Source organism: Cygnus atratus, chromosome 11 (genome assembly GCF_013377495.2).
Source record: "Cygnus atratus isolate AKBS03 ecotype Queensland, Australia chromosome 11, CAtr_DNAZoo_HiC_assembly, whole genome shotgun sequence".
Lineage (NCBI taxonomy): Eukaryota > Metazoa > Chordata > Aves > Anseriformes > Anatidae > Cygnus > Cygnus atratus.
Genome location: NC_066372.1, coordinates 20,961,581 through 21,030,200, shown reverse-complemented (window position 1 = coordinate 21,030,200; position 68,620 = coordinate 20,961,581). Strand labels below are relative to the sequence as shown.

The following is a 68,620-nucleotide window of genomic DNA, read 5'->3' as shown; positions in this document are numbered from 1 at the left end:
TCTCGGCTGGCTCCCAGGGTGTTAGGGGAGCTGTTTTTCCAGCACTAATAATCCAGCCTACAACAATGAATGAAGCAGATATTGTTTGTTATTGCTAATAGATGCTAATGATAACTTTATCTGCAGCTCTGAGAGGCTCCTGCTCGCTCGCACCAGGTGAGTGCGTGTCGCACACGCTCTCACGACAGACCCAAGTCGGCCCCCCGCTGCCTCCAGCCCCAGCAGGCTCTGCCCGCTGCCCCTCTTCTTCCTCCGCAGCATTTCGCAGGCTGCTTTCCCTGAGAGCAGCACCGACACCACAAAGCAGCCCCAGCTTTGGATTCGGCTCCTCCTCAGCACCAGGAGGAGCAGTGTCGTGGCACAGCCTGCCCACCTGGGCACTGACACGGGGACACATCCGGCTTCTAATTGTCACAGTACATAATTAGCGGGATGTGACACCTCCACGTGCACAAGGCAACCTCCCAGCTGCGCATGGAGAGATGCTGGGTGGATGGTGGGCTACGGAGAAATCGCCGTCAGGCGGAGGACTGATGGCAGGACCTGGCTGCCAGCATCCTCCCCTGGTCCGGAGCTGCCTCCAGCACAGAAAGAGCCCCACTAACGAGCTGCGTGCCATTTCCAAGCCGTGCTTTACAATGACACACACTGCCACGTGCTTCTTGTACCCGAAACTCGACTGTAAAAACTCTCAAAGAGTTTCCATTGCGGAATAAAAGCGACAGGAGGTTCCGGCTGACTATGAGAAACCATTTCTTTACTGGGAGGGTGACAGAGCACTGGAGCAGGATGCCCAGGGAGGCTGTGGGGCCTCCTTCTCTGGAGATATTCAAAATCCATCCTGTGCAACGTGCTCTGGGAGACCCTGCTAGGCAAGGGGGTTGGGCTGAGTGATCTCCAGAGGTCCCTTCCACCCTTGGCCATCCTGTGATCCTGTGGTCCTGTGATCCTGTGGTTCTGTGACCAGGGCTGGGGGCTGCCTGTGGCCCTGCTGCCCTCACCACGAAACACCCCGACACCTGGGCTGTGCTTTCTGGGTCCAGGCGCAGCCCTGGGGAATGTTTCCCTGGGGAACTTGAGCAGCAAAACCCCCAAACCGCCTGCTTCGAAGTCCTCTTCTCTTGAAAACTCTTGCTCTGATTTGTTAATGAAATAATGGTAAAAGAGGAAGCCGTCCCGGGGGCAGCTTGTTCCATCCCTCCTGCCTTATCATTTACCGACTGTGCCTGTAATTTTTTTGCTGGTGGCTGTGTCTGACCCCCCCCGGTCTCCAGCACAGGGTCCTGCTGCTAGCCCCGGACCCGTCCCTGTCGCGGCCACAGCCCCAGGAGGCGGCGAGGCCGGGCTGGGTGGCCGGAGGGCTGGCTGCCGCCACCGGCCCCGCCGCAGCGGTGCACCTCTGCCGGGAGAAAGCCACAAGGCAGCCGCGGCTTCGGTTCACACGCGACTGTTGAACAGAAACGGCGCGGAGGAAAAGGCAGCCGGGCGCAGGCTGCGTGAAAACAGAACAGATATGCAAATGCAATGGAAAAACTGACTCTGTGCAAAGGGGCCGGTTGGGTTTTGCCTTCTTGCAGCGGGGCAGTTTCTAACGAGGTGTTTTCTCTCTCTCTTTTTTTTTTTTTCTTTTTTTTTCTTTTTTTATTTTCCCCAAAGCGTCTGATTCTGTCAGAGAAGCCATTTCATGAGGCCTCTGAAGAGTCAATTCTTAATCAGACTTTAATCTGCCAGCTTGTTTGCATGGAGGGAAGTGCTAGCAGGGAAACAAAGCAGTAAGAATCAAAAGGATATTTATTTTCCTAACTCTACAGTAAGTCTGCAGAGAGAAGTGCAGAGATGTTTGGTTTCTAGTGCTGGAGCTGGGCTCTGAGATCACTTCGTGAAGGTTTGGGGTTATTAGGACTGCGGAGGTAGGGCAGGTGTGCAGCTGAATCACAGCTAAGTGCAGGAGATACCAAACAGGGCCTTAAATCCTTGCTTATTCAGGAAAGATCTTTAGGCATGTAATTAACTTTAAGCACATGCTTAGATGCCTTACAAGTGGTGATGCTCTGCTGAATTAGGGCTGTAATTATTGGGCTGCTACCGTACACATGTTTACTCTGCTGGCCCCGGCGTGGGCGCTCGGTGCTGCCCGGGCCGGCACGGGAGCATCGGCGGGGCAAGGCGGGGGCCCCGGGGACGGCCCCGGGATGCAAAGAGGCCGGCACAGCCTCCTCGGGAAGGCCGGGGGCTGTGGCATGACCGAGGCCTTGTGCCGGGAGCGTGTGCCGGGGGAGCCACCCCGGGACATCACCGGGACCAGCCCCGCATTCCTCCCGGCTTCCGCACCCGACCTTCCCCAGGGGACGAGGAGCCGGCAGGAAAATGCTACAAAGGCTTCGGAGACACGGGGCCGTGTATTTATAGCCGAGGCTTTCATGTTGCAAAACGCAGGAGGCCAAGCTAAACATGCCGAGGCTGCAAGAAAGCAGGAAATGAAACTGAGCCGTCGCTGCCAAAGCCACCGAGCGAGCGGAGGGCGAATTTAACCGGGGCGGCCGCTGCCGGGCGGGCGGCGGAGCTGGGCTGTGCCGGCCCTGTCCTCAGTGGGGTGCTCCCCTTCCCACACAGCCTCGGCTCCAAGGGGTTAACAGGCTGCGATTTTCCCCTTTTCACTTGTCTCTCTCATGCACTCCTGGGAGGGTTGGTTTGAGGTTTTGCAAAGCAAATATAGCCTTCATTTGAAAACCGCACTGGCTTTCGAGGGGCTCTGCGCACAGCAGCACCCGGTGCCTCACCAAGCTCCCCGGCCAGCTGCTGGGTTTCTTTTTTCGGGGAGCCTCACCCACACTCTTCCCCTCTTTCCCAGCACCCCTGTGTCGTGGTGAGCCCATTCTCCCCTCTTTTCACCATCTGTGCCGCCCTGCCTGCTGCCTGGAGCCTTGCCCCTGCCCCTCACCGGGGTCGCACACCCAGGGTGCAGGTTCCCACCTCACCTCTTTGCCCTGCTGCTTCTCCCCATAACCTTTCTATGGCTCCCGCAGTGGCTGGGGATGTTCCCACCCCTTGCAGCCTCATGTCCCTGCTGGGCGATGAGCAGAACGGCCTCCTAGACCAGAAGCTGCACACCAGGAGCATTTAGGTGGACCCTGCAGATCCGGCAGCAGTCCCACAGGCAAGCACCACGTGTCTCCAACAACCTGCGGCTGGTGCCCAGCCAGTGCCACCGAGAAGGACACAGAGCAGGGTTTGGACTGAAGCAGCTGCTTCGCCCACCTGGCAGGCTCAGCATCGCAGGGAGCCGCTTCCTAAAATCCAGTGGTGCCAGCGGCAGCAGCCCCTGCACCCCCAGTGGGACCCTGGGCGGGGGGGGGGGGGGGGGTTGGTGAGCTCCGCAGACTCCGCTGCTGATTCTCTGCTTCTGATCAGTCTTCCCAGAGAAAATTATCATCAGAGTTGGTGTGTGGTTGTTACAGACCAGCAGAGTGCTCTCGGGGTGAAATGCAGGGTGCTCTGCTCCACGCCGGTGGCAGAGGTGCACGCGTGTCAGCTTCCAGCTCCTGCAGCGCCAGGCTGGCCCCAGGATTACGCCCCCTGACAGTTCGAGCCTGACCTACGGAGCGGCCCACTTATCTGGTTTCACAAACACAACACCAACACTTCGAGCAAACGCTGTCTGCGGGGACGCGTAGGGTCTCTCCGGGAGCCCTGAGCACACACCCGCGTGCCCGCAGCAGGGGGAGCAGGGTGTGCGCCGCAGGGGCTCTGCAGGGCGCAGCAGCACGGCGCTGCCGTGGGATGCCCTCAGCTCCACCAGGACGAGGCCCTCGGCTCCTGACCTCGGCAAAACCCTGCTGAGCTGCGCTCACTTCCTCCAGAATTGTTACCTGGGTTAAGAGGATATTTTCCGTGTATGACAGATTGCAACACCGAGCCTGGAACCAGAACAACACTGATTAAAGAACAAACCCCACATTTAATGTAGTGTAATGATTTCCACCTAACTTAATGGCTGCGAAACAGAAACAAGTTATCGCTAGCACATCAAAGCACTGGAAAAATGTAGTCAACGGTACCTTTGAGCTATTATGCATATCAAGTGGCAAGATACCATCGTGAATAATGAGGGATCTGCAGCGAGGTTGCACAAACAGCAGTGAAGCAACGCTTACCACGCACCCTCCTCCTGGGGTACATCAAAAGCCCAAAGAGAAGGGCAACTAATTTCCAAAGAGCTGCACATCTAGCAGCGGTTAGAGGAAGAGATGGGCGATATCCTGAAGACAAGGCTGGGATGCGATGCAGTTCAGCAGCCAAAGCAATATTTTGGCACGCAAGCTCGAGCGCTGAAGGGAAAAGCTTTCTGTGTCACCAGGTCTGACATAACCCCGGGTGAACCCGTAGAGCTCTTGGGTTTGGAGACCAAAGCACCACGCACCTGGGAGTTACTACGTCTTCTTTCTAAGCTTCCTTCTCTGCCAGTTTTGTTCCCCACTAAATAACAGGGAACTCAGTGGGGGCAGAAGGGAGGAATTAGTTGCAGCCCGCTTTTTCATTTATCCCTTTCACGTCAAAATGTTACCTTCGTGAGCACTGGAAAGGCCATTAGGAATTTCCATCTCTGCTTGCAGTGCCACCAGACGCCTTACACACTCTAAGCACTGCACAGTCTGTGTTAAAGCCCCACAAACAAGCATCCCTCCTGGTGCCAGGCAGGGCGGGCAGCAGGCTTGTTTCTCCCTCGTCCCCAGGGCCCGCTGGAGAAGGGGAGCCAGCGGATGGGGTCGGAAAGAGCCAGGGCCATGCTCGGCCCCCTTGGCACCAGACGGCCCCGCCGCCTCTCTGCTTAGTAAGGCATTTGCAGTCTGCAGCTATTACAACATGGAGAAAGAAATGCACTTGACTTGCAAATAGCGTTGGGCAACCAGTGAGTCTCTCTGCCCACAGAGCTAGCCCTGAGGCTTACCACACCGGCTTAGTCTGACAGAGTTAAATTTTCGCAGCGAGTGCTGATGACAGAGGATTACAAGAAGAAACAGTCCATCCTAAATAAATGGTTTCACTTGAGAGCTGCAACCCAATTTGCTAATTCCTCTGGTATTTCTGGCAGCAGTACTGCTTGCTGCACTCCTTCCACGCTAACGTGTTCCTGGATGGGCACATCCTTCAGCGGGGTTATCTTGATTTTGGAAAGGATTGAGCTGGCCCATTACCTAAGTCTTACCAAATGTGTTGTGAGTTCTGAAAAACGAGGGCTAGAGCAGGGAAATGAAGCTGCACGTGGACAGGAGCGTCGGTTTTGGCCTGCCCTTGGATCCTGGGTTTACTTTGTGTTGTGGCCAGTGGGGTCTTCCCCACCGCCACAGTCTCTCCCCACACAATCCTGACTGGGTGCCAGCGGGGGACAGGGACAGAGATGGGGATGGAGATGGGTGGTGACTCCAACCCTTGTCCAATTTGCCTTGTGGAGCCTGGCTGAGCCCCTGCAGCTTCCCGAGGGGATCCTCAGAGGCTGCCCTGGGCTCCCCAGGGGCACCGTGCCCGCTGCCAGCCCCACGCTGTCCCCTGTGCCCCAGCAGGGATGGAAACCCTTGTGAGCACCCGCACGGCTCCCGGCTTGTGTCCTGGCATTGGGGATGGCCACCATGAAGAGTGTTTTACTTAATGGTGCTCTCGGCAGTAATTCAGGGGGAAACCCACCCCCGGGACGGGACGCTCACAGCTTCGACAGCCCTCACAGCCCACCCAGCGCAGTGTCAGGGCTGGGCTGGGTGGGAAGGTGCCGCCTCCACCTCCGCCTCTCATCGTGACGGAAGAGGCGTCTTTTCCTCTGGGAGCTGTGCAACCTCTGTCCTGAACCCACACAGTTCCCTCCCTCGGGCATGTGCTTGGGTACAGGCAATTGCCCAAGCCCCGAAATGCGGCTCTGCTTCATGCCACGCTGCCCGGGGTGGGGTGGTGCCACCGTGGGCACACAGACCCTGCCTGCCGCGAGCACCTGGAGCCGTCGGCGTCTGTGTGTTAACTTCATTTCTAATCCTTACGACAGTTGAATTTGCAATTACTTCCAGGTGGGAAGGCTCTCGAGCTCTGCTTGCAGAAGCAGTGGCCCAACATCACGTGTGTGCAGGATAGCTAATCCTCCGCCTGAAACGAAAATAAGACAAACATTCAGATTAAATGGAGCATTAAAACAAGATCAAGATGGTATTAATATTCAATTAGAAATGATCAGGGTAAGACTGAGGCCGGCTCCTCCATTATTTCTTTGTTTGCAGGTGGCCTTTCCTCGCCACGGGCAGCTGGGGTGGGAGCGGGCACCGTCCCCGTGTCCTCGCCAGGGGCACGGAGCTCCAGCAGCGGTGCCAGGATCACGACTCCTGCACAGCAAGGGCAAATGAGCACAACAAGGTGGCAAAATGGGGAAAGAAACTGCAAATCCTGGTGCTGACCCAGCCCACGGTGGTAAGCACAGCCCCTCGCTGCTGTCCCTGTCCCGGCCGGGCTTGTTGGTGCTCCCAGGCTGCGCATGAATAAAACATCTCGGGAGCACAGGCTGCCTTTGTCTCGCTGCTAGCCGGGTGCTCTGGTTCTTGCCATGTGCACACAGCTTGGGCAGCAACATTTTAATGGGACGCTGCCTCCGACCAAAATAAATGACTAATTGTTCTGTCCCTTCCTTCCCCGCAGAGGGTGGCTTCCTCCTGCACCAGCCCAGCCGGGCCCCTTAACTCCTTGTGCACCCGGTGCCGCCGTGTTTCCTCCCCAGCGAGGCCGAGGCGAGCTGCCTCTGCTGATGCTGCACGTCTCCGCCTCGACACACAGACCGGCGGCTCTGTGGGTGCCGGCCCATCCCACCTACTTATTTTCTGCTGAAAAAAAAAAAAAAAGTCTTCATCAGAAATGAGTCACAGGCAGAATAATTGAAACTTCTGATGTTTCTGATGTCTCGGAGGATAAGGGGGTCGGAGCGGCTCAGGCAGCAGCCTCCTGCCTGCTGTGCCCAGAGCCCTGGGGATGGCTGAGCTGAAAGCTGAGCTGGGCTCTGTTGAGCTGGGTGGCCTGGACTGCGTCTGCCACTGCCTGGGACAAAGAGACCGACCTCGGGGCTCACGTCCCGGTGGTGTGATGGAAGTACCGTGGTGCCACACGGCTCTGTGACCCCCAGGAGGGACTGGTCCCCAAAACCAGGCTGAGCGCTTGTCCCGTGATGGGTGGTCTTTCCTACCCCTCAGCCCGGGCGTTGCTTTTTCCTTTCCTTTTTTTATTTAATCCATCCCATGGCAAGCTGAGGAAGCTTGCCTCATCCCCCCACCGTGTGATGTGTCTCTGGGTGCAAACAACACGGGCTCAGAGGGATCTTCAACGCCTGCTCAGGCAGCGCTGGTTGGGGCTTTCACTCATCAGCTGCTGCTGCCCGCACCCAGCCCCTCTGGAAGGGGGCCCTGGGGCCATCCCAGCTCACCTCTGGTCTGTGTTCAAAATGGGGAAACTTGCTAAAGAAACGGGGTTTTGCTCCAAAAACCCGACGTGCCCTGGGGGAGCAGCGGCAGAGCCAGGTGTGGGGGCAGAGGAGCTGCTCTGGCCCTGGCCGGTTCCCCCAGCCAAGAAAATCGCTCCCCCAGTAAGACTGTGCTGCAGGCAACTGGGGAAGCAGCACTTAAGGTAATAGTGATAATTAATAATAATAATAATAATAATAATAATAATAATAAAGCCATTCACAGGGAGCCTGATGGAGGTGCCTGCCCCCTCCAATGCTGCCGTCCCTGTGTCCAGTGCCTGGGGCAGAGCTGGGGCCACCACAGCCCCGTGCAGCACCAGGCACACACCATTAGTGCCTCCCCGTGTCCAAGGTCCCCACGTCCCCATGGCTCAGGGCACAAAACCGGGTGGCCCCGGCAGTGGCAGCAGCAGGAGCTCCCTCTTGGTGTGGCCGCGGGTGCTCCTGGGCTGCTTTAAAATGCTTTAAGGAACAGTGGAACCTCTGAAATGGTACCCAAAATGTGACTGGGATGTATTTTACTCTTAACCTTTCCTTACAGATGAAACCCTCCCAAGCCTGTTCGGCTTAAGGAAAAGCTGTTAAGGTGAAAAAAAAAAATGATTAAAAGGTCTGATTCTTTCTTCCTGAAGAAACTGTAACAGTTCTGATGGCACCAAACGAGCGACAAAATGTTCCTTCCAAACAGGCGGCTTATAATTGGAGACGAGGATTTTTTATTTTTTATTTTCAATTCCCAGCCAAGTGTGATTTCAGCCTCTCTGCTGAGGATGGCGAGCGTCTCCCCAACATCCCCGCGCCCGCGCGCTCCCGCGGGATGCGCTTATATAGGGCTGCGGTTCTGGGGAGGAGAGGGGGCCGGCAGGGAGGAGGGCTGCGAGTCACCGCAGGGGTGAGCCCTGCTGGGCGGTGGGGCCGTGGAAAACCGGGTGCTGGCTGAGCACCGCCGGAGCCACGCAGGGGAGAAGAAATGCAGGAGGAGTGGCGTGCGAGACTTGATTGCTCGCTACAGGCATGTTGGCTCCGCATGTGTAAAAACAATAATTAAACGTAAGATGTGGGAGGATTATTAAAGGTTTTATGGCATCTAATCCTTTTTGAAACCTTTTCTGTAGGCTGGAATCTGAGGCTAGAGCAATAAAAATGCAAACTACACCCAGATTAATTCCGTGCACCATGATTTTCCCTCCCCAGCCCATGCCCTGGGTGCTCACGGGGCTGTGGGAGCCGGCTGGGGGCAGGAGCCTGCCCGGGCATCGTGTGGGGCAGGCGGGAGCCGGGGGGGCTGAAACCACGGCCCCTTCGGCCCTGGGGGGGCTCCAGCCCCATAGGGGCTCCCTGGGGGCTGCCAGGCCCCAGCAGGGTCACACATTTTGGCGAGTGAGTGGGCACAGGGGCTCCCTGGGCTGGGTGTGCTGGTGGTGCCCCCCTGGTGCTGCCCCCATCCCTCCGTGCAGGGACGGCAGGGAGCCATCGCTGCGGCTGCTAGCTCTCATGGAAATACATAAATAAAGGCGCCTTTCGTATTTCAAAGCTGGAAGATTCCCCCCCCCTCCTTCAGAAGGGCTTATCTCCATGAAATTAGTAATTGGCGTTGCTTTCTGAAGCCGGGTAAGCGCCAGCAGCCGGTAACACCCACACGGCACTCCATTCTCTCGGAGAGGCCCCGCAGCCAAGGCAGAGAGGATAATAAAAATAATAACAAGGAAAAAAAAAAAAAAAACAGTAGAAAGTGCTGAAATCAGATGTTACTTTCCCTTTTGCTGGCCCTGTGTTTCCCAGGCCGGGCAGAGCAGCGCGGCAGGGGCGAGGCACTGGGAGCGGCTGCGACCTCCCGGCTGCCCCGTCGCAGCGCGGCCCCTCACAGGCTGGGCAGCGACGCCGTGTTTCCAAAATGCTGTTTCATCTCCAAAGCGCCCTCGGGGCAGCAGCTTCCTCCCCCGGAGCTCCCGGCCCCGTCTGGCACGTCGGGGCGGCAACCCCGAGCCAAAACAGGTTTTGGCTGATGACTTCCAGCGTGCTCATTAACGTTGAGTTGGCTTCATTAGTTTCTTTTTTTTTTTTTTTTTTAATTTTATTTCCATGCACGCCAAGCTGCTGCTGCCCTCGTGCTTGGAGCATCCAACCCGGGGGTCTCTGGCTGTGGTCTGGGGGTGGTGGCTGGGGCAGCCCCCGGGCTTTGGCGTTGCTGCGGGTGCTGCGGCGAGGCCGCGGCGATGCCGCCGGCGGTGCCTCGGCCACAGGAGCTGAGAACGGCGGTGTGGGGCCGTTCCCGGCAGGCGTGCCGGTGCCTCGCCGAGGGCTGCGGGACGATCCTTATCGGCGAGCCAACCCCAAACCAAACCGGCCTGCCAGCGCCGGGGCCAGCGCTGGGTGAGCGCCGCGCTTATCCCGGTATCCAGCGGCACATCCCTCCCCATCCCTTTGAGTTGCTAATGTCGTCCACGCCCTCGACAGCCGATGGTTATCAGTGTGGGAGATCCTGGGCGCAGCTCAACGCCCTGGCCGTGCCTGAGGTTCCCAATCTGCCTCGCATCTCGATTGCTCTGGCTAAGGTGAGGCGGCGGCTGCGAGCCCTCTCCTGCCGGGCTCTGGGATGCTGCAGCCAGCTGGGAGAGCAGTGCCGGAGCTCAGGAGCTCACCACCCGCTGGATTTCTCATTTCTCCTCTGCAGAGCACCGAGCTGGTGGCAGAGCACGGCACCGAGACCCCACACCCAGCAGCGGGGACGTGGGTGCCAACCAGGAGCCGCTGACGGATCCCACGCATCGTGGTGCTGTGCTGCCAGCTCGGGGGCTCTGCCTGCTTCACCGTGGGCAGCAGCCTCCTCTGGGCCACCCACAGGGCCAGTTCGGGCCCCATCCCACCCCGGGGACACAGGAGCCCTGATGGGGTCCTCTGGTACACCAGTGCCAGGGCATGGGGCCAGCCGTGCTCACAGCATGCGTGGGGCCAGCCCTGGCGCACTGCAGACACCTGGCCCTGGGTCTGCTCCCCGGTCCAGTGATTCACGCTGCTCGCCAGTACAGCTACCTAAGCGGGTTAATTACATTAATAAATATAAATTACAGCGTGCATTAGAGCACGCTGTGGTTTCTAGCCTGGGCTTTAATGAGCGCCCCATTTACTCCGGAGCAACCCGCTGCAGACACCTGGGGAGATGGCTGGGATTTCCACAGCTCTGCTCTGAGCAAGGGGAAACACCGCTCCCTGCTCCCCCAGCTGAGGGATGTGGGTGCTGAGCGCCACCACGACGCAGGAGATCAGCAACGTGGGGAGAGAAGCCGTCAGCCCTGGGCTGAGCCCCGCAGGAGGCAGCAGTCCCCGGCTATCCCAGGGGGCTGGCTGCAGACAGAGGGGTCTGGGGAGGGCTGGGCTGGGCCCCCTGCCTGTGGTGCCCACCCAGGAGCACCCAGCTCAGTGTTACCCCAGCGACTTCCACCCTCCCTGCTCCTTACAGAAGCCAGACCCCTGTGAATCACTGTAATTTTTTGTTTGTTTTTTTTTTTTTTTATATATTTTCCTCCCCCTCTCAGACAAGCCAAAAGCACAAAAATTGCTACGAATCGATTTTTGGACATCAAGTTTAGATGGGTCATATTTGCCTAGCTTTTAATGCGTGGTGTCTATAGCTTGCGCTTCCATCATCCCATTACATGGATGACAAGCAGGCCAGCACCACGGAGAGGAAACAAATTACCTAATAAATCAAGCGCCGAGGATATAAAGCGGACAGTGTTATTAGGCTGCTGCAGAGAGGGAGAGTAACGGATAGGTATGGATCCAGGCTGGGATGGCGGGGAGAGGGACCCTGGCTGTCTGCTCTGCTGAGAGCAGCCGCGGAGCCAAGCGTGCCGTGCCGTGCCGCCGGGTCCTGGGCACGCCGACGGGGCTGAGGGGTGCTGGTGTTTGCCTCACCCTTCCCCCAAATCCTCCCTGCAAGTTCTCCTTGCCACGGCGAGAAATTCGGAGGAGTTGGGAATAAGCCTGCTACAAGCCATCAGGCCTTTGCGGCCTTCCTTGCAAAGCACTGATTTCATTGTGGGATTATAATTAGCAAGCACAATGCCATAATTACGCACCACTTAACTTCTTGGCTTTAATAGCTGCGTGAGCCAGCGTTAAAACAAGAGAGCAGGATTTTGCTGCTCGGTGGTGGGGGAAATATACAGGGAAGGAGTCATTTCCAAGAGGGGGTTGTTACGCCTCCCGTGCACTTAAACCTTCCCCCTCCCAAACAAATCGCTATTGTTCGCTGTGAGAACCGCGTGCAGCTCGGCGACGGAGCCTCAGCCCTCAGCCCAGCCGGGGCAATAGGCAGAGGAACAAAAGAGGGCTGCAGGAAGGAAATGCTTCATAACCTTCTAAAGACTCGGTCTCAGCAGAAGAAATGCTTTTGATTTTTATCACTTCTGTTCTTTCAAATAACCTACCCTTAACCTTCCGTGTTTCCCTTTCTGGGACAGCAAGATAGTGCTGCAAGTGCCTGCGGCTCCTGGCTCCAGGCTGGTGGCGGGGAGGCGTTCGGTTTAGTTCCTGACTTCATGTCCCATTTCTCTCGTAGCTGCAGTGGAGACATCTCCCCTTTGGCATCAGCATCTTCCGAGGCCTGGCTCTGCTGCACAGCCCTGTCCTGCTTCTTGGCACCCTTGGGACGGTGCCTGGCAGGGCTGGGTCCCGCCCAGCACCCCGGGGAATGCGGGGTCCCCGAGCAGAGCAGCCCCCTGGCACGGGTCAGTTTTCCTGCCCCACATCACTGCGGGCGTTTCCTCTGGTCCGTTAGGGCCATCGGCCTCCGCGCCGCTTAACTCGTCAAAAGCTGCCCTGCAACTCATTATTCTGGATGAATTAAATTGTTTGTAATTGATAAATTATGCAAAAGTGCCTGCCAATTTTGAAATGTAGAGCTGATATCAACCCACCCAGGGGGACTCATTCTAATTTTATCTCAGACTTGCATTGTGCCTCTCCTGCTTGATGTATGTTGTATTGATTTAACAAGGCTCCTGGGAATTAGGTTGATTTTCTAATTTTATCCTGTAGATGAAATGAATCAGATACAAATACAATGAGTGCATTGTCTGCCCTGGCAATGCGAGCAGGGTCCTCCAGCCGGCCGTGCCGGGCAGCTCGGCGAGGCACAGCCACCACGCGGTGCCAGCCCCGGGCCGACCCCCCCGGCCCCCTCCGTGCCTCCCTGGCGGATGCTCCACGCTCTTCCTGGCCTCGATCCCCTGTGACTTCAGCAAAGACGCCGGCTGGAGCAGGAAATGTGAGGCTGCTCCTCAAAACAGCCCTGGCTTTGCTGGCGGGGGGAGTTGGTGAAGCTGCCTGGGTGATCCCAGGTGGCACGGGCACGAACAGAGGCATCGGGACGAAGGTTGGGAGAAGATGAAGGCTGTATTTTTTCCATGCTTGTTCAGTTCTACGTGATAATAGTCTATTGGGGGATAATGGAAGAACTTGCTTCATGCATTGGATAGATTTTAGCAATCTCTCTGTGAGAGATGTTCATTTTTTCTGCAGTGAATTCGGGGCTGTTCGTGGTCCCCTCGGCCTCCCCAGCCTCCTCCAGGGCTGGAGCATCGGGCGTTATCGTCTCCAGTTGGGAGGACGCTCGAAAAGCAGCACCTGATGCCCAACACAGCTGTGCTCTGCCAAGAGCTGCTCTGACCCACCCTTTCCCTGCACCCACTTATCAGATAACTGGGACAATTAGGAGATCCTTGCCGTAAATAACCCGGATTATGCAAGAAAAACTGTGGTTAGGGTAAGGTGTTCTGGTGTGTAGGATTCAAGAGGCTGGAAGAGGCCTTTGGCTTCGGGATGTGGCTGGAAGCGGTGGTTTGGGGAGGTGGGTGGTTCGGAGGGTAAAGCGCCAGCCGAGGACACGGGCCCTGGGGGCTTGGTTTTGTCCCTGCTGTGCCCGTGGCTGAGGCTCAGCGGGGCTGGTTTGTGTCGGGATTTACCAGAACTTGTGATAGAGCGGGGTGGAGGGGTGTCCATCTGCAGGCTCGTGGTGGGTGAGGGAGGGTTCTCTGTGTCTCTCCAGGACCTCTCCCCACTTGCTGAACCCCAGGAAGCCAGGACGGGGCTGTGGACAAGAGGGATGGGAAGAGCACAGCAGAGCCCTGGTGGCCGTGATGAGCACGGATGCACCAGCAAATGCATTTCTGTGCAGGAATTCTGCACAACTTGTCCGTGCATATGGTACAGTTGCCCTGAGGCAGACGAAATAACATTATTATTATTTTTTTTTTACTCCTGTTTTAAATGAATATGCATGGTTTCATTGCAGCTAGGAATAGCTATTCTCCCTGCCTCCCTCCTCTTGCCAAGACCTTTAGGGCTTGTAGCTGGACTGCTGTTCATTATATACGTCCCCTGTATAGGACTGCACTGAGCTAAAATACGTGTATTTGGTTGTGTATTTGGCCACTGAGGAACCAGCTGTTAGCAGGAGGAGGATGCGGTTTGCTCCCTGGGTGTAAATGTCCCTGGTGACCTTGGGGCTCTTTTGCTGGAGAAGGGGCTCGGGGGGGTCCTGAGCTGGGCTCCAGCCCTAGGAGCCGGCTGGGGAGGAGGCGAGCCCCTGCCCTCCCCTGCTGGGAGCTCTGCGAGGCCGTATTGATCTCTCCTCCCAGCGCCAACCCCACAAGGGCTTGGAAATTGCTGTGCTCCAGGAGCAGCTTCACTGAGAATGAGAATTTGTAGTGTTCAATAAATATTATTAGAAAACTGAAAGATAATAATTATGTCAATTACAGGATGGGTAATTGGGCCTGGAGAAGAAAAGTACTTTTCTTCCTAATTGCTGGGGCCATGCTACTGTGATTGCATGTATCAGTTCCAAAAATAAAAGGCCAGCTATCAAGTGGAGAAAGCGCTTTGTTTTTCTAATGGCATGTTATAGCACTGTGCCTGGAAGAGCGCACTGGGCCAGCCTGCAACCAGGAATTTAAAAGAGCAGCCGTTAAAGAAAAAAAAAATCACATCATTTTCAGGTGTCAGAGCCTCTGCAGTGACATTTTTTTTTTTGCTCCCAAACCGCTCAACGCCCTGAGCCCCGCTCCCATCCCTGCCATGTCCCAGGGGCTGTGCGGGATGGGGGGGTCTGGGGGTGCCCCCACTGCGCCCCGTGGGGATTTGGAGGGTCCCGGGCAGGGCGCAGTGGTGCGGGGCGAGGGCTGCCTGTGGCAGCAGGCTCGCTCCCCTTGCTGAGGCTGGGTGGCCTGTCAGTCACGGGCATGCACAATCCCCCGGTGCTCTGGGGGTTTGGGTTGTTTCCACGGTAAATAAAAATTTCTGTGATCCTGCTTGAAAGATGTCGGGGAGAAATTTCAGCGCGGTGGAAGCGGGGGAAGGGAAGCCATGATTTATTTCCTCCTCGCCTGGTGTAAAAGATACTGCGCTGGGTCTACTGAGCTTTGAGTGTTTGTATAAATCTGTCTACTCAAAACATCTCAAAGAGTTGACTGACGGCCCATGTAATTTAGCACACAGCTAAAAATTTGAGTCGTACATCCTGCCGAGAGCTGAGGAATATAGCGTCATCTGTGCCGCGCTCAGCACCGCGCCGCGGGATGCAGGTGCCAGGATTATATTTTGGGAGGTGCCTACACCACAGCCAGACCCCTGGGTGAAGGAGAAGCCTGGATGCCCACCCATGGGCCACCCCCAGGCCAGGAGCTCTGCCCGGTGCCAGCAGTGCCCTCAGTGGGCTTGGTGATGCTGGGCATGGGGCACTGCTGCCGTGGGGCCGTGTGGGCACCCAGGTGCCTTCCTGCAGCCCAGGGAGCAATTCTGGGGCAGAACCAGGCTGTCTGGCAGCGTGGGCTTGGTCCAGCAGCCCCCAGGGGACAGGAGGCCCTGGATGGTGGCACAGGACTTGTGGTGTGCCACCAAGGTGCCACCACCCCACGGGAAGCAGCTCGGTGCCACCGGCTCCCAAGCTTGCGTGCTTCCAGCTTCTTTTTCTTCCTCGCCTTTCATCTCCCACTTAATTTGTCTGCTCTGGTAGCCCATATGTTTGCCTGGAGATGGCGAGGTTTATTTTTTTTCCCCGGACTATAAATAGACGTTTCAGAGCAACTCCTTGCTGCCAGTTATCCGTCTACACATCAACATTAACATAATTACCACAGTGAATCTCTAATCTCGGCAGCAACGCATGCAGGTTTTAACAGTGGATTGGGCTCGGTGACTGTGTGTAATTTGGGTCTTTAGTCAACTGACAAATCTGCAGGCGAGTCGCAGCGGAAAGTTGTGAACTTCCCCTGGTTTCCAGCCCCGACTGCTCAAGATCTGCACGGTGACAAGTGAGAAGGGAACAATGAATAGGATCTGCCACACGTCCCAGAGGTAGAGATGTATCACCGCCTAACTCGTGGCTGTCAGGGTAGCGGTGCATTAATCTTCCATCTTTGTTTTGCTTGCAAACGTCCCTGAAGGACGGGGCTGTAATTGGGCCGGCGGAATTGGCAGCGGGATTTCTCTGCCGCCTTCCCCAGCTGCCTCTCAGGTGGTTTTCTGGGGAGCTGGAGCAGGATGGAAGCAGCACCCGGCTGCTCCGTGGTGCCCAGCTCCATCACGGCTCCCCTGCAGCTCCTGGGCAGCACCGGGGTTTTTTCAGGCTCAGCCCTCCCTTGGGAGCAGCACACTGGCACAGCATCGCCACCAGGTCCACTCTGCTCCCTGCTGAAGGTGATGCTGCGGGGCTGCTTCCCAAAAAGACATCATCCCTATCACCCCCTATTGCCTCCAAAAGTGGCTGCAAGGCAGGGGATGCCCCTGCTGCTCGCGGGGCTCAGCCTCTCGGCTGCCTCCCTCCCCAGCACCGGGCACCCCGGCGGCGGCGCCGCTCGCCTCCCCGGGCAGCACGGGGAAGAGCTGCCCCAAACCTAAGTGCATTGTGTGTTCCCTTCCCAGCCCGTGAGTTATACAGGGACTGGTTAGATGGTTTCAGTGGTTAGATGACTCATGACCTCATCATATTGTGGCAACACTGCTATAGCACTCGCACTACAAATTATGGGCTAGATCCTGCCGCCCGGGCTGTGGCTGGCTGCCTGGTGACTTCAGATATAGCAGGGTGCCTGTTTGTTTTCTGAAGGGCTTTGACTTCACCAGGAGGGTTGTTATTTTATTTTATTTATTTATGTATTTTTCTAAGAAGGAAAGAAAGGATGGAGCTTCTTAAATGGAAGGGGCCGGGATTCTGGAGATGCCCTGCTCCGGGTCCCTCGGGAGCCTTGGCAGAGGACGTGCATCCTTATCTCGACCTGTGCTGGTTGTTCTTACACAGTGCCCCCGCACAGCTCTCGGCAGCCCCAGCAGGCTGTGGGTCTGGAATTGGGAACAGGAGTTGCTCCCCTGCATGTCCCAAACACCGCTGCCCCAAATCCTCCTCTCTGCTTGCTGATGCAACCGGAGCAATGCTTGCAGCACATTTTCTGCCACGGTGGTGGGTTGTCTGGAATAAACCCACTCAAATAATCATCACTTTGATTCTCAACAAAAGAAAGGAGCCGACTGAGTTAAATGCCTCCCTTCTGATGTTCTGTTTGGTTATTTTGCTTTCAAGAAAAATAAATACCCCGTCGGCATGTTTATAGCGCTGATTTGGTATTGCAAACACAAGCCTAAATGGGAGAACAAGGTATTTCAGGAAGAGAGAAGAGAAGAGAAGAGAAGAGAAGAGTAGAGAAGAGAAGAGAAGAGAAGAGAAGAGAAGAGAAGAGAAGAGAAGAGAAGAGAAGAGAAGAGAAGAGAAGAGAAGAGAAGAGAACTCAGCCACCTCCTCTCAAGCTGAAACTCTCCTTGCAGTTTCTTTGGGGCCCAGCTTGATGGGTGCTGAGCTGGACTGGGGGGTCCGTCTCCTCCCTCTGCCCCCATGCCCCATCCCCGGGCTGCCCCCAGCCCCTGTACCCCAGCAAGGTTCAGGACTTGCTGTTTGTTCCCGGCTGTCTCGTTTTGTGCCATCCCCGGCCTGTTGGCCTGACCCATCACCTCCAGCCCCCGATCCAGAGGGGCATCCCACTGGGGCTCACCCCAAAACCTTTTCGGCAAGAGCCCGGGTTGGTGCTGCTGAAGGTGGCCACGTGCGCTTCCCCCGCCGCCCATCCCGAGCCCCCCATCCCACCCCAGCATCCGCGGGGCACCGGGGGGGGCTGGGCACGGGGCTGTCGATAGCGGTGCTGGCAATCACGTAGCACCACGGGGTGACGGTTGTTTTTCTTCCCTAGGGCTCGTGTGGATGCGCCGGCATCTCTGACAGCATAATCTTCTGCCTGGTGTCATCATTATGGAAACAAGCTGTAAATCTTCCCTTGATGTTATGTAGATCCTGCATCGCTTGCCTCACGGGAACAGCCAGCGTTAAGAAATAGGGTGTCGAACATAAAGATTAACGTATTGCAAGCGCTAATTTTGGGAGGGCTGCAGTCGGCAGTGCTGCCAGCGGCTCGGCACCTGCGCGGTGCCGGCTGCGCCTTCCGCCAGCTCCGCGAGCTGGGTGCGCTCCCCACGTCTCCCCCTTTCTCCTTCTCATCCCTTGGCACAGCCATCGAGCAGCAGGGGGGAGAACACTGCGAAGTGAGGGACGCCGTTCAACAGACAAAGTCGCTGCTTGGTTATTTCCGTCATAGTTTTGCTGACCCACAGGCACCTTTGCTCGCCGCTGCTCCCGGACCTGTCGTTTTCACACCTGCTCCTGTTTAATTCTGCTCATCCCGGCTGACTCCGCGGGTCGCTGCATGTCGGTCCCGGCTGCTCCGAGTGTTTCCACTCGCCCCCTCTCCCTTCTCCACGAGGCCTTTAATCTTGGGGAATTTTATTTTTTTTTTCCTCCCTCTGACATCTCTGACTCTCTTGTGAAATGCAAATTAATTAGATTCTAATTACTCGCTGTGTGCTGTTTCTGTTTCACTCTCTTGTTAGGTTAGTCTAACATCTTTGTTGTCAGCTGCACGTTGTATGTATTCAGCCCATTAAAAGTGATCCCTGTTCAGCGGGAGACAGGCAGAGCAAAGAGACAGCTCCCCCCCTCCTGCTGGGGCTTTGTCAGGAGCAGCTTTGTCAGCACTTCCAGGCAGCATCGCAAAGGCAAACCTCGGCTTTTTTTTTTTTTCAACTGTCTGCCCCCCCCCCCCCCCCACACACACACCCCCCCGCCTTGTCTTTTTATAACCTGTGAGTTAAGCGTTTCAGCGCAGCGTTTAGCCAGCACCAGCTGACCCCACTGGCTCACCCCACAGCTCCCCATGCCCCCAGGGCTGGGACCCCTCTGCGTCCCCCATCCCACGGCAAGCGAGGACTCAGCACGACGCATTCATCCTGCAAAACCCATCCGAGACACACGGCTCCTGCTCTACACCCAGCGCTCCCGAGTCGATGGCTGATTCATGCCTGGGTAGCCCGGTAATAGAGATCTCCATAATAGCAGGAACTTCGCCGAGACTCCGTGTCACCCGGCGATGAGTCGTGTAATAACGCTGACATATAAATGGTCGTCATTAGGCACGGGAGATCGCAGCCGTTGCGTGGAGAGCGTGGGAGCTGCTCCTCCTGCCCGGCTGGGCACGGGAGGGGGCTTCCCAGCTGGTGCCCCCGCCGCTCCCCTGCTCCTTGCAGCACCGCGCGCTCCCGATCGGGGCGGCGGTGCGAGCTGCAGCGCCTTTAGGTGCCTGTTTGATGTCTTAACGTGCTAACAAAACTCGTGGCAAACAGGAGCGCTCATCCCGCGCTTGACGGTGGGAATAAGGCACTCCGATACTTCATATAAATGGAAGCGGAGAGGGTGAGGGGGAATCCCGCGGGGTTTGGGAATCCCATGGGGTTTGGGAACCCCACGGGCAGCTGGGATTGGTGTCACCTCCCCTGCCTTCCCCATCCCTTCCCTGTGCACGGTGCCAGCGCCCTGGCACCTCGTGGGCCAGGCCATCAGCCAGTCTGGGACCCCCGTGTCCTGGGTCTGTGGGACCAGGTGCTCCCAAAACCCAAGGGTCGAGGCACTGCTCCAGGGACAGCCCATTCATGGGTGGGTTTTGGCTTCAGGAAGAAACGCACGGAGACAAACCCAAATCGCGGTCTTTTGCTCGAGATAAATATCTCCAGGTGAGGTTTGTGAGGGTTTTGCCCCCCAGCATTGCTGCTACACACAGAGCCCTGAGTGCTGCCCTGCTCCCGTGTGCCCCCGTGTGCTGGGCCCCTCTACGCTGTGCACCTCGCACGTGTGCTCACAAAGCTGGGCAAAGCTGGAGACAGGCCCCAGAGCATCCCGTGTCCCTCCGGATCGGGCCAGATTTCCTTTCACATGTTGGATTTGTGTGGGGTCCCATGCAAGGACTGATCCTGCACAGCCCAGGTGGGGGTGCCGGCACCGCCCTGGTACCCACAGGCGCACGGGCAGGAAGATGTAACACGACAAGGCATCACCTAGCAAAACAGACCAAACTTTTTGCATTTCTTTCTTCTCCGAGCACTGCGCAGTCCGTAAATAGCATTAAAATACAACCAGAATCTTCTTCTACCTCCGTGCTCTTTTTCTTCTGCAGGAAGCGCAGCTCGCTCTGCTCTCCGGAGTTTGTTTGTTGCCCTAGGAGACACGCTGACAAGCATCACAAGCTTTGAAAGTCAATTGCTCGCTGGAGTTGAAAATGTGTTTTCAGGTATCTGGCTGATAGGTCCTCCAAGAGGAGGATGTGGCTTGAATGCTAAGCGAGGCAGCGCTGAATCCAGCCCCTTGGGCAGCGAGGAGGGGAGATTGCTGCGCTCTGATGTGCGGCGATAAAATGCCACAGCTCCAAATGCCCACGGTGTCTGGGTGCCAGCGCCTTGTTTGCCAAGCCGATAAAGAAGGCACAATTTATATTTAAAAGCGCCGTAAACTTGCTGCTCCCATGGAAATGATTTCGGCCGAAAATGAGTGAGGGTTAGAAGTTTCTGTTGCCATGAGGAAATGGTGGCGACTCGGGGTTTTCCACTCACCGTGGTGCGCGCAGGGTGCCGGTGCGCGCCATCCCGCCGGGCTGTGCCTCCAGCAGTCCCACCGGCGAGGTCTGAGCATCTCCTGCGGTGGAGATAGGCTGCAATCCTGCCAGCAAAGGGATCCTGTCCCTCCTGGGGTGGGTCACAGAGGAGCGACCCTCCCTGGATCCGACCGCAGCGCTGCTGGGATCCCCGCACCCACAGCATCTGCGCACTCAACGGGGGATGCCCGGTTGGGGTCCCTCTGGGGCCTGGCTACCACTCATCCTCAAGGTCAAGACCTCTCCGTGTTGCTCCCCCGAAGCCCACAGAGCCTTGCTCAGCACCACCAGGAGCGGAGCAGGGCCGGGGCCATGCCCAAAGCAGAGCTCAGGGTCCCGAGCTCAGCGCCGGTGCCTGGAGGAGCGGGTGGTGGTGGGGACGAGCGCTGCAGCGAGCCAGCCGTGCGCGTTTGATGTGGCTTAAATTAATCTTGATTGCTGTCTAATATTTTAAAAAGACACTTTTTATAACATGCGAGAATAATGTAGGAGAACTAATGTTCCCTTACGAAATGCCTTTCAGAATAATGATAAAAGTGCACTTTAATCTGCTATGAGAAGTCTCTGTGAGGGAGAGACGTCACACAAACAGGTGGAATCATGGTATAAATACAATAATTAATGAGAAGAAAGAATTTGCATCTTCTGACTTTTCCTCAACACCTGCTCTTTTTTCCAAATGGCTTTATTTTGTTTCCTGAGGGGGTCAGGAGGACGTGGGGATGCAGGCTTCTGCCATTAGTAAGCCATGCTTTCAGAGACTATAAAACGTCAGGGAAGCAGTGCATGGGAACTAAGTGCTCCATTAAGTTTTCCCTATGAAATTAAGAACCTTTATTGCCTTAAATAAGAGCTGCTGCCTAATGATGGACCGATGCAAATTCCCACCCGCAGAGCTGGGCGAAAGCGCCGGTTCCCAGCGCGCCGCAGCGGGCAGGGTGGTGCTGCCAGCATCGCCTCCTCTCCGCTGCCCAAACTCCACACTCGGAGGAAATTTGGGCCCCCCAGTTGGTGTGACACCCCGGCCGTGTGGGGCAGGGCAGCAAAAAGCCCCCCAGTGCTGGCTGTGGGGCACGGGGAGGTGTGGGTCTCGCTGCTCCCCAGCTCCTGCACGGCAGCGCAGCCCCGGGTTTGGCTCGCGCTTCCCAAAGCAAGAAGCTGGCGGTGAGGTCAGGGTGCACAGCTCCTGGGCTGGCGTGCAGAGGGCTGTTGGGGCCAAATCCTGCTCCTACGTGCCCAGCCCAACAGCTAGCAGCCCCCCTGCCCCTACCAACGGGGGTGGCTCACACCTCAGCCCCACAGAAAGCATCTGCTACCGACACCACCAGCACACCCACACCGGTGTCACCCCAAACACCGGCATCACCCCAAACACCGGTGTCACCCCAAACACCACTGAGATGCACGTCCACAGAGGCCCCACAAAGCTGCCCCACTCGCGGTGCTGTTTCGCAGCCCCTCACAGCCGGGGGCTGCCCAAGCGCCCTTTCTAAGCCCCGTTTCTGCTGGCTGCTGACAATCCCCCCGCACGGCACGAGGCTTTCGGGTGGCGTGCAGCGTGCTGGAGCTGAGGAGCAGCACCTCAGAAGAGATGTGCAGCCTTTTGCAGCTGGAGACCTTGACTTGGTGACATGTATGCACGTGGCAATTGAATAATCCACTCACATTTGGAATATCTGCTCTTTAGAGTGCTGCTTTTCTTTTTTCTTTTCTTTTTTTTTTTTTTTTTTACAGTTTCTGAAGAGGTCTTATGGTTTCCTTTATTTTCTGAAATTGTGGCGTTACAGCAGGTTAACGTTTTGCAATTGCAATCCGGGCAGTCGTTGCAAAATGGAAAACCTTTAGCAACTGGCTAATTCTGGTTGGGAAGAGTTTCGAATACGAAGTTTGAGCGCTACAAGTTATTTCTTGCTAATTGCAGCATCTCGGGGTGACTTCAAAGACCCCATCAAAGAGCAGAAAGCTCCGTACGGGCTGCGACTGCGGGTCAGGCTGTTTCCACTTGCATCAGCCCGAGAGCACCCACCAAGCTCCCCGCCGAGCAGGACTGACCACGGGCCGGGCTGCAAACAACACCCCGGAACGGTAACTCCTCTCCCTGCCTTTGTGTAACATCGCTTTGAAAATGAGGAAGATGAAAAAGGACAAACATACCGGACAAATTACCACGATTGCTAAAATACAACGTGTCGACAGCTGTTGGAAGAACAGGCTTCGCTTCTGGGTCGCTTTGGGGTTTTTGCCTTAAAGTCTTGGATCGTAAAAGCCTGCTCGGTGCTGAACCCGGCCGCTCCCCTGCCGAGGAGCTGGATGGGGCGCAGCAGCCGTGCTCGGCGCCCCCCCCGGGCTCAGGACCTGGTAAAGAGCCGGGGAAGCAGCGCCCAGGTGTGCTGAGCCCAGCAGGGAGTGGCTGGCCCCGATACTGCATTGCAAGTTGCTAACTATTGTATTATATTTATCTTTTCAGACTAAGAGATTTAATAATAGAGATAGTAGTGGTGAGGTGGGACTGCTGGGGGGCACCCAGGGCTGCGGGAGGACCCCAGCGCAGGGAGATGGGAGCGGATCACACACGTGCCCATGTGCTGAGCTCCAAATCCTGACCCGCGCCTGCTGCTGCCCCCCAGCTCGGCCTCGTGCTGAGCCCTCAGCCCCCAGCTCGGCACCGAGCAGCGTTGCCATTAGAAGTCACACCTGGAACAGGGAAATCCAGATTAACCCATAGGAAGGGTGTTTTTTGTGTTTTGTTTTGTTTTGTTTTGTTTTTTTAAATACATTTGGATAGCAGCATAGCGCTTTGTTTAAACATCGATCCACGCATCCTAATCGCATAAAACACCCCAGCTGAAAATTGCCCACACCCCCCCCGAACACCCACATGCACAGGTGTGCCCTGTGGCTCCTCAAAGACCTGGGGGGGCCTCAATGCCCCTGCTCCGAGCACAGGGCAGCCACAGGAGGGCTTCAGGCTGGCTGTGCAATACCATCCACGCGCCGATCACCGCGAGTGCTTTGCCAGACGTGTCGTGTTCGGCGTGTCCTTGAAGGCTTAGCGTCACCGGGGTTAAATTTTAAGCACCCCTATGAGTGCTTAATTAGAGTCAATGCCCTCAGGACAGAAGGAATGACAATATACACCTTGTTAAAGCATAAAGATAAAGTATTTATTAAGATCAATAAAGGGGTTGTTTTAAGGCACAACCAAGATAAGTTTGTGCAGTCACCTTACGAGCACAGCGAGTGGGCTGGGCGGGCGTCTCGTGTGTGTGCCCTGTGTGCCCTGCATGTACGGGGCCCGGGGATATTCCCAGGGGAGAAAGAAAGCCCGACTCCAGCCCTGCGCCGTCGCGTAACGTAAAGCCGTGTAAATAAATTGGTCTGCGTGGCAGTGCTATGGAGCTGTAGTTGGCATTGCCGGGGAGCTGTGCCGAATGCGCTTGCCTGGATTTTGGCAGGGCATTTGCAGGGCTGGGGTTGCGGTGCCAGGCATGGGAAGCACCAAAAAGGGAGCAGGGGCCAGGTGCCTCTCCGCGGCCTTTCGCTGGGCTTCAGGTGCTGCCTGGTCAGACGCTCACCGCTTCCAGGCCGGCTTACGCCACGCAGGGATTTCACCCACAGCGTTCTCGATATTAATCATCGCAGCTCTGCAAAATGCGTGTCAGCATCATCCGATCTCCCAGTAGATGAACAAGCACGTCCAGGGCATCTCCAGGCCACCAGCCGGTGGGCACCCACCCGAGGACACGCTGGCAGGTGGCTCGGGGGCAGGAGCAGAGGCACGACCTGGCCGTGCTCTGCGCTGCGTCGCTGCCACCGCCAGGGCTCCAGCAGCGGGTTTTGGGGCATGGGGAGCCACGGCCATGCCATGAACCTGCCTGGGGACCTGCCCTGGCAGCGGGGCCAAGCCTGGCAAAGGGGCATACACAGGAGCTGAAGTTGCCGCTCCCCCGCGAGGGGTGTTTGCTCTGCGAGGACACACGGCGAGGACACACGGAGAGGACACGTAGCACGTCCTTGTCCTGCAGCAGCAGCCGGGCAGCTTGACCCCCAGCTCCCCTCTCCGTCACCGCGAGGCCCGCGGAGCGCAGGCGTGGAAGCCAAGCTCTGCCACCGAAGTTTTCAAGGAAACACTTTCATCTAGCAAACAACGTATTATTAATTTGCATGAGGGTTAAACTACTGCGCTGGGATGTATCTGCTTCAAAGCGAGTTAGGGAGCAGACATTGAAGTGGTAACTCAGGCATCCTCTGAGCAGCTCTTAACCAGTCCTCCCTGTTTTGTAAATGGCATTAGTATCTTAGCTGCTTATTTAGAGCTTTAAAAAGTAACCGACTTCCTTGAAGTCATTAAAGTCTAACCTTTAAACTCCAGGAGTCTAATGGTTCAAGCCAAGCATAATGTTGAGGCACATCTGTGATAAATCTGCTTTTAATCTCCACAAAGTGCTTTTCATAGATTCCAACTTTAACGTATTAGGTGTTAGATGAACACACTGAGTGCTAGTAAAATACACCCGATTGTAATCTATTACCTTTTACACAAAGCAGCATTTAGTTTTATTAACTATTGAAATATACTGAAAACTGTTAAAAAAGCACCGTGTAAATCTTTAAGATTCATGCTGTTTGATTTTATGGAGGCCTAATTCCTTGCAAAAGTAGCAGGCGAGCAGTCGGGCCGACGACTTAATGGGTTGTAGGTGATTAACAGGAGCCTCCCACCCCGCCGCGGGGAGGTGCTGGGTGGCAGCACGGGGGGGGGGGGGGGACGACGGGGTGGCTTCGAGGGGGTGCTGAGCCCCCGGCCCTGCCCGTGCTCTGCGCTCTGCTGGGACACCTGGGGAAGCTGCTTCCTCGGGGGGTGAGACTCCGGCTCGGGGGCTTTGGCTGGTGGGCAGGGGGTTGGTGGAGCCCCCAGCAGGTGCTTAGAGCCCTGGTTGCCCTTTGGGGCCAGGCACGAAGCTCGTCCTGCCCCAGCAACGTGACCCGCTCCCCTCCCAGCAGCGGGCTTTCTCTTTGCATGCAGGTCCCGCCTTTGAGCTGAGGGCAGCGGGCCTGCGGGGTGACGGTGACAGGGGTGGCACAAAGTCCCTGCTGCCTCCATCCTGTCCCAGGTCACCTCCCCTGTGCCCTGTCCCCAGCACATCCAGCCGCCGGGTCTGGGCTGTTTGCACACCCGTAAATCCCCGCTGACTCAGCCGGGCTGGGGCTGTTGCTTGGGGTTTCCTCAGGTGCCGAGGTGCAGAGGATTTCTGCTCCAGCACGAGCCCGCTGGGGCCGCAGGGAGCACGGGCACAGCCCAGGGCAACCACGGCGGGGCCGAGATGAGGGCTGGCTGCCCCGGCAGCACCCCAGCTCCAGCCCCAGCACCTCGCTGGGCTCTTGGCCCCGAGTGTTTTTTTGGGGCCAGGGTTTTGGGGACAGGGGACAGGGTCTGCTCACACCTCGCCCTCCCCAGCGTGGACCTTTTCCCCCCGCAGTGCCCGTGCACGTGGCGGCCCCGCGTGAGCCGCGGGAGTTTCCAGCAGGCACCGTGCAGGATGCGCCTGAGTCAGAGCGAGAAACGGCAGGGCCGGGGCAGCGCGGGGGGAGCCCTGGGGTTCCCCCGCTGCCGCTCCTGGAGGGGCTGGGGGAAACCAAACCCACACACCGGGCTGGATCCTGCCTCGCTCGGCTGGGGGGCTCCCAAATGCACCGGGGATGGGGCTCTGCAGTTTGGGCTTGGCGGCTGGGTTCGTCTCTGTCTCCAGCTCTTCCTCTGCGCTCTTCCAGCCAGCAGGACTAATTGTTGGGAAAGCAGGTATTCAAGGGGAAAAAATCCTTCATGCTGCAGCAAATTATAAACATGGGAATAATTAGAGATATACAAGGCCAGAAAGCCAGCACAGCAGTAGGTGATTTAAATACACACCCAGGGACCTCTCTTTGTGCCCCACAAAGAGAGGGGACCTCTGCTGCCGGACACCACAGCTCGGCGAGGATGTGCCAGAGCACAGCTTTGTTTTAATAAAAAACTAAATTGAAAAGCGTTGTTCAAAAGGCTGTTCCAGATCTAATGGGAAATAACTTTTGCAGAGTTTGTGGAGCCAAAATGTGCTTTGGTTCTTCCCACTGTTGGAAGAGCTGTTGAGAGGTGTTTTTTATTTTTTTTATTTTTTTCTCTCGCTCTTTCTCCCTGCCTCGCCCTCACACGGTTATCCAATCTGCCATTAACGCTGGGACCGAACCAAAAGTCCGGTGCCAAAACCTCCACACTTGGAGAGCTTTCGGACCCCGAGCTGGGGCTTAAATTACATCCTGCACATGGCCCCAGCCACGCTGGAAGGCAGTCCCAACTGCACACCAGTTCCCGGTTGCTGAAGCCCTGGCTCTGGGGCGAGCAGCGTTCTGCCCAGGGTTTGCCCACCTTCCCCCAAACCAGAGGCTCCTGTATTTGCACCACACTGCGGTGGTTTCCCTGCACGGTGGCTCTTTGGGGCGCTTCGCACCGTTTCTGCTCCGGTGCAGAGGTGCCGTGGCGTGGCTGGGGCTCCCTTTCTGGCTGGCTTGGGCAACCTCTCCCCTCGCTCCTGCTGCAGCTGGGTAGGAAACAGCTCCAGCAGCTCAGCCCCTGGCACGAGGGCACGGGGAGAGCGCAGCGGCTGCCAACGCCTGCTCCCGGCGGGGAGCTGGGGAGGTTGGGGCTGGCACAGCTCTCGGCTCTGCGCGGTGGGTCTGGGAGGTCTGCGCACGCATCCCACAGCACCAACAGCGGCACGAGCGTGCCCACGCTCCTCCGCCGCAGGGAACGCGGTGGGCTGTGGGCGCTGGGTTTTGGGGACAGTGCCCTGGGGCATTGCTCCATCGCCCAGTGCCGGGCAGAGCCAGCTTTGCTCCCCAGCCTTCCCGCTGGGATTTCCCATGGCTTCGAGCTGCTGAGGATGATGCCAGCCTTGGCAAAGCCAGCGGGGCTCGGAGAGAGGCCAGCTCACCCAGGGTCTGAACGCACCCAGCCCGCAGGCGAACACGCCGTGACAACTGCCTGCAGGCCTGGCTCGCTCGCAAACAAATGCAAAACGCAGCAGGATCACAGGGGGCTCGGTGTTAAGCAAGGACAGGGCGCCTGCTCCCGCCGTGACAGCCAGCTGGGAAATCCCTGTCCTCATGCAGAGGTGCCTGCGCCTGCGAACACCTTGATGCTGAGCCAGCAGGATCAGCCTTTGCACCAGCGGGATCACCTTTTCCATCCCTGGCATCTCCTTCTCCATCCCTGTTTTCCCCTTTTCTGCCCCAGCCCGGCTGTGGGGGGGCAGCCAGTGCCCATCAGCGGGTGCCTGCGCCCACCCAGGAGGCAAATAGGGAAGCACCACCACCAGAGCTGTTCCCTCTGACCTCTCCTTTCACACCTCGGTCATTTCCTACTTTTTTTTTTTCTTCTTCTTCTTTTTCTCCCCATTCCCCATGTCTTTGCCTAATAGTTTTCATTAAACCCAGCTCGTAAACAAGGCACATCCTCCCCTTTTGGAGCCCATGACCAGAGAACTCTTGGCCTCATTCTAGCAGTACAAGGTGTTCCAGTGATTATTACCCCTAAATAATGCGGTTTAACAATTAACGGCTTGTTTCAACAGCATTTGCATTTCCCTGCTACTAAACAAGAGACTTTAATCTCCGCACACAAACAGCGTCTTGTTGGGACAAGCTGCAGGATGCGCGGGCTGCACCGTGCGGAGCTGTGCCAGCTTTGCCACCCGGCTCCATCCCGTGCTGGGCTCCCCTCGTGCTCCTGTGGCACCGCCGGGGATCCCATGGCACCATCGGTGCTCCACGGCACCGCCGGGGCTCCCACGGCACCACCGGGGGTCCCACGGCACCACCGGGGCTCCTATGGCACTGCCAGGGCTCCACGGCACCACCGGGGCTCCCACGGCACCACCGGTCTGCCATGAGCGGCGCGGGCGCAGCCGGTGCCGGTGCCCAGGGGCCGGCAGTGCGGGTCGGTGCAGCCAGCGCCTCTGCTCCGCCGCTCCCCGGGCTCCTTTGAACGCGCTGGCTTCAATTACCTCTAATTACACGCGGTGTATCAGAAGGCAGACGGCTTTGAACCCGGCGGAGAATCGGGGCCGTTTCCAGGCGCAGCGCAGCGAGCCGCCCCAGCCACATGAAAAGTTGATGTTTCTGGAGCTATTAGAGAAGTGTCTTTTAATGATTTAATAAAATCGCCGGCGTAGCAGTGAGTCCTCTCAGACGTCAGAACCCTCGTGCAATCCGCCACGGCTCTGACAACCGGCCTCCTTGCACGTACCAGCAGGGAAGGGTTTTGGGACCAGCCTGGGGTGTCAGCAGCGAGGGGGCTGGCGGGGATGCGGGGAAGGGGACAGCCCCGTCCTGCTGGCACCATGGTGGCCACAGCCTCCCCTCCAGACACAGCTGAGGCGATGAGAGCACGGGGTACCTGCAGGCATAAGAGCGGGGTGAGAATCCCATTTATTCCGAGAACGCCTGGCGACCTTTTGCAGGCAGCGCAGATAAATGCTGGGCCAAGCGGCATTGTTCTCTCTTAATACAAGAAATAGAAACATTAATCATCTAACCAGTCATTTATCATGGTTTGGGGGCATTAATTTGATGGTATGTCATTTCCCATTGGGTTTGTGTGTTGTGGAGGTTGCATTCAAAACACCTTCAATTAGATGTAACTAATGATACCGAGCTATTTTAGGGCCTGGTGATCCCTTCGAGCAGGAGGCTGCTGTGACTGCTGCCGGAGCGACCAGACCACCTCTGCCTCCCCTCAGCAGCCCGTGGCCTGATGGTCAGACCCCTTTGCTGGAGGAAAAGCCAGGCAGGGGCTGCTCCTGGGTCCTGCAACGGGCTCTCGCCCTGCACTGGGTAAATCATGACCCCCTGGGAGGCCGGGAGCCACCCGTTCCTCCTTCCTCCCCAGCTGCTCAGGCAGGCAGACCCGGGAGATCAGCAGCTCCTGACCCTCCTCATCCTCCACGCGTCTGCTGCAGGAGGCCGGGCAGCTCCCTGCGCCCAGGTCAGAGGCACCCAAAGGTGGGCGAGACGTGGGGGGGCGGGGGGGGTGCCGGGAACACCCCACGAGCTTGCCCAGCCCCTGACAGCGAGCACCGTGCTGGTGCAGCCTTGTGAAGCGGCCGTGTCCAGGCTCAGGGCTGCGTTTGGCTCCCGGCTCGGCTGCGGCCTCGTTGTGCAAGGCGGGGAAGGCACGTAACCTCCCGCCGCGCTCATTTGACTTGAGGGAGCTGTTAAGTCTCCGAATGGAAAAGCACCCCTAATGACCCGCGTTATTAAGGGCTGCTCGGGGAGTAATAGCAGAGCTGGGCAGATCAGAGGAGCTTCGTGCAAACAGCTCCGTCATCCTGCCTCGCGGCTGCCCTGCACCACCCTTATCTCTCCCAGACTGGGGCAGCTCCCGAGCAGAAGCTGCCCATTCTGCCAAATTGCCCGGCGCAGCAGGCAAACACTCATTAGGGGCTGGGTGGAGCCAACCAAGCCCGTACTCAAGGGCCACCCCGACCACAGCAAAGCCGGGCTGCGGCACCAGCCTGAGCTGTCAGCACCAAGCAGAACGAGCTTCGCCACCGCAGGTCGCAGCCGGAGCTTGGCCGTGCCTCGGAGAAAATCTCTTGCCGGGAGAAAAGAAAGGAGCTGCCCTCCGGCCGGGCGCGCAGCTCCCACCGCGCCGGTCGTGGTGCTCGGTGATGCTCGCCGGCGAGTCCCGTCTCCTTAAACCCTGCTCCAAAGCAAGCCAGGGAAAGGCAATTTCTGACCTTTGAGAGCGGGGTGATTTACTGCACCGCCTGCAATGATTCATTCGGGGCTCTCCCGGTCTGTTTGGTCAGGGCCGTTTTGCAGGCTCGGGGCTTGGCTCCTGCTGCGCCATCACAGCGGGGTTTCTCCCGATACGCGTGCGTGGTCCGTGCGGATGGGACCTGCACAGCTCCCATGCCCAAGCCCCCGTGTCCCCGTGTCACCAACAAGATCAGGGACAGGGCTGAACCCACGCGGTCTCCTGGCCTGCCTGGGTCCCCCTGCACAAGGGAGAGAGGTCAGGGGGAGAGGGAACGATCCCCAGCACCAATTGACCCTGTCCCAAGGCTCTGTCAGCACAGCAAAACCTCCTGGAAGAGATGCTGCAGTGAGCTGCCCCGGCTGGCAGAGAAACCCCGAATCACTCTTACAGGCTGGAGAGCCTTTAAAAACCCAAACGAGGCCACTTGCATGTGTTTGTCTTCTCTGCCAGCTTGGGCTTTAGCGCAGGAAATGTGGCCAAGGAGATTTCTTTAAACAGAGAGAGACCCTGCCCGGGGGGTGCAAGGATCTGGGGCCAGATCCTGCTCGGTGCAGGCTGCCGATGGCTGAGGGCCCTGCTCACGTCCCGGCGGTGATCCTGGCGGTGCCCCCCCGGGGGCCACGAGCAGCACCTGCCCTCCTCGCGCTGCTTTGCCAACGCGCCCGGCCCCGGCCGCATCCTGCAGCAGCTGTGGGGGCTCTGCCCAGCTCCTGGGGGTTGGAAACGCAGGCAGCAGCCACAACAGCTCGGGGAGGCTGGGGGGGGGCGACCCACTGCTTGCTGAAACCGCTCCCCGGGGGCCTTCCTGGCCAGGCTGCCGCTCCCTCGGGACGCCGCAGCAATGCTGCTTGTTATTCACAGAGCCCACGCGGCTGCGTTTCTGCCCGGGCTCCAGGCAGTGCCCTGGCTGTCTCTAACGAGTGTGAAGCCTTTCTAAAACTTTCCGGCGAGCTGACAAAGTCCTCCGTGATGTAGCGGTCCCAAGTATTTGCTTGATCTGCTGTTGCCACACATTCTTCCGAGAACAAACACGCAGAGCGACGCGCGCACGTCATTCTCCTCCGGAGAGCTGGCTCCTTTTCTCTGGTTATAAACCAAAGCTGACAAGTGTCAGCCCTCCTGCCAAATTTGCACTGACTGGCATTCTCATGAGTGTTGGTCAAACAGTGAAATCCATTCATTTGTCTAAAAGCAAACCAACAGCATTCTCCTTGTCTCAGGCTGGAACAAAGCCTGTGCCTGTCTGCTCCCAGCGCCCTTCCCGCGCGTTGGGGCACCGGGCGCTGCCCCCCCGGCCCCGTGGGACAGCACGGCCACAGCCCCGGCCCCTCCAGCACTGCTCGGTGGGGAGCTTTAAGGGAGACCTTTGGGCAAAACCAGAAACCTGAAATTTTGGTGTATTTCGGGGCAGGGAGGTGGCAAGGCTGATGCTCTAGATGGGCTCTGCGAGGTCACTGTGCCTGGCTGCTCCCCTCCAACCCTGGTGGAGCAGCCCCTCGGCAGCCCAGCACCATGTCCCTGTCCCCAGGACCCACGTCGGCCCCGGTGCACCCCAGGGATTCTCTCTGCAGCCGGTGGGTGCTCGGTGCTGCTCGCTGCGGTGTGGGGCTGCCCCGGTGTGCTCCCAGCTGAGAGCAGCGTCGGCGCCCGCTGCTAGGGCTGCCGGCTGTGCGTGCGTGCTTCGTGTTTGGTGAAGTGCTTCTGAGTGCGATGCTTCAGCTCCAGACCAGCAACTGATTGAGCAACAGAAGCATCTTTCTCTGTTGTGGAGCCTTCAGGAAGCTGTGGGTTGTTTTCTATTTTCTTTTTCTTTTTCTTTTTTTTTTTTTTGTTGTTAAAGACGTTGGAGATGTGCTGGGAGGGGAGCAGAAAGCAGGGTGAGCGCGGTGCGGGCCCGGCAGCTCCTGCGAGCAGCTTGGCACTCAGCTGAGACAAGTGACGGCTCTGAAGGCCGGGCCGTGAGTGCTGCTGCTCCTGCAGCCCTTTGGAGCCGGGTCCTGGCTGCCGGGGCTGGGCAGTGCCCCCGCGGTGAGCGCTGCAGGAGGGGACACCTGGGCGGCATCAACCTCCAAACCAGCACCGATCCCGCCGGGGGAAGTGGTGGTGGTGAGGACGGGAGGCGACGGGGGGGTCTCTCCGTCTTCCATTTCCCTCTTGCTTTGAGGCAAGTCCTCCCATTTTCTCGCAGGCAGCACGGAATTGTTTGTCGCTTCGCCGAGAGCCCAGCGCCGTGGGTTGCCGGGGCAAAGCAAACCCTTTGTCTCAGCCCCGCGCTCCAGCTGGCGTTCGCATGAGGCTGGCGAGCGTAACTCAGCCCAAACAATGCTGGAGCCCCGCCAGCGCGCCGGGGCATCCTGAACCCCCCGGCGGCTCCTTGCACGCCCCGTGTGTGGTACGGGGCTGGGCAGGGGCGTGCCGGGGGGCTGGGGGTCCTGCTGACAGCCCCCCCCCCCCCCCCCCCGCCAGGGCTCTGCCCCCCTGCACGGAGCCCAGCATGCTGCAGGCTGGGGGGGGAGCGGGTACCCGGCTGTGCGTGGCCCTTTGGAGAGCCACCCGTCAAGTCGCGCCCCGTGCTGGGCACTGCCTCCCGTTTTGGTGACGGAAATGTGGTTTTGTGGTTGCTGGAAAGCGGTGGCAGGGCCTTGGTTCGTGTGGGATGGGCAGAGCCCGGCCAGGGCCAGCCCTGAGCCTGCCGCTCACCTGGGCACGGGCTCCCTCTGCTCTGCTGAGGGGGTGAAGAAGAAAACGGAAAATCCTTGTCATTGCTCAGCAGCTGCACGAGGCTGGCCCTGCGTGGGGATGTGCCGGGCGGTGTGAGGTCAGAGCTGTCCTCTTCTGCAGCTTTTCTGCAGCTTTTCTGCAGCCACCAGCCCGGCCTGCCCCACTGCGGGGCTCCCTGGGTGCTGCACCCGTGGGGAACCAAAAGCTGCCTCGTGCCTCTCGCAGCAGCTCCTGGTGTGCCGGGCAGCTCCGAGTGAGTGCCAAAAGCTCCTTGCTTTGCTCCTAAAGCACACGATTTAGGGTCGGGCTGTGAAGCGGGGGTTATTGAGCCGAGGATTGGGGTGTGCTGGGGCGGAGGGGTGCTGCCCACCCGCGGGGCAGCGACCCCGGCCCACCCGTGGGAGCGGAGAGCCACGGCCCCACGAGAGGCGGCAGCAGTGGCTTGGGGCGAGCGGTGGGATCGCTGCCACGGGCTTCAATGGTCATTATTCCTCCAAAGGGACACCACAACACGGCTCCTGCCCAAGAGATACTCGCTGCGACCGAAACCGGTGCTGAGCCGTCGCCGAAACCCGTCCCAGGCTTAGCCCCAGACAAACGCGCGCGGCTCTCGTGTATCGGTGGTAAACGGCTTCCTGTTTAAAAGCTCTCCAAATCACGGGGGCAGCTTGTTTTGACATTTGATTAGCCACAGAGAACAGCTCGAGAGTGCTCGGCTGAGGGAGCGAGCAAACCCGGCAGCAGCCGCGGTGCTGAGCGCTAGGGGCGGATGGGGCCGGGCGGGCAGCGCTGCGGGGCAGGGCACAGCAGGGGCTCCCCCCGGCCCCTCTCGCCGCCCCCCCGGACCCCTCTCCGCTCCCCCCGGCCCCTCCGTCCCTCCTGACCCCACGCGGAGCCCCCCAGGGCTGCGGGAGGGGGGGTCCGGGCACCACCGGCTGCGGGGGTCGGCATCGCCCCAGTGCCGGGCGGGGGGCTCCGGGCACCGGGCGGGGGGCACCGGGGGCTGCAGCGCTGCCCGGAGCCGGTGGAGCCCAGCAGCGGCAGCCCCCCCGCAGCGGCAGCGGGGCCCGGGCCGTGCTGAACTCTCCGGGCTCTGCTTTGCTTTGCTTCCTTTCTTTTTTTTTTTTTCTTTTTTTTTTTTTCTTTCTTTTTTTTTTTTTTTCCCTTTCCCCAGACCTGAAGCATGTTGTGTCAGGTTGGTCGTGACACTGCAGGGCTGTTTTCCTTTCTCTTGCTATCGCTGCTATCAAGTAGGAGTTAACAGCTCTTGTTTATACAATGACTATCTGGCCAGAGGCTGATTTAATACCTCCCACTTCTTTTAAGTGCAAATAGACTCTAATGTGTGTATTAGGCTACTTGAATGGCTGTTCTGGTGAAATACTCGCTTTCCAAATAACTTATCTGCAGTCAGCGCTGGGGAGAGGGGAGAGCAAACTTCTTTAGAGTTTAGCAATAATAAAAAGAAAACAATCCGCTTAATATTTCCCTATTTGTTTGGCTGAGCCTTTAGTCACGCCGAGCCTCGGAGGCTTCCAGCCGCCGGAGCCTTCTGACGGGTTTGCGGGCCCACTCCCGCAGCACCCCTCCCGCAGCCCCCCCGCAGCCCCCCGGCCGGGCCGGGGCCGCAGCCGCCTGCAGCCGCTGCTGGCAGGAGGAGAGCAGCGGTAATCCCATCCCATCCCATCCCATCCCCATCCCATCCCATCCCAATCCCATCCCCATCCCATCCCATCCCATCCCAATCCCATCCCAATCCCATCCCCATCCCATCCCATCCCATCCCAATCCCATCCCATCCCATCCCATCCCATCCCAATCCCATCCCATCCCATCCCATCCCATCCCATCCCATCCCATCCCCATCCCAATCCCATCCCAATCCCATCCCCATCCCATCCCATCCCATCCCAATCCCATCCCAATCCCATCCCAATCCCAATCCCATCCCATCCCATCCCATCCCAATCCCATCCCATCCCATCCCATCCCATCCCAATCCCATCCCAATCCCATCCCCATCCCATCCCATCCCATCCCAATCCCATCCCATCCCATCCCATCCCATCCCAATCCCATCCCATCCCATCCCAATCCCATCCCAATCCCATCCCATCCCATCCCCATCCCAATCCCATCCCATCGCAATCCCATCCCAATCCCATCCCATCCCATCCCATCCCATCCCATCCCATCCCAATCCCATCCCATCCCAATCCCAATCCCAATCCCAATCCCAATCCCATCCCAATCCCATCCCATCCCATCCCATCCCAATCCCATCCCATCCCATCCCATCCTGGAGCGAAACTGCCGGGTTTCTGCTGAGTCACAGCCACCGGGGAACGGGGAGAGCAATTACAGCCGAAAACTGGGAAGGCATCCCAAACAAATTGGTTATAATTAACAAGTAGAAAAATAACACCAGTAATACCATTAGCAGGCCCAAAAGCCATTTGCAATATAATATCTATAATTAGACAGCGCACAGCAAAGCCGGGGCTGAGCTGCTGCCCTGGCAGGGGAGGGCAGGTGGGCGCTGGGGAGCTGGGGGGCTCGGGAGGAGGTGAGCACCCCCCGCACCCTCCAGCACCCACCGGCACCCTGCAGAACCCCCCAGCACCCACCAGCACCTCGTCCATCCTCTGCACAAGCCCTGGCTCCGCGCATCCAAGGGTCCCGGGGCTGGATGCGGTGGGCACGGGGAGGCCGTCGGGGCCGGGGCACCACTGCCCTGCCTGCAGCAGGTCGCTGCTGCTGCGTTTCCCCACCTGGGTTTGATGCAGGGGAGAGTCTGATGGAGCGGCTGGGCTTGGGTCTGAGCTGTGGCTGAGCCCCGTTAGGGGGTCCCAGGCCTGATCCCTTCGTCTCCTCCTCGTGTCGGTCCCGAGCTCGTGGCCAGATCGATGCAATGAGCATGGGCCGGGGCTGTCCTGGCAGGGGGACCCGGCTCCGAGCCTGAACTCAGCTCCCCGGAGCTGCCCCTGCTGCCACGGGCCTGTCCTGAGGCTTGCCCTGCTGTGGGCACCTGGGCACATCTGCGAGCTCAAAGGTTGTGGGATTTTCTGTGGGAAACATGCCTGGGACCTCGAGGGAAGTCCACGGCCCCTTCCCATGCCAAACCAACCTTGCCTCTGCTGCCGGCCGTACCCGTTACCCCTCTCACCCCTCCTGTCCCGAGTTTGGGGGGATGGAGGAGAAAGGCTTGGCTTTTGAGGCTCAGGCCCTTGTTCCGCGCCAGCACGAGGTCGTGGCACGTCCCCAGCAGCTTCCCACCCGCCGGGCGCCTCTGCCTGGGCAGCCCCCGGCAGCGGCAGCGCAGCCCAGAGCCTGGGCTGGGCGGCACGGGTATTGCCCAAGCAGATCCCGCGGATGAGGGTGAGGTCAACCGGAGCTTTGCTTGTGAAAGGACCGCGTAATCGGGGCCTGTCGTGACAGCACCGGCTCCCGACGCGCTCCTCCAGCCGCCGGGCGAGGCCGTGGCCCCTCGCAGGGCGCTGAGCGTCCGCCCCGAATTTAGGCGTAGGGGCAGGGGCTGCAGGGGGGTGCGGGGGGCAGGGGATGCCCCTGGCTGCCAGGCACAGCCCTGCCCACGCTTGCACACACTCCTTGTAGGGTGTCCGTGTCCTGCCGCCGCTTCCCTTGGTTTTATTTTTGGTTCTTTTTCGGTTTCCGTTTCTGCGGGAAAGTCACAGCTCAAAAGTTCTGCTGAAGGATTTGGTAAAGAGCGCCACGTTTATAGGCTGGGGTGAAACGAAGTGCCCGAGTGCATCAGCAACCCAAGCTCCAGCGCCCCAGCCACCGGGGCCGATGGGCCCGCGAGGTTTCGCAGGTTGCTGCGTGCGCATTTCCCTGCGAGGGGCCCCGATGTCTGCTCTGAAGAGGGCAGAAGAGAAAGTGGCCCAGCCTGGCAAGTGTTCGGGGGCCCGCAGGAGGCTGGCGGTGCCCCCGCTGGGTTCGAGGGTTCAAAACACCCCAAAGGGAAGGCCCCAAATGCCCCAGGCAGCTCCCGGTGCTCCCAGTGCCAGGAGCGGCCGCGGGACCCAGCCCGCTCGCGCTGGGGGGGCTGCGAAACCTCCCTGCCAAGAGCAGATAAAACCCACAGAGCTTCCCCACAAAGCCAAATAAACTTGCTGATAGCTCTCCTAGCTCTCCTTGCTCGGTCATTAGTATGCGTTTCAGTGCCTTTCCAGCTCTGAAATCCTTGTTTAGATAAACTTGAAAGCTAAAGGAAATTTGGCAGGCAGGGTCCTGCCCTGCGCGGAGGGCAGATAGTGTCACCTTAAATGTAAACACGCGCTATTGACTGGGGCCGGGACCGGCTTGTCAACGATAAAGCCACCTCACGGGGTGGCTGCCTTCACACAGCCGCACACAATGAGCGCCGCTTTCATGTTTGGCGAGTTAATCTATTAATGTCGTCCAGGAAATGAGATGGGAACAGAAGCGACTCAGTTACCGGCGGGGCGTGCGTGCGTGCGTGTGTGCGTGTGTGTGTCCGTGCAGGTTTCTCCTCTTTCCCCCGCCGCCTCCTCTGCATCCTAATGGCAAACCAACGTGGTCTGATGAAGCTGTAGTGAAGCCTCAGTCAGCCTCTCCCAGGATTAACGGGTACACGGGGAAGTGCGAAGGGAAGGTAAAAAATGTGGAAGAAAAGCCCCGCGTTTCGGTTCAGGGCCCGTGTCCCGCAGGGAGGCACCACGGCCCCGTGCGGGATCCTGAACCCCGCAGCGGTGCCGGGGGCAGCCTGCGAGCGGCCGGGTGCTGGGGATTTGGGGCAGGGCGAGCAGCAGGCGCAGCGGGGACCAGCATGGGATGGGGCACGGCGGCTCCTTCCCCGCAGAGGCCGATTGCGCAGGGGAAGAGCGGCTCGGTTTCCCCGAAAGGGCGGCGGCGCGGTGGGTCTGCTCGGTGTCACAACACCCCGCGCTCAGGAGCCGTGCCCGAGCTTTCTCCCTGAGCCGGGTGGGTGAGGACATCTCCGCTTCCTTTCCCGTGGCCGTGAGACCTCGCGGGGGGCCGTGGCCTCAAGCATGCAGCACGTCTCGGCCAAGCCACGCGTGGGACCAGCGGCCTCCTTCAGGGGGACCTTGCATCGCCCCGGGGACCCCAAAGCCTCCTGTGCTCGGCCCATCTCTGCCGTGCTCGGCCCTACAACCCTCGGGGCACGTGGAGGGCGAGGGGCGGGAGTGGGCTGGGGCTCCCCCGCTGCCCCGAGGGGAAGGACGCGGCTCCTGGTGGCCCCACACCTCGAGCTCCAGCACAGCCCGTCGGGCTGGGAGAGGAGGCAGCCACTTCTCCCGCCGAGGCTTTCTCTGAGATCGTTACGAAAAAATCTCAGGGAAAGAAAAAAAAAAAAAAAAAAACTTATGGGAAAAGATCATGGTTTCTAATTGGGATGTGCAAATATCAATTTAAGTAGATTTTAAATCAATATGAACCAGAACATTTCCTTTCACCCCTAATCGTTCTTTCCTTTTTTTTTTTTTTTTCCTTTTCAACCAGGTGAGTTTTAATAACCTAAAATAAAACATCTGCTATTTCAGTGCAGTCCTAGCGTGAGGAATATCAATTAATGAGAGGCATTCTTGGTCGTCTGAGTTCACCACAACAGCGCTGGCTGGATGGAAATGTGAAGAAAATTACAACCTTTTCGGGGAAACCATTAAATAAAAATCAGAATTTGTCCGTAAATACCACTGGGGGAGGGAAGCAGCTCGTCTAGTGCCTCCTATTTTCAGCAGCGGAACCGAATTTCCAGCGTCGAGCGCGGTCCCTTTCCTGTCCCCTTTGTCCACCACCCCGTCGGGGCCCAGGAAACGCTGCGGGCTGCGGGGCCGGCCCCGTCCCAGCACCCGGTGACGCACCGTGTGGGGTGGCCGTGGGTCACCGCACCGGGATGGGGACCCTGCGGGTGCCCAGCACCCATGGGAGATCGGCCCTGGATGCTCCACCAGCTGCTCCTGTCCCCAGCCTGCAGGGGACGGGGCTGTCCCCGGCGTCTGGGGGCTTTTCTTGGGGGCTTTTTCTCCTCTTTGGGGGCTGGAGGCATGACAGCGAGAGCCACGCTGTGCCCCCAGGGCAGGGCTGGCCCCGTGGGAGCCCCGTAACGCTGCCGTGGTTTATCCCGATCCGTCCGGCACAGGGCAAGGAGCGGTGGACAACCGAGTGCCCAGCGTGGGCTTGCAGGGCTCAGCACCGCGCAGCATCGGGCCCGCCGGTCTGCTCGGGCCTGCTGGGGGGGTCGCTTTGCCTTCCCCAGCCACACCAAATTAACCACCGCGTGCGAAACCCACAGCAGGCGCCGGGGCCAAAGGGCAGCGCTGGGGCCCAGCCCTGCGCCCTCGCCAGCCCGCGGGGAGCCCGGGCAGCCCTGGGGATGGGGTGGCCACGGGGGCTGCTGGGGGCCGAGGGGGGGCCTGCTGGGGGTTGGGGCTTTCTCCTCCCCGGGGCCTTACGTGGCGGCGGGACTGCCGGGGCTTCGAAGCCCCCTGGGAGCAGAGGGAGCGTGCGGCCCAGCTGAGCACCGGCCGCGTTCCCCACCGAACGGCCATGGCCTTGGGTGGACCTGGAGGCGCAGGCTGCCAGGGAGAGCCTCGTGGGATGGGCACTGGGTTCACCGCCCGGGGCTCCCGAGGCCGCCAGCACCCCGAGGAGCAGCAACGGGACCAAGGGCGGGCGGCTCCAAGCAGCGCGGGCAGGGGGTGCCCCAGGGTCGCTGCGGGTGCTGGGTGCTGGGGGAAGGCAGGGCTGAGTCCCGGCCCGCATGTGCTGCCAGCCACCTTCTGCTCCCGGCGGTGAAAAAATAACTACATTTAAAAACAAAATGAAACAATAATAAGACAAAGAAAAAATAAAAAAAAAAAAAAAAAAAAAAAAAAAAAAAAAAAAAAAAAAAAAAAAAAAAAAAAAAAAAAAAAAAAAAAAAAAAAAAAAAAAAAAAAAAAAAAAAAAAAAAAAAAAAAAAAAAAAAAAAAAAAGGGGCGGCCCCCCGCCCCCCCCGGCCCCCCCCGGACCCCCCGGGGACCCCCCAAGGAGCCACTCGGGGTGCCCGGGGCCTCACCGCCAGGGGGTCCCCGGCCCCCGCAGCCCCCGTACCGGCCCGTTGGGGGGGGGGGGCAAAGGAGCCGCTGGGTTGCTGGCGGGGAGCCAGGCCAGGCGGTGGGCTTCGGCTGGGGGATTTTTCTTCTTCTTCTTCTTTTTTTTTTTTTTTTTATCCCCCCCCCCCCCCCATCCTTTTTCAAATTTAAAATCGCCAAGTTTCATTACGAGGTGAAAAAAAAAATGAAGAAACGTAAATAAATAAAAAATCTTCCAGTTGATACCCAAAATCAAATTGATATTTAGCACTCTGCTTACTTTTTTTATGCATGGCTCCCTCCGCCGCGCGGTAGTGACAGAATTCGTTTGAGCTGGGGAGCGAAAAAGCCATTCAGAAGCTAATTCAGCAGCCATTTCCGTGGCAAAGCTAATCTGCAAGCGGGAGGCGAGGAAAAGCAGTAAGCGGAGATTTGTCAAGGAAAGCTCCGGCCAGCAGTGAGCTTTGAATAACAGCTCCGCAAAACAAAGTGGCAGCGCGGGTCCTCGCGCCCGCCAATGGCGTCGAAGGGAGCCGCAGCAAATGCAACACTCCTCATTGGTCGGAGCGTTGCGGACTTTGGAAGCGGAATCGGCGGCCCCACGTGGGGCGGGGATGCACTTGGGTGACGCGATGGCGAGGTTTTATTTTCATATTGTTGTCACTTAGCGCCGGGAAGGGGCCGAACAGGGGCTCGGCCGGGAAAAAAAATGGGCAGTCGGGGACGGGACGGCGACCGGGACCCACCGGGCTCCCCGGGCATGCGGGGCTGGGGCTGGTGCGGGGGGCCCCCTCCTGCCTCCCCGGGCCTTCTCCGGTGCGATATACGGGACTTTCATTTTATTCGTCTTGCGCGGCCTCAATTTTCGGGGGGGGCTTTCACTCGGCGTATTTCTCGTTCCTCGAGCCGGGCTTTCGGGCTATTGGTTCGGGCAAATACCCGTTCGACTCATCCGGCATTCCTCGCCGGGAATCCTTCCGCCCGCCGCCAGCGGCAGCATACTACCCCCTTCAGAGCTTGCACTCTTGGTGGCGGAGCGTAAGTACAAAGTTAAGCACCTTAAGGGAAAAGAAAGTGCGGTAAATTGAATAAAAGCAAATGTCAGGGTTGGGGGGGGGAGTGCGAACAAAGCGGGTGGAGGAGAAAACCGAAGCACAAAACTAACGGCCAGTGTCAGTGAAAAGGGGCCCTAAGCGGCTGTCGTGGGACACATAACTGAAAGTTCCAAACCTTAAGCATAAGCGGTTCCGGAAAAGCAAAACAAAGCCGGTGCCGAGTTGATTGGCCCCCGAAGGTTAATGCAAACGGGAGCTTTGTCCAGGAAACTTTAAAGCGGTGTCGGATACCTTTTTACTTGCATACAAAGCAGTACCAGGGCCTCGGAAAAAGCTCAAACAAAGAAGGCGAGATCGCCGCGACCTCCCGTGAGGCTCCTTCCGCAAGCTTTCTTTTTTGGCCCGGCCGTGAACACACAACCAAAGTCTTGGCCAGTCCGTCCGTCTCGCTCAACAAAGTTAGGCGAGCCCTTCCCTCTCCAAAAGCTCCTCCAGCAAAAGCAAAGTGGCGCCATTGAACAAATCTTGCTTTCCGGCCTGGCCCCAGGTCCTCACCCGGAAAGCTCACCAAAGCACCGGGAGCCCTTTTCACCTAAGCACCCTTTTCTCTCGAAACTCTTTCTCTTCCGCAGTCCGCGCGCGGCGGCGGCACGAGCACCGGGATCCGGCACCGAGCACCCAGCACCGCGGCCCCAGCACCCGGCACCTAAGCGGCGGCGGCCCCGGTCCCGGACCAGCCCCCCCCGTCCCCCCCCGTCCCCAAGAAGCAGCAGCAGCAGCAGCAGCATGGCCCGAGGAGTCCCGGCGCTGCCGCCGGTCCGGAGCTGAGCCGAGGCGGAGCGGCCGGCGGAGGCACCGCTCGCCCGTCGCATGCCCGCGGCAGTCGGATGTGTACGGCCTTCTCCCCCTCCTCCTCTCTCCATGGCCGTCGTGCTCCGGCGTTAGTTCCTGGCTTTGCTTCCCCCTTCTCGCGCACAGGAATACCTCGGGGGTTCTCCTTCCTCACCGCTTTGATTTTTTTTTTAATTGTGTTGTTTGTTATTTTTTTATCGTTTTGGGCGATTTTTAATTTTTAATTTTTTTTTTTTTCCTGGTTTCGGTGTCTGGGGCGGGGAGGGGGGGGGGGGGGGGGGGGAAGCCCGGCGGCTCGGGCGGCGGCGGCAGCAAGCGGCGGGGCTGGCCGGGCTCCGCGGGGTGCGCAGCGCCTTCCCCGGCCGAGCCGCGCGGTGCGGAGCCTGCGCGGGGGGCGAGCCGGGCGGCCGGGCCCCGCTGCTTTCCCCCCCCCCCCCCCCCCCCCCCCCCCCCTTACCCCTCCCGTCCCCCCCCCCCCCTCCTCCGCCCCCCGCACGGACTTTCCTCTCGTCTCTTTGTTCCAGTTCTCGGCCTCTCCGGGAGCGCTCCGTGGCCGGCGGGCAGCAGCGCACGTCGCGATCGTCGCGGCTGGCTCCAGTGACCGCGCCCCAGCCCGGCCATGTACCCCAGGGCCGGCACCCGGTGAGTCCCGGCCCCCCCCTTCCCCATTGCCGATCTCCCCCCCCCCGCCTTTCCCTTCCCCTTGCCCCCCCCCCTCCCCCCCCCCAGCCGCTGAGCGCCCCCCCCCGCCGCTCCCCGCAGCTCCGCACCAGCCGGGCCAGCCGGGCTTCAAATTCACCGTGGCCGAATCGTGCGACCGGATCAAGGACGAGTTCCAGTTCCTGCAAGCCCAGTACCACAGGTGAGCCGGGGGGGGGAGGAGGAGGAGGAGGAGGGGGGGGGACCTGGCGGGGTGGGGGGGGGTGGTGTTCCGTGGCGAGCTGCGCCCCGCGGCCGCTGACGGCCCCCCCCGGCCGCTGTGCTCTGCTCTCCCCCCCCCCCCCAGCCTGAAAGTGGAGTACGACAAGCTGGCGAACGAGAAGACGGAGATGCAGCGCCATTACGTGATGGTGAGCGGCGGGCGGGGGGGGGGGGGCCGGCCGCGCGGGGGGGGGGGGGGGCGGCCCCGCCGAGGAGCCCCCGGCCGAGGGAGGGGGGAGAAATTGGCGGGGGGGGGGGGTCGCCACCGCCCCCCCATTCCGCCCTGCGGCAGCCGAGGCTCGGGGCGGCAGCGCTGAGCCCCCCCCCCCCCCCCCCCCCACACGTCCCAATCGCAGGCTCCCAACCGTGGGGGGGCGGGCGTGGGAACACCGGGATCCCCCCCCCCTCCGGCACCCCCCCCGGACCCCCGGGTCTGGCCCGGACCAGCCCGGAGCGTGCCCCCCCCCCCCTCCCCGGGCAGGCTGGGGGCTGCTAACGCCCCCCCCCCCGCCCCGGGCCCTCCAGCCCCCGGCTTTGCGCCGCTTCGTGCCCGGGGCGGGGGGCACGGGAGGGCCGCGGGGTGTCCCCGTGCGAGCTCCTGGCAGGGCAGAGCCAGGAACATCTGCTGGCTGTAAGGTGTAATTTCCTCGGCTGCCAGCGCTCCGAGCGCGGCCCCGACCAGGATGCTTTCTGGTAATGACCTTATGCAAAGGCCGGATGGTAAATTAATTCAAATTCACCTTGGCTCCTTCTTTTTTTTTTTTTTTTTTTCCCCTCCTCTCCCTCCCCCCCAGTACTACGAGATGTCGTACGGTTTGAATATTGAAATGCACAAACAGGTGAGTAATTGGAAGGGGGGAGGTGGGATGATGGCTCTCCTGCTGCCTTTTTCTCAAGGTGGGGGGGGGGGGGGGGACAGATCCTGACTGCAGTGAGTGGGGATAAGGGCAAAGGCGGGGACGTGGCTCCAGGGGAGGTCTCGGGGCCCGGCGGCTCTCTTTTGAAGGGCGGGTTTCTGGCAGGCCAGCGGGATTTTGTGTGTACTCAGGAGAAACTCGGGTTTTGAAAATGTGTTTGTGCGGGGAGGTGGAAGCAGCCTCGGTGCCGGGAGGCGCGTACCTGGAGCGGCGCGTTCCAGGCGCTCGGGAAATGCTGCTGTCTCCTGCGTTCCCCTCCGGTTCGCTGTCGGTACAAAGCGCCTCTCTCTGAGGTCGTACCCCGAGCCTCGCAGCGCCGTGGCGTGAGACTTGCAGGGAATTATCTTCGGGATACCGATGGCTAGTGGTGTGTTGCTCAATGGCACGGATTTGTCTTTGCATCTGGAAAATGAAGCAATGTTTGGTGCTTTTTTTTTTTTTTTTCCTTGGTTCTCCTCTAATACGTAACTTGCCTGAAGGAAAAATATAGAAGGCCGGAGCAGAATGCGGTGTGCTGCCTTGATAAGATTATAGTTAAAGAGCCTAAAGGCTGGGCACATGATGGTAAAACTTAAAGGAATAAAGTTATTATTGAGATTAGACCTGATTATTTGTGCTGCTGCTGCTTACTGGTTTTAGAAGTAGCTCTAATTAAGAACTGAAGGCAGATACAAGTTGACATCGACTTTGCAACTCACAGATCAGCCCGTTCAGCTCCAAAGTGGTTTTGCTTAATAGCAGCATGGCAGTCCTGCCTATGGAAGTGTCGTTAGCAGATGATTAAATTCAAAGCAGCGTGTCTGTGAATCTGCCTCTCCTTCACACACGGTTCCCTTCGGCTTTTTGGTGTGTAGTCACAGAGTAGCACAAATAATTACTGCTTAGCCGTCAGGGCTTTTTGTTGTGCTTTTGTTTGGCTTGGGTTTTCGGTTGTTGTTGGGTGTTGGTTTTTTTAATGTCTTCTTCCATGCAGATTATCCCAGCTCCCTTTTCTCTGTCGCTTCTGCCCGGCCAGAGGTGTCCGTGCGAGGCCGCGCTGCCTCGGGTGCCTTCGGTCGTGGTGCGGCCCGGGATGCCCCCGCGTGCAGGATTGGTGCCTGCTGCCCTTGGAGAGCTCTGCCAGCCTTGCTCTGGAGAGGCAGTGCGTTTTGTCGCCCGGTCGCTTGGTGCTCTGATGGCTTGGCCCCATGCAGGTGTTGAAACATCGCTCTTTTTTGCTGATGGGAGCTTTGGAAAGCAGTCGCTGTTCTCTGAGGTGCGCGGGGTGTTTTGCACCGGGGATGGCTGCCTACAAAGCCCTGCTGCAGGAGGGGTTGTGCTGCCGGACGGGGGCTGGTCGCTGGCCTTGGCTTCGTGGTGTGTCGATGGGACGCTCTGCTCCGTCCGTGCCATGATGTGTAGCCGTGCGTCGCGCCTTCCCCGTTGGCCTCAGGTCTGGGGCAGTTTCGGAGGTAACGGAGGAGCCCCGCTGCACCCATGGGTGCTTTTTGGCAGGGGGGCAGGGGTTGCCCTCTCCATCTCCCGCCTGGGTGCTGCAGGATGGCAGCGAGGGCCGGTGTCAGCACCCTGGTGCTGGGGACCCCGAGACGTGCCGGGGGCTCCCCCGTCGGTGTGAATCGCAGGGGGCGAGCGTTCCCGGGGTGCCCCCAGCCCGCGCCGCGCATCCCCGCCCGCGCGCGTTGCTCCCGGTGCCATATGCTGCGTGCCTCGCGCTCACTGAGTGTTTTTGGGGAGGCGAAGTCGTCTCCTGCTTCAATTGACAGCGGCGTGCGTGGTGCCGGAGGAAAACAAAGCGGCGAGCCCGGCGCGCTTCCAGGCCAAGACGGGGTGGGAACGGGGACGGGGCCGGGAGCCAGGACCCGGGGGGCTGAGCCCCTCCTGGGCTGCTGCGTGCCCACGGCGGGTAGCCCCGTGCCCACCCGAGCCCACCGCTGCCGTCGGCGTGGCCGTGGCGGGTCGGAGCAAACAAGTTTATCGGCTGACCTGTTTAGCGGTTGACTCGTGTTTATCCGCGCACAATCAAGTAGGCTGAAGCGCCTGAATTATTCATGTGGTGTCCTGCCCTCCAGACTTGACTGCTTGTGATTACATCTGCTTGAGACAAACATTGATGGATACTTCATCTTTAAGCAAAAGGGGATTGTCTGTCTGTGGGCTTATATAACAGATTATCTCTTCCACGCTGAATATTAAGCGCGTGCATATGCGCCCGGGTGTGTGTTTTTTGTTTTCCCCCACCCCCCCCCTTTCTTCTCGTTTTGTTTCTTGTTAAGAAAAAAATGCAGTTTCATAAACAACTCCATATGCAAGGAAATATTTAGGAAGTGACTACCCACTTTGTTGCATGTCAGGCAGTCAATCGCTCCTTACATCGGTCTCGCGGTGAATGAAGCGCTCTGTTACCCCGCTCGGCTTCCCCAACGTAGGCTGCTCAGGGCTTCCCTTCCTAAACCCCAGCGAAAACTCTCTTTAAGGTTAATTGATTTTCACAAAGAACCCTTCTTTCCCGTGTTGTTTCTGCATTGTTTTTGTTCAGATCTCTGCAGATAATCGCCAGATGCCATCTGAGGGAGTAACGATTCCAAAAGAAAAACTAATTTTGCGTTGGGAAACAGGACACCTCCGAGGGGGAACCTTTGTGTCGCGTGTTTTTTTCTGTTGTTTTTTTTTTTTTTTTTTTTTTTTTTTTATGGCTGAGAACTCTCCACATAAGCACTTCTTGTTTTCGTGCTTAAACACTTAGTGCTTTGGAACAAACCTGAACCCTCCTGACACTTCCCTGGGAAGAGAGGCTTACTTTTTTTTTTTCCCTTCTCTAGAATATTCCAAGAACACAATATACTTTCTGTCATGCTTGTTAGCGAGGAGTGCCAGGTAATAATTTGCTAAATTCTTCGGAAGCCAAGTAATTTGCTAGGGTGATGGCTTTCAGGTCTTCCAAGGTAGGAGCGGGCCCGTGCCAGCCCGTTGGAGCTGCGGGTGTCCCCGGCCGGGCGCTCCCCGGTGCTGGGGGCTCTGCCCCCCCCCCAGCCCGGCCTCTGGCAATGCCGTAACGAGGGGGGGGTGCCCGCCCCGCCGCGCCCCCTCCCCGAATTTAATTCTCATCAGCGAAGCTCTCCACTTTGCTAATAACGATAGCAGCCACAAATAGCTTTCAACATGCCATTGACAGCCTGGTTGGAGAGAGCACTTGAAATAGTGGTAGACAGCTGAAAGTACCCATAATTGTGTGCCGGAGTGAGAACCACACTGCTCAAGGGCCTGATTTTCATGTGCTTAAAGAGACAATATCCTGGCTTCAACAAACGCTTCTGGTGCTTCACGGCTGGTGTGATTTACTCCTCGTCCTCCTCCCGCGCTGGGCTGGGGCAGCGCGCCGGGTGCGGAGCTGGGGCAAGCCCGGGGGGCTCCGGGGGGGCTCCTCGCCCTGTCCCCCGTGAGCCGGGGTGCTGGGGGCTCACAGCAGGGCTCTTAAAGCTGTTGTGGGGCGCTTTGTGGAGGGGACGGAGGGCTGGGGCCGCCTTGTGCCTCGTGCTTGGCCCTTCCTCTCCGGTGTTGTCCCACCTGGTTACGTCGGCACGCTGGGGTGGGTTGGGGTTCAGCCTGGTGTGGCCCGAAATCTGTTCTGAAGTGGCACTGGGGGCACGAGGCTCGCTCCGCTGTGCTCGCCTGCCTGCCTCCGTCCTGGCATAATGCTGCTCTGTTCAAGGCTCGAGGCTGCTCCTTGCAGCTCTCTGCTGCGTGCCCTGCTGCCAGCAGCGCAATTTTTAAGGTCCCCCCCTGCCGTGCCCAGGTGTAATGGCAGAGGATGAGGCGCTCGGGGGCCACCCGCAGCTATTTAACACCAGGCTGGTGCCCACTGATGTCCCTTGACGTGGCTGTCCCTGCCCTTATCCCTGCCCTTAAGCGCCGTGGGTGCTGGGGCTGATGCGGGCACCGCAGGCGTCTGATCGAAAAATCACAAAAATCACAAAAAAGGCTCACAAAACGCCGAGCCAGAAGCATTTCTGGCGCAGCAGCAGGTCGGATTCCTGGCAGGGCTGGGGGCAGAGCGGGATTAATCGGGATTTGGGGTTTTCCTCACCCTTTTTATCTGCCGTGGGCATCCCTGCCGGGGCTGAGCATCCCTCGGGGTGCTCCGGTGGGTGTCAGTGCTGCCACCACCCCCCCTCCCCGGGCACGGCTCCCGGCTCTCCATCCTCTGCTGTGGACAAAGCACACGGTGCATGCCGCGGGGATGCGGGGCCAGCCATCGCCATGGCAACCCTGTGCCACAAATAAGGATTTTTCATGGCTGGATCTGCCCGCTGGGGCTGGGGGGGCTCCGCAGGGCACGACGAACGGGCCCTGGCACGGGGAAGGTGTCGGGTGTGGAACCCTGCCCTGTTCCCACAGTGCCACAGCACCCCTTTGTGCTGCCAATTAAACTTCTGCCTCCTCTAAACTGGAGTGTGACGTGCTGGGGAATGGGAAAAATTAAAGTGATCAAGTATTTATAGATTATCGAGCCTCCTGCTAACAGGAAATGTGGCAGTTGTGGTATTTTGGACATTAATATATTCTTGCTTGCTGAATCCCACATAGGAGGTCTTTTTGTAGGGGACGAAGCTTTTCTTCAAATCTTTGTTGGAAATTTGGGCAAAGTTGGGCTTGAATGGCTGTTCTTGGTGCAGTTTGTGTGTCTGGGTGGTGTCAGTGCTCGGCAGCGCCCAGGGAAGACCCAGCAGCAGCTTGCTTCTCCCTGGGCCCCCTGCAGCCTGTTGGGGTGCAGGATTCTTCCCTCTGCACCTAAACAACCTGCCCGACACTCAGCCTGAGGGGCTGCTCTTGCTGGCACCGGGGTTCTCTGTTCAAATTAGGACTGAAATTGTTCTGGAATCTGTCAGGAGCCAGCAGAAAGGAGCTCACGCATCTCCTCACGGAGAGCAGTCGCGCTGGAGGAGCGATACAGAGTGCTCGTGGCGTCCAGAATCCGATCGGCTTCATCAGAAGGAATAAATATTTAACGGGGCTGCAGTTTATATAGAACCCAATCGATCTGTCAATGCCAAAAAGGCCTTGGGAGAGGTTTACCTATCGCCGAGCAGCGGGTGATGCGGGCCCCGGGGTGCTTTCCCGTGGCACTGCCGCTCTGAAGCAGCCCCGCGCGGGGCTCGGCGGGGTTTTTGTGGCTTTATCTCGCATGGATTTGGCGTGAGGACGAAGGTGCTGCTGCCTGGGAGGCACGGACGCTGGCAGGCACTGAGAGGCTCCCGCTGGCCGCAGCCCTGCGGGGAGGAAGGAGCATCCTAAGTGCACCGCGCGCGAGGCGAGCGCCTTCGTCCTTGCTTTCAGGTCCATTATGGCCCTGGCGGCCGCGGCGCTCGCGTAGCTGTGGCTAATGCACCTGAGCCTCAAAGGCAGGAGCTCGGAGATGCCTCCTGCTTGAAACAGAGCACCAGCCGATTCCCATGACCTCTGAAAGGGCTAATAAAAGCATCAGGTGTCATCCGATCGCCGCGATGCTTTCTGAAAAGCCGGCGTCCAGAAATACCGCCGTCGCTTTGAAGTCGGAGCGGGCAGTGCCCGGTGCAGGTGCTGCCTCGCTGTTGGTTATTTACGAGGGTTTATTAGGAGGGCTTGGGGTCCTCCCTGCGCGTTGCCGCCCCTTGGTTTTCCTGTTGGTTGTTCCCCTGCCTCCGCTCCATTCCTCAAAGCGATGTTGAGATTCTGTTGTGTTTTTTTTTTTTTTTTTCCTCCCCTGTAAACGATCGCGTTTGGATTTCTCGCTTTTAGTGCGGTGTTTGGGGAGCAGGCGGGGGTGAGCCCCTCTCCGGGCGGCACCCACAAGGGCTGTGGCTGCAGCTGGGCACAGCGAGGGGGCTCTGGGGAGCACGCGGGGGGGCTCTGAGCTGGTGCTGGCCGATGGGAGCAAGACCAGGTAATCGCTTCTGCCCTACTGGTAAGGAGCTGCTTGGGGCCGTCGGGAGGAATTCCTCGGCGTTTGATTGTGCTCCAGGGCTCTGCTCCGACCATTGTTGCGGCGCTGAATCCTTACGGCTGCTCAGGAATTGTTTGAGTTGGACCAGAAGCTGTTTTAACAGCTGCTGCGGCCAGCGAAGCGGCCGGCGTTAACTCTTGGGATCCGGGGCATGCTCTGCCCCGGGCCGGCCGCTGCTCTCCATCCCCTGCTCCCGCAGAGTTCGAGCTGTGCTGGGCACCGGGTTCCCGTGCGGAGGTGCCCCCGGTGAGGATGAGGCCCCTCTCCAAGCCTTTGTCCGTGTCTCGGGTGCCTTCACCCTGCGGGGTGGGAGCGTCCTCGGGGCGCACGGTGCGGGCAGCTCCCGGCACCGGGGTCTGAGATGCAAACTGCTGACTCGCCTGAAACGCGCGGCAGGGTTTTTGCTCAAGGAAAACGTTATTCCCAGCTAATGGAGACGTCGCAGAAACCACAGTTTGACAGCATAGGCTGTTATTATTAAACTCCCAAATAATGCGGTCAAGCCGACAGGTGTGAATGGTTACGGGTTGAATATCTGGGGTGTGACGTAAGGACGGCAGAAGTAACTCGAACAGGCTCCGGTTAGGGTGGGGAAGGAGCCCGGTGCGGCTGGGATCAGAGAAAACTGTCGGCTGCATACGGCACCGGCCAAAATCGCTGTTGGCAAACCGCTCGGTGCGTGGTCCCGTGAGAGGAGCGGGACCGAGATGTCAGAAGGGGGGAGCAGCCCCTGCCCCGTGCAGCGGGCACCGTGCGCCCCGCGCGCTCTCGCTGCGCTCCGGGGAGTCGCTTCCTCCTGCGCAGCGGGGAGGGGACGGGAGGGAGGGGATGCAAATCGCTGCTGCTGCTGGGAAGCCCGGCGCAGTCTGCGGAAGGCTGCTTCGTGCTAACCCGTGCCTTTTCTTCTTCCCTTTTTTCAGACAGAAATTGCTAAAAGGCTGAATACGATTTTAGCGCAGATCATGCCTTTTCTGTCACAAGAGGTAAGGACGTTTCCGCGCCCCGGGTGGGGGCCGTACTTCCCTAGGAAACCCGCCCCCACCGGAGCAGCTTTTTGGGGGGGCTGGGGTTGGTTTGAGGGAAGCGGGGCTCAGCCCCCCGTGGGTGCTGTAAAACCTTTGGTGGGGGAGAGCGGGACCCCGAGCTTCGTGGGCTCTGCCCTGCCCAGACCGAGCTGGCAACACAAAACCAGCCCCCAGTATAAAAAATAATAATAATAATAATAATAAATAAATAAATAAATAAACAGAAGGGGGGGGATCAGGGTGGCCACGGGGCATGGGGGGGGTGCCGGCTCGGTGCCGCGTGTCCTGCTCTGACCCAGCCTTTGTCCCCGCAGCACCAACAGCAAGTTGCACAGGCTGTTGAACGTGCCAAGCAAGTGACAATGACGGAGTTGAATGCTATCATCGGGGTACGTGGACTTCCCAATCTGCCTCTCACCGTGTGTATACCCCTTTTATTCCTATCATTTACCATAACCAGAGGCAATCCTGCGCTCGGGCGGCGTTAGGGAAGGGCAGCTCACGGCACCGCGGCCGTCCCAGCCCCCCCCGATCCGGCACTGGGCGAGGTGGGGTCGCAGCCAAATTCCGCCCCCCCCCCCCCCCAGCACTGGGCAGCACCAGGAGCCCCTGCCGGCCAAATGCTGCTCGTCCCCGAGGCTGGGAGGCGTCTGAGGGGAGCCGAGCAGGGCCCAGGTCCCCCAAGCCCCCCGAGCCCAGGCTTGCCTCTGCCTGTACTGTTGATGTGAAATGTGCTGTAAGCTTGCCGGAGTTGTTCCATGCATTGACTTACCCGCTTCGGTGTCGCTGGGGTCTGTCGCGTGGATCTCGAGCGTTTTTAAGACTAACGAGTTTAATTGTCTCTTTAATTGATGTAAAGGTCTCGGTCCTGCAGGAAACCTGCTCCTGTCGGAGCTCCCCCACATGGGGCAGCGCAGTTCCCGAGGAGTGTCCCGGCCCGAGAGCTCTTTTGGGTCTAGCTCCTGGTTTTCTAGAGAACATTTGATTTTTTGGAGCACTGTTTTTGGTTTTTCTATCGAACATTTGATTTTTCGGAGCACTGTTTGCACTTCTGCCTTACGGTACAAGGGAGCTCCTCGACTGTTTGCACTTAACCCGCTCTCGTTCTCCCGCTGCTGCACGGAAGCAGGGGCAGAGAAGCTTCTTGCTGCTGCAGTGGGGGAGCGTGGAGCGCTCTCCGCGTTCTGCACGCCCTGGGAAACGTGCAGACCGTGTCCGTGGTTTTTCCCTTTTAACGGGCAGCCCCAAGCAGCTCCAGGCCAGGCGGCCAGCTCTGCAGCCCGGGCAGGGGCTGGGGAGCCGCTCGGCGCTGCTTCGCTGCTCGTAGCCCTAGCCAGGTGGCAGGCAGCTAGAGGCAGATATTGGAATTCAATTAAGGTAAACGAGCGGGGCCTGTGACCCCCATTTTCAAGGTAATTGCTTCCTCCGAGCAGAGCTAAGGCGAGTGTCGTCCCACCATTAAGCAGCCAGCCATTTAATGGCTTTGCCTGACAGACGTGCACGAGGCAGGAATTACGGGCAGAGGAGAGCGCGGGGCCGCTCGGCGTCCCCGGGGAGCGGGCACTGCTGCCTCGTGCCGGGGCCTTTGGTCACCCCGTCCCCAAAACCAGAGCTTTTTGTCCTTCACCAGAGAGAATTTCTCCCCCGTGTGCTCGCGCACCGCTTTGTTGTTGTAGGGTTTTGGCGTGGGGCGGGTCGCTCACGCGTGTCCGTGCTTCTGGGGTGGAAGAGAGCAGCCCATGGGGCGTGCACGGCCCCTGCACCCCGTGTCCCCTGGGGACAGGGTGGGGACAGCGGGGACAGGGTGGCTGTGCTGTCCCTGCGGGGCCTCGCGGCCAGAGGAGGTGGCTCCGTTTGTAACCGCGCCAGCGTCTTGGTGCAGGTGCCCAAAACAAAACCGACCGGCACAAAAAATGCACCAAACCATTAAAACCTTTTTTCGCCCCTTTTGAGGTCAAGAACTGTTAATTTTATGCATCTAGGCCATTGTCTCACAGTTCCTCTGCTTCAGGCTTCTGTGAAATTGAGCCCTTGATTTGGTTATAGCTCTGGAAATGATTAGACTACTTTACTAAATTTAACGCAAGTGGTGAACTTAAGTGGTGAACCATTAAATCGGTTAACAAAGGCATGAAGCATGATGTACATAATCCAATTAAAAACACTCTATATACAAGATATTCCTTGCCAGCCTTTCTCGTAAACCGTAACCTCTTCATATCTTAACCATATTTGTCTGGCACACGCCGGGAGACCCCAGGAGGAAAAGGGCTCTGCGCCTGCGCATCCCTCGCCGCCTCCTCTCATTTGGCAGGGACCCGGGGCGAGGGCTGAGCAGTGGGATGGTTTTTGGGTGGTGGAGGTGGCCGAAGAGCTCCTGCGCCCCATCAGCCCCCAGCTTGAAGCTTCACCCATGGGGCTGCTTGCCGATGAACCCCCTGGTGATGTGGGGTTTGGAAACTGCCTTTTTCTGGGAAGGAGTGAGGGTGGGGAGGGATGGTGCTTTTTGGCAGAGCGGGCACAGAGCGAGGAGCGTCGCTGGACTCCGCTGCGTCCCTCTGCTCCGCGGACACCTGGGCAGGGTCCCCCCTGCCGCGGGGTCTCCAGGACGGGATTCCTGGTGGGATGTGTGCCTACAGCTCCGTGGGCTCGCCTGTGTGGATGTGGCAGAGCAAAGCACCCTGGAAGGACGGGAGCTGGGAGCAAAGAGCGGGCACCCTGGGCTCGTCGTCCCTTCGTCACCTTCCTGCCACGCTGGGGGCGAGGGGCTGCAGCCTCCCAGGAGCCAGCGAGGGAGCTCCCAAGGTGCCTTCTGCTCACCGGTTCCTGCCTGCCAAAGGGAAGGAAAATGACTCCTAAACATCGTTTCGAGCTGTGGCGGGACGTTGTGGCCTGGTGCTCGTTTCCACACCTTTGCCGGGTGGCTCGTACCCCATGGGGCCGGTCCCACGCAGCTCAGCGAACCGTTGGATGGACGTGTTTGCCAGCAGCTTAAAAAAAAAAGAAAAAGAAAAGAAGAAAAGGAAGAAAACACCGTTTTTCTGCTCCACTGGAGGGAGAGGCTCAGGGGGCCGAGCCGTCCTGCCTGCCTCGCTCTGCCCCGCCTGGGTGCTGCTGGGCTCGGTGGGGCTGTGCCGTGTCCCTGGGCCGTGCCAAGGCTGCGCCCTCAGCACCACGCAGGATCTGCCCGTGCAGCAGGGTGCCCAGGGCACCGTCCCCTTCCTCCAGGGCTGCTGCTGCCACGTGGAGTTGGCTGGAGGAGCATCACGAGACCACGCTTCTGCCCGCCGAGGAGAAAGCATCGGATCTTGGTGCTGGAAAGCGTCCGGGGAACGCTGCGGTCCCATGGCCAGCCCTGCTGAAACGGGTGGAAATCACGTGGGGCTGGGACTGTAAAGGGCGCATTGATTTCCGCACGAGGCCAGGCTCTGTTCCTCTCACTTGGAGCCGGGAAGGATCGATCTCGGGATGCTGGCACTGCTGGCGGAGCCGTGGGGCTGGGGACCCCCTCGTGAGCCATGGTGGCCCCCCGGTCCTGCCAGCGTGTGCTCCTTGCGCTGCTGCCTCGTGCACGCTGGACTGAGGATGTCTGTGAGCTTTTGGAGGGCCTGAGGATGCTTCCCCCTCTCTGCACCATGGATGGAGCAGCCCAGCAGAAGTCCAAAGCTCCTGCTTTTGAGGGTGAAACGATTCGTGCTTTTTCTCTACCGGCGCTGCGGATGCCTAATTGCCTTCTGGATTTGGCTCCTGCCACAGCCGAGACCTTTGCGCTGCCCGGAAGAAGCTGCACTTGGAGATAATGCATCTCCTCTGCCTGAAACTGCAACTGCTTACTTTCCAATCTGACCCCGGGTCGCGTGCTGGGTGGGGATTTCCCTCTTGCCTCGCATGAGGTTTAGAAACCTGGGCCAGCTGCGAGGTGCGGGCAGGCGTGGGCTGCCCACCCCGGCTCTGCCCGGGCAGGGGGGGGCAGCTCCGTCCCCGCGGGCAGGTGGCAGCAGCTCGCCAGCCCCACTGCCCCTGTGGGAGCTCATGGGGCAGGTGGATCCGCTGCTTCCCCCAGGAATTCTTGGGGCCGTGTCCCAAAAGGTGGGACTGCAGGGGCTGCTGGGCGCTTGCAGCGTGCCCCGAGGGGTGTGCAAGGTGCCGGGTGTGCAAGGTGCTGGGTGTGCGTGGCCGTGCAGCTGCTCTGCTTCTGTGCCATGGGCACGTGGAGGCTGCGGGCTGGAGGGCACCGTCAGTGCCCAAGGCTGGGGGCCCCATGGTGGGGAGGAGAACGTTGCAACCTCGGCAGCTGCGGCCGCCCTTCCCTTTGGGAGCCCTTTCCCCCCGCTGCTGACACAGGGGGTTCAAAAGGCTCCTTTGGAGCTGTCGGGGCTCAAAGCGCTGCTATCTGGGGTACTTCCAGGCGCCTTTTACACGCGTGACCTGGTCCCGCTGCCCTGAACACAGACCCCAGCGTCCCTCGGGCTGATCCCCCCACTCTGTGCCTTCCCAGTACGTTTTGTGAGCTTTGGGCTGTGACCTCTGTGCCGCCCCATGGGGCTGCAGAGCGCGTGCTGGCATGGGGCGCATCCCCTTGCAGCGCTGGGGAGATGAGCTGGGTGCTAGAAATGCCCCTGCTGGAAGTGTAGGATCCCCCTGAAGGACCCCGCGTGGCGTTTGCGCCTTGTTCCCGTGGATTAAACCGAACCATGCCGTGATGGTGCTGGCGGGAGCCCCGTGCTCCCTGGGTACCGTGGTGCAGCAGGGGCCCTGGTGTCGGGATGCGGGATGGCCCCTGCCTACTGCCACCCCCTCGCTCTGTGCTGGGGCCAAAGCCCCTCTGGAGCTTGCACGAAGGACCCCTGCCCGCCCTCTGTGCGTGACCCCGTCAGGGTGCACATGCAGGAGCGCAGGCTGGTGGTGTGTCTGCTCACCATGCTGCGGGACCTGCATGCCCAGCTTGCCCCCTTCGGCGACCGTTTGTGCCGTGTTTGGTGGCACCGGGGAGGGAGACGACGTGGCCAGTGCCAGCGCAGGCTGGCAGGGGAGAGGTGGGGGCTCTGCTGGTCCCCCCAGCCCTTCGTTCCTGTGGCTGGTGCAGCAGAGGCAGGAGGGGTGGAAATGCCAGCACCGGAGGGCATCCTGGCCAGCCTGCTGCTGCCCGCGGCGTGGGGAGCTGGAGCAGGAGCTGTGGCAATGAAATACGGCGCTTGGAAATGAGCGCTCTGAGCCAGGCTTGGAGCAGTAACCCACTAACTCAGGTCTCAGCTCGCTTTCTCCAAGTGAGTTTGTGTCTGACCCAGAGGCGTGAGGAACGCGGCTCCTTCTGTACCTTCCTCTCCCCAGAGCTGCAGCTCCGCTGGCCCCGGGCACACCATGGGATGGCCGGGCCGGTGGGTGCTGGCCGGGTTGCGGTGTGGCAAAAGGGTCACCTGCAGCTCAGCTGGCCCCTGGGCGCTCTGGCTTTGTCCCTCTGGTCTGGCTGAGCGGCTGCTGCTCCCTCCAGAGCTGTTCTCTGCAGCCTGCGTTACACCGATGCTTTTGCTTATGGCTGTCGGAGAGCAAAACCAGGTCTGCAGCGACGGCGCAGGTCGCCTCGCATTAAGGATGCGTCCCGTGCCGTGGCTGGGACCACCCCTGGAATCCCCCCCCCCCCCGGGGTCCCTCCTGCGAACGGGGCTTCTCCTTGCAGCCGGCAGCTCGCGGGGCCTCAGCTCCCGGCGCCGCGCGCCTCGAGATCCTGCCGGGCGGCCCAAAACCGCCCCCGTCCCGCTGCCCCCTCCCTCCCCGGCTCACTGGTGGTCTCATTGCAGCAGCAGCAGCTCCAGGCTCAGCACCTCTCCCACGCCGCCCACGGGCCCCCGGTCCAGCTGCCGCCGCACCCCTCGGGCTTGCAGCCGCCCGGCATCCCGCCCGTCACCGGCAGCAGCTCGGGGCTGCTGGCGCTCGGCGCCCTGGGCAGCCAGGCACACCTGGCCGTCAAGGACGAGAAGAACCACCACGACCTGGACCACAGAGGTGAGAGCCCAGCCTGTGCTGCCTGGGGTGTGGGGTGGTCCCAGAGCGGTGCCGGAGCCCCCGGTGTGGGGTGTCGCTGCCTCCAGGCCACCCCGAAGCTGCTCCTGCTTCGTGTGCCCGCTGGGGCACCCGGTGGGTCAGAGCAGCCTGGGGCTGCTGGGGTTTGAGAGGTGTCGTCGGGCGGGGGGGCTGGCTCCAGGTTGCTCCTTTCTTTGCCCCTTTAGGAGAGGGAATGCAAATTGCCCGGGAAGCGACACCGGCAGGTTGACCTCTGTCGGGTTGATTTCCTCGTGTGGCCCTGAGCTCGCCCGCGGGGCTGAGTCCCTGCAGGCACCGGTGGGGCCTTGACGCAAGTCCTGCGGCCCCGTTGAGCCGTGCAGTGATGGCTGAGCACCCCCCCCCCTCCTCCTCCTCCTCCTCCTCCTCCTCCTCCTCCTCCTGCATCCTCCATCACCCTCAGAGCTCTGCTCAGAGGCTTTGATGGCCTGGAAACCAGTGATGTTCACTACCATGCATGTTCTTTTTATTATTATTAGCAATAAATCAGTCTTTTTGGGAGAAAAAAACAACGCCCGGGTTCGGCCGCAAACCAAAAGCAGTGAAGGTTTTCCCTGCAGCCCCGCGTTGCCACACAAGACCTGACCTTTCCCCATCGCGCCTGTTTGCAGGGTGGATTTGAGTTCAGGCAGGGGGCTGCAGCGAGGAGCTTCTGGGTTTGTTTTTTCTGTTCTAAGCCTTGCTCTAACCGCTGCTGTTTTTGTGTCTTCTTTTTGTTTGGCTGCGACCTCGCCTCCGACACCGGCTTCTCCTAAAAGAGCGCGACTCGAGCGCGGTGAGTCCAGTCCCCCCCCCTTTGTCTCCCCACTCTCGCTCTCCGATGGCTGCGCGGTTTTGCTCCACCTATCGCTTTAAAGAGCAGGCTCCTGGGCGTCAGCTCGGGGGACGCCTTTCCGATGGGTCTTACGAAAAAGAAAAGGAAAAAACCAGGCAAAATTCCCCACCCCGCTAAGGGATGCGATCACTCCGTTGGGCTCGGACCCCCCTGGGGCTGCGGCGTGGCGGCGCGCTCCCCGATGCCGGAGCTCCGCGAGCGAGCGCGCTTAAGTCCGCGCGGATAAAAAAAAAAAAAAAAAAAAATCCTTGGGCGATTAGGAAAGCTATTTTATTCCTGATCACTCTCCTATTATCTTGGGTCATCTAATCTGCCGGGCTGGTTGGGGCTATTACGCCGTGTTAAGTAGGACTTGGAAGGTCAGGCAGTTAACTAACCAGCTAAATAACCGTGGTCGAGGGCAACTGCCACCTCCAGCGCTGATTTTATTTTTTTTTTATTTTTTATTTTTGGCCCCGATGCGGCTGCGTTAATGGCAGCGGTTTGGCTCTCGCTACGGCCGGGCGCTGCTTTGCGGCACAATGGGGGCTCAAACAGGCAGGGGGGGGGACCCTCTGGAGCAGGGGGGGGGGGGGGTTCAACCCATGCCCCCCACCCTGGGTGCCTGCTGCCTGCGTCCCGCAGCCGAGCTTGCCAGCACAAAGCCCGGCTGAGCCGCGGCTTTGCAGCGATTTCCTGCCATCCATGCACGCCCCGGCCCCTCGCTGCGGAGGGGCCCTTGGAGAGCCGAGGGCGGATGGGAAGAAAAGCGCTATTTAGGGGGGGAGAGGGGAATCGGGCATCATTAACCTGCCTGCTCGCAGGGGCGGGGAGGGGGCCGTGAAAGATGGGAATGTTCCCGATCTATAAAATAAAACACGGGGCATTCCCCGGGGAGGTTTAATGCGCACGATAATCAGAGTTAGTCATTCATATTTTCCTAGCCTTGCCTGAGCAATAAAAAATATTTAGTTTCTTGGCGGCGCGCCAGCAGAAGGCTGAATGGATCGATGCCTCTAAATGCTTGACATGATTCTCTGGTAGCTCCGAGGTTTTTCAGCATGACTGCCTGAGAAGAAAGACCCCGGTGTTATCCAAAGCTGCTTATTGGGTACCGAGGAGAAACATGAACTGCTTTAGTTCTCCCTTTCAGAAGGAAAAGAAAGGCAGGCAGAGGGGCTTAGAAACATTTCTGCTTAGCAGGGGTGGCGGGCTCTGCTACGAGACACGAAATGACGGCGATTTCTCCTGCAGCTCGGGGAAACTAATTGAATCCCATCTGCGCGGGGCCGTCGCTGTGCCGCGGGGACGTGGTGGGGCCGGGCTGCCGGGGTTTTGCCAGCCCCGGCGTCGCTTCCCCGCTGCTGTTTTTGCTCCAAACCCAGAGCTGGTGGGCGAGGAGGGTCCCAGGGGTGCCACGGGCTCGGATGCACCCGGGGCTCCTGCACAAAAGCCCAGCGAGCTTGGCATCGCCGCCTCCAGGCTCCTGTTGCCGGGTGTTTTTCCAAACATTTTTTGAACGCCCTTTGGCTTGGCTGAGCTCGGCTGCTGCTGCGGCTTAGCCGGGGCTGAGATAAAGCAGCTCCCCAGCCACCGGGCCCCACTCTGCCCTTTGCTCCCCTAATAAAACCCAGGGACGAGGTCTTGGCTCTGCTGCCACCGAGGAGAAAGCGGCCGCGGGCTCCCCTGGGGCCGGGCTCTCGAGGGCGCCTGCCCTTGTGCCGAGCCCAGCCCGGGGCTGTGGTTTGGTGTCCCTATTTACCAGCAGCCTCCCGGGGAGGTGCAGTAGTTGCACGGCTTCCTCGCAGGGTTTTCCTTTCGGAACACCAAACAGCTCCTCCCTTCTCCCTGCTTTTGTGGCAGGCGGGCTCGGGTGCCCACGAGCAGCTGCGTGGGGCTGGAGGAGGCGATGCAGGGGGCCGGGGGCTCGCCTGCCCCTGGGGTTTTTAAAAAGCTCTGGGGCTGGGTTCTGGGCTCGGTGCTGGCCGGAGGCTGTGTGCTGTGCCCTTCGGGCTGCTGCTCATGAAACCCCGTCTCTTTGTGCTCGCGACTCAGCCGTGCCTGCTGTTTTTTGCAGAATAACTCCGTCTCGCCCTCGGAAAGCCTGAGAGCCAGCGAGAAGCACCGGAGCTCCACAGACTACAGCATCGACTCCAAGAAGCGGAAAGCGGAGGAGAAGGACAGCATGAGCCGATATGTGAGTCGTATAGCAGCAGGAGCCGGGCTCGGGAGTGCCAGCAGGGGCGGGCAGGGCTCATTCGGGCAGGGCTTTGGGTAAAAGAAAGCTGGGTTTGGGCAAAACGTGGCGAACGCGGGGTGGATGCGCCCTGCCTGGTGCTGCCGGGGGGGGTTTGGCTCTGCGGGGGCTGCTCCGGGGTTTCGGGGCGCTGACTCCCGCTGCGTTCCAGGACAGCGATGGTGACAAGAGCGATGACCTGGTCGTCGACGTCTCCAACGAGGTGAGTCGAGGGGCGTTCCGGCAGGTCTGCCTGCTGGGGTGGGGTCCAAGGGGGCGATGCTGGGGTGCGAGCGCTTTCTCCCGTCCTGCAGGACCCCGCCACCCCCCGGGTCAGCCCGGCCCACTCCCCCCCGGAGAACGGAATCGACAAAGCCCGTGGGCTGAAGAAGGGGGACGCGCCAAACAGCCCGGCCTCGGTCGCCTCCTCCAGCAGCACTCCCTCCTCCAAGACTAAGGACCTGGGCCACGTACGTGCCGTGCCCTGTCCCCTGTCCTGCCCTGCCCTGCCCTGCCTGCAGGGTCCTGGGCTTCCCGAGCAGGGGATGCTCTCCCATGGGTGCTGGTGGTTGAACCTCATCCTTTATATGATTTTTTTTTTTTTGGTCCCTTCTCCATCCAGAATGATAAATCATCAACGCCCGGGCTCAAGTCAAACACTCCGACGCCGAGGAACGACGCTCCCACCCCGGGGACGAGCAGCACCCCGGGGCTGCGGCCGATGCCCGGCAAGCCGAGCGGCATGGACCCGCTGGGTGGGTACCACCGGGGCTCCCCTGGGGCCGCAGCAGCCTTGGGGGGGGTTATCGGGGACCCAATCCAGCTCGGCACAAGCTGCGAGCAGTTTGCGTGGGGATGGGGGCCAGCAGGGGGTGGCACACCCGTCGCGCCACATCCCCCTGACCGTATCCCTGACCCCCCCCCCCCCCAGCCTCAGCCCTGCGGACGCCCATCTCCATCGCGGGCTCGTACGCGGCTCCCTTCGCCATGATGGGGCACCACGAGATGAACGGCTCGCTCACCAGCCCCGGCGCCTACGCCGGCCTGCACAACATCCCGCCGCAGATGAGCGCCGCTGCCGCCGCCGCCGCCGCCTATGGCCGGTCGCCAATGGTGAGCTTTGGAGCTGTACGTAGCACTTTTAGCTCCTTTTCTCGCTCACGGTGGGCGCGGGAGGGGCTGGGGATGTGGGGGGCTCCCCTGTGTTGGATGGGGGAGTGGGGGCACCTTGCTAGTCGTGGTTTGAATTGGCTGCTGGCGAGGGGTGCTGGGCATGGAGTTCGGGGTGCGCAGCTTTGGGTGCTGTGTGCCCCTCTGCAATGGGATATCCTGACCTCTGTCCATGGGAAAACCCACTGCACAGCCGCCTTCCCCTTAATTCAGACCCTCGTGGTCTGAATTTTTGGGTAGACCCGTGTGGAGCCAGGACCTGATGATCCTTATGGGTCCCTTCCAACTCGGGATGTTCTATGATTCTATGATTAGTACTGCTAAAGCCTCGTTGTGTGTTTTAAGGCCCAAACACAGTCAGAATGAGAATTAAACCACTGCCATTAACGCAGAGTTTGGGGTTTCTGCAGCACTAGGGCACGGCTTGCCTGCTCCCATCCCCAGGGACTTGGGAATGGTGTGGGGAGGGTGGGAAAGTCCCATGCTGCTCCTCGAGGGCCTAAAATCTTTGGTTAACTCCCCAAATCCTTCCCCTTTCCGGTGGTGTGGGGGGTAAAATTGCAATAAGCTGTTTAGCGAAGGGGGAGCCACAGGGCTGCGTGTCCATGTGCCGGGCGCGGGGATGGGGCCGGGAGGCTGACGTGCACCGTGCCCGGCTCGTGCCCGCCTCACCGCGTGTCTCTCGGCAGGTCGGCTTCGATCCACACCCGCCCATGCGAGCCCCCGGCCTGCCCACGAGCCTGGCGTCCATCCCCGGCGGGAAGCCGTAAGCACCTCTGGGTTTGCTGCGGGGTTGGGTGCGGGGTTTCGCCGCGGGGGGACCGCGGCGCGCCGCTTGGGCTGGGTCAAGTGCCGGTGGCACCCAACTTGGTGGTGCCCCTAGAAAGGCCGTGCTGCATTTCGGCAAGCCCGTTCCCCGGGGCTGACCCCCATGTGTCCCCCCCCCCTTTCTGCAGAGCCTACTCGTTCCACGTCAGCGCCGACGGGCAGATGCAGCCGGTCCCCTTTCCCCACGACGCCCTGGCCGGCCCCGGCATCCCGCGGCACGCCCGGCAGATCAACACGCTGAGCCACGGGGAGGTGGTGTGCGCCGTCACCATCAGCAACCCCACCCGGCACGTCTACACCGGCGGCAAGGGCTGCGTGAAGATCTGGGACATCAGCCAGCCGGGCAGCAAGAGCCCCATCTCCCAGCTCGACTGCCTGGTAAGGGGCCGGGGGTCCTCCCCGGGAGCGTCCCCCTGCGTCCCCGTGCCGCCGGCGCGGCGTGTGGTCCCCCCACCCTCGTGCTAACAGCAGCTCCGCGCCTCTGCCTCCTCCAGAACAGAGATAACTACATCCGCTCCTGCAAGCTGCTCCCCGACGGCCGCACGCTGATCGTGGGCGGGGAGGCCAGCACGCTCACCATCTGGGACCTGGCCTCCCCCACGCCCCGCATCAAGGCCGAGCTCACCTCCTCCGCCCCCGCCTGCTACGCGCTGGCCATCAGCCCCGACGCCAAAGTCTGCTTCTCCTGCTGCAGCGACGGCAACATCGCCGTGTGGGACCTGCACAACCAGACGCTCGTCAGGTGAGCCAAACCCTGCCACGGGCTCCCTGTGTGGGTTTCCAGTGCGTTCAGTGCGGGGACAGCCCTGGAGGTGCAGCCCAGGTGTTGGTGCGCACGGCGATGCTCTCCCGCCGCGAGCAAACCCGCATCCCGCAGCTTCCCCAGCTCCCTTGAAGCGACCTCCGTGGGTTGAGCCATGGGTTCCCCCTTCAAGGCGTGATTTTTTTTTTCCTCCCAGGCAATTCCAAGGCCACACGGACGGTGCCAGCTGCATCGACATCTCGCATGACGGTACGAAGTTGTGGACGGGGGGGCTGGACAACACGGTGCGCTCCTGGGACCTGCGGGAAGGGCGGCAGCTCCAGCAGCACGACTTCACCTCCCAGGTGAGCCGGGGAGCCCTTGGGCTACAGAGGGGAAGGTCCTGGCCTCGTGGAGCCCTCGTGCAGGGGTTTTCTATCCGTGAGAACTGGGCCTGCCTGCTCTGGATGGCCCCAGAAGTGGCTGGTGCCTCCATGGCGATGGAAGGAAGCTCTTCCTGCTGGGCACATGCTCTGCACAGCCCTGGCTCGCTTGGTGCCTGGGTGTAATGCAGGAGTGTTCGAGGCAGTGAGAGCTGTAGGGCTACCCTGGCTCTCATTTTATTCCCTTTTTTCTTGCTTTTTCATTTGCTGCAAGACTGGGCTGCCATAAGGAAAGCAGTGCTTGCACCGGGATGCTGGCAGGCCTTGCAGGATGGCTGGAGGAGCCCAGTGTGTGGAGTGGGAGCAGGGCGCGGGAACCTGTGTCCTCCTGGAGACCCTCCCATAGCCCTTCTCCAAAAAAAAAAAAGAAACTGGGACCTCACGTCCCCTTAGCAAACGTGTCCATCCCATGGGGCTGGCACCCCCAGAGCTTTGCATGGCTCCAGACCCCTGAATGTGCATCTGTGCTTCTCCGAACCCTGGGAGCCAGGACTCGCGGCTCACGTGGCCGTGCTGCCGTCCACGCTGAGGCTTTCTGTTCTGGACATGCCGGACAGACACTTTTTGTCCAAAGACATCAGGGCCCTGGCAGGAGCGCTGTCCCCGCAGGATGCTGCTGGGTGCCTCGTCCAGACCCGCAGCAGGGCCCCCGCTGCCTTCCTGCAGCTCCCGGCTTTGCCAAGCCCTGTTCGGCTCTGGGGCAGGTGATGATTTAGGAGGACGGGGCTCCGTCCCTTCCAGCCCGTTTCTCTTCTGAACCGCTGGCCTTGCTGTCAGCTCTGTGAGCAAAACCGCGCTAAAATCAACCAGAGGAAAAGAAAGAACAGAGCGGGGTGGGCGGAACTGGGGGAGCTGCGGCACGGCGCGCCTGGCGCTGTCCCCCCCCCCCCCCCCGGCGTCTCCTGCAAAAGCCGGAGAGACGCAAACCCCGCTGAGAGCACCCGTCTGCCCCCACAGATCTTCTCGCTGGGGTACTGCCCCACGGGCGAGTGGCTGGCGGTGGGCATGGAGAGCAGCAACGTGGAAGTGCTGCACCACACCAAGCCCGACAAGTACCAGCTGCACCTCCACGAGAGCTGCGTCCTCTCCCTCAAGTTCGCCTACTGCGGTGAGTCGGGGCAGCGGGCGCCGCGCTCCCGTGGGTGCCTCGGGGAGGGCTGGGGCTGTGCACGAGTTTTTGGTGCTGGGCGGGCTGAGCGTGGAGGCCGCAAGCAGGATGCATCCCAGTGAGGGTGCCGGCGGGGTTATTGCCGTGGAGCAATCCTGCTGCTCCACCTCGTCGTGGTTCTGAGCTGCCACGACGCGGGGAGGGCGAGCCGCAGGCTGGCGGCGTGTGAAGGTGACGCGGTGCTGGGGTGGGCGTCCAAAAACTCCCCATTTTCCAACGTTTCCCAAACCTTCCCTTTCCCAAGAGTGACCTGTTGGGGCCGGGAGAGGGGCGGCCACCCGGGTCTGGCCGGTGGCTTTGGTGCCGGGGTGGGCAGCTTGCCCCTGCTGACGCCGTCTTGTCCGGCCGCAGGTAAATGGTTCGTGAGCACGGGGAAGGACAACCTGCTCAACGCCTGGAGGACGCCCTACGGAGCGAGCATCTTCCAGGTACGTGGATGCTTTTTGGGGAGGGCACGGGGGGTGGACAGCACCTGGACCATCCTGGGGGCTTCCAGGTTCAGTGCCGCCACGCTGACCCATTTTCTTTTTTTTTGTTTGTTTGTTTGTTTGTTTTTTTCCCCCATTCCCCGCTCCTTCCAGTCCAAGGAATCCTCGTCTGTCTTAAGTTGCGACATTTCAGCGGATGACAAGTACATCGTAACGGGCTCTGGTGACAAGAAGGCCACGGTCTACGAGGTCATCTACTAGCCGCGGAGCGGAGCGGGGCTGGCGGCGCCGCGAGCCGTGCTGCAGCCGGGCGGTGGCAGGGCTCGGCGCACGGAGGCAGCGGCCGGGGGCTCGGCCACCGACGGGCGGCCTGGGATTACACACGGATTTATTTGGAGGTCTGCAAATATGGCACACATTGAAGCCCTGAACGAATTTTTTGGTTTGGTTTTAGGGGTTTTTTTTTTTTTCCTCTTTTTTCCTTTTTTTTTTTTTTTTTTTTTTTTTTTGGTTTTCTGGTTCTTTCCGTCTGCGCTTTGGTGGCACTATACAGGACTTATTTTTTATTGTGACTTTTTTTTTTTTTTGTGCATCCTGCATAAGACTTGTGAAAAATGTAAATACCGGACTAGTAAATAGCATTGGAAGGGTGGGGGACCCCTCCCGGTACACTAGGTGTGTATTTTTCGTCTGCTGTAATTGTATTCCACTGATGGTTTTGGTGGTGGCAATTTTTTTTTTTTTTTTCCTTACCCCCTCCCCCCCCGAAGCGTCCGTTTGGGACGCGACCTGGACATGCAGCGTGTAACCAGACTGAGCAAAGATGTCCACTGGTGAAAGTTGTTCCTACTGTCGTACACGTGCGTTGTTCGGTGTGTTAGTCGTGTTCGGACGCTGTACGGACTGCGGTGAAGTCGGTCGGATCCTCAGCTACTGACGGGACATCAGCAAAACAATCACGTTTTTATATGGATTTTTGTGCTCGTATGTTTGAAGAAAAGGGGAAGCCCATGATCCGGGAATCATCTGCTCAAGCCCTTCTTGGTCTTCGGACATAAGCAATGAGGAGTGATTTCAAAGAAAGCATAGTAAATTCAGCTCAGGGAGCCACGAAAGATAATAGCAACTTATGTGTTTTGTATTCAAATGAAAGTAAAGAATTAGAATTGATAACCTTTAAAATACAGTTTTTTAAAGCAAAGTTTACTAACAAGTAGGGTTTGTGTGTGGTGGGGGGAAGGGGCTGGCTTTGGTAGGGTCCTGTGGCTATATGGTCTTGTGTCTTCTGGTGTATAGGTTCCGATGAAGCAAAACCCATCCCCGCACAGGCCTGCATTTCAGCATTTTGTACTAAAGGGTAAAAAAAAAAAAAAAAAAAAGAAAAGAAAAAAAAAAGAAATAACGGGAAATAAAAGTATTTGTGTAGCAGAAGTGCTCACCCTGTATTGTAGCATATGGAAGAGAATTTTTATACTACGTTTTTATGGATTATTTTTTAATTTTTTGATTTTAGCCTGGTCAAAGCCCACTTAGGGTCAAGGTGAGAGCTGCCCGTTGGGGACGGGTGGCCCGTGGGTGCCGTAGAGCGGCCAGCGGCCGGCCGTGAGCTTTGGATGTGCCTCCAGCATCGCCTCCCTCCGGCCATCGTGGCTGCTTTAGGGGGAGAGGAGTTGGGGTGGAAAGGAGATTTCGTGCAGAATGTATCTTTTCCCCTTCAGGACGGCGTTTCTGAGATTTTTGCCCTTTTTTCTGTTCCAAACGGAGGGAGACGTCCCAGGCAGAGTGTGCCTGCCCTGCGCGGCTCATTAGTGCTCGCTGCGCCCAGCCGGAGGAGATGGGATTGATCTCGTGCGCTAATTACCCGGCAAGGAACAGTGGAAAAAAAGCTCTTTAAAACTGCATTTAAGGAAGGTGGCTCTAAGGGCGGTTTGGCTGAGAAAAAGGACTGAAAAAGCCCCTTCCCACCAGCTCCGTGCGCTCTCGGGCTCGGTGATGCTGTGGGGCTCCACCAGCGGGGGACGGTCCCAGCAGGGGCAGCTGCGTCCCCCCAGATGTGCCCCCAGCCCCGGTACAGCCTCCGGGAGCATCCCCTGGTCTGCAGCCTCGGGAAAAGGGTCAGTGGCTCTGGAAAACCTCGATAGCAGCTGCCCCCTGCCCTAAGGGCACTGCCGGCTCCCCTCCTGCCTGCTCGCCGCGTGCAATCGACGCTTCGTTTCCCCCACGAGCCCCCCGCCAGCGAGGAACTGCGCGTGGTGGAGGGCGGCCGAGTCAGACTTCTCAACTTCACACCAAAGGATGTAGCAGAACGTGTACAGCTGTTAATAACTACAACTGTTTTTTTTTTGTTTGTTTTGTTTTTTTTTGTAAAAAAAAAAAAAAAGAGGGGGAGAAAAAAGAATAAAAAGTAAATGTAATGAAGCTCAAATAGAGGCAAAGTGTCTGTGAACGATTTGACCTCTGAAAACCCGCACTGAGTTGGTAATAAACGCAAGCAAGCACAGTGAGAGGCTGTTGTTCCTGCATGGGGGGGCCAGGGTGCAGAACCCCCCCCCTTGCCAGGAGGGCCCTACCCCTCTCGGCAGCCTCGGGGTGCTGCGGGATGCGACCGCCCGTGGAAGTGGGCTGGGACCACGAGCTGCGCTGCGTGGGAGCGGCTGGACTCCGGCCCCGGCGCTCGACTCCTCTTTTTCCTGCTGTGGATGCTTTCGGTTGCCGCCGTGCCCCAAGGATGCTGCGTGGGGGCTCTGCTGCCTCCTGTGTGGGCGTCCCCACCTCTCCGGGGGACCACAAAGCTCACCCCGACCCCATCCTTGCTTTTTTCTTCTCAAAACGAGCCTGAAGCCATCGCCTGCTGCTTTGTTTTCGCCGTCGGGAACCCGCAGCGAGGACCCGCAGCCTGATGGGGATTCTCCCTGGGTGACACGTGGGGACCGTGGCACTGCTGCTGTGTGGGGTCGGGGGCTCCTGTGTGCTCCGAAATTGCCCGACGCCAACGTCCTGCATTCCTCTGCTGCCAGCCCGGGTGCCCCGGCAGACAAAGCGCTTTCCTTGAGCAAGGACACACGCACCGTCCTGCAGGGCTCTGCCCCGTGATGTATTGAACATGACAGAGCCTGCTGCGAGGGAGAAATAAAAAGCAGGAGCAGCACTCTAACTGCTCGGGCTTCCGATAATGTACGGCGGTAAATGGTTATGAGTGCATTTAAAGCTGATTTTAAGCTGGATGGAATCAGGGGCTTGCACAGGGGACCATTAAAAGATAAAAATTGCAAGAACTCCTTTGTTGTCAGGTTTTGGAGAGCCCAGCGCACGGCACTGGAAGGGTTTGCCCCAGCCTGGGGGCACCCGGTGCTGCCCCTTTGGGCGACTGAGCGGCTCTCAGCAGTTCCCAGCAAACTGTTGCCCTTTGCAGTTAATTTGGTTTGACTGCAACCTTTCCAGAAGTGCTGACGGAGAAGGTGTTGAAGCCAGGCACAGTCTCTCCGATTTCCATTTACGTTATCAGCCAGGCGCCGAATGTGTGGACTTTGAAGTCGAAGTATTCCGAGCCCTGCACACTTTTTTTTATTATTATTATACATTCTTAAGGCCTTTTTTTTGTTGTTGGCGTTTAATGCTTTCAGTGGCCGAGGCTGCTGTGACCCTTGTGCAAACCTCGGGTGTCAGGCTCCTGGATCCCATGGGCATCGCAGTGGGGCACCTGGAGCTGCCCACGCCGTGCTGCGGGTGCGCTGCATCCGTCCCCAGCACGCAGCAGCCAATGGGTTGTGTTACCTGCTTTTTTGTCAACGTCTGCCTTCTGTGAGCACCGTAGCAGCACTCTCGTGCAAGGATGGGCTCCCACGCAGGAGGCACATGGGGTGTTTGG

At 59.2% G+C, this 68,620-nt stretch overlaps 1 protein-coding gene across 1 annotated transcript; it reads left to right on the top strand.

The window, feature by feature from the left end:
* The first annotated feature begins 42,025 nt into the window (after positions 1-42,025).
* Positions 42,026-66,183, top strand: TLE3 (TLE family member 3, transcriptional corepressor). Its single transcript, XM_050713012.1, has 21 exons — positions 42,026-42,059; positions 42,545-42,663; positions 42,783-42,882; positions 43,027-43,090; positions 43,736-43,780; positions 50,759-50,821; positions 51,178-51,252; positions 56,662-56,866; positions 57,682-57,698; positions 59,815-59,934; positions 60,146-60,196; positions 60,288-60,443; positions 60,596-60,728; positions 60,905-61,086; positions 61,833-61,909; positions 62,100-62,349; positions 62,466-62,713; positions 62,931-63,078; positions 64,114-64,264; positions 64,676-64,752; positions 64,906-66,183. Exons 4-21 carry the CDS (start codon positions 43,070-43,072, stop codon positions 65,011-65,013), a joined length of 2,127 nt encoding a protein of 708 aa, XP_050568969.1. The 5' UTR covers positions 42,026-42,059; positions 42,545-42,663; positions 42,783-42,882; positions 43,027-43,069; the 3' UTR covers positions 65,014-66,183.
* Positions 66,184-68,620: the final 2,437 nt, after the last annotated feature.

Bases quoted from the DNA above. Each gene is read 5' to 3' on its own strand.
- TLE3 (XM_050713012.1), top strand. From the start codon at position 43,070: ATGCAGCGCCATTACGTGATG. The intron at 51,253-56,661 runs GTACGTGGACTT...GTCTCATTGCAG, and splicing joins AGTTGAATGCTATCATCGGG to CAGCAGCAGCTCCAGGCTCA. The intron at 64,753-64,905 runs GTACGTGGATGC...CGCTCCTTCCAG, and splicing joins ACGGAGCGAGCATCTTCCAG to TCCAAGGAATCCTCGTCTGT.